A 72,089-nucleotide genomic window follows, 5' to 3' on the forward strand; every position below is an offset into this window, starting at 1 on the left:
ACATTATGGCAGATGTTGATCCATGTAGCCAACTCCACTTAGTGGGATAAGGCTTAGTTGTTGTTGTATGTAATATATCATTTAAATTGGTAGTGGACAAGATTCCATCTATTATTTTTCGCTTTCTATATAGAACACGAAAAATTAGAATTGGATGATGGATTTATATACTTACTCAATTTTTGTTATCATCATAGGAACACTTAAAGACGGACGACTTGTAGCAGTAAAGCGCTTACACGAAGAGAAGTTCAAGATTTTAAAGTTACATGATAAGAAGCTTGAGGAGGAGACACTAAGAAAGTTCATCTATGAAGTTTCTATGTTAACTCGTATGAGGCATGAAAATCTTGTCCAACTCTATGGCTGCACGTCCCCTCAAACCCGCGAACTACTTCTCGTGCAAGAATATGTTCCCAATGGAACCCTGGCTCGTCGTCTTCATAAAGACACCTTCCCGTGGCCCACTCGATTAAATGTTGCATTACAGACCGCAAGTGCGTTGGCTTATCTTCATGCTTCCAATATTATCCACCGTGACGTGAAAACCAGCAATATCCTACTTGACGGAAGTTTGAATGCTAAAGTTGCGGATTTTGGATTGTCACGAATTGTCCCGTACGGGGCTACTCATATTACAACCGATCCTGCTGGAACTAGAGGTTATATTGATCCAGAGTATTACGAACATTGTCTTCTTTCGGATAAAAGCGATGTGTACAGCTTCGGTGTGATATTGGCCGAGTTGATATCGTCTTTGCCTGCATTTAACGAGGATGAAAAACAACCTTTTCTTTCGGATTTCGCTATGGATCATATCCTTAGAGGACAACTCGGGAAGCTTGTCGATCCGAATCTTGGATTTCAATCGGACAATTGGGTAAGTGAAACGGTAAGTGCAGTGGCAGAGTTGGCTTTTGGCTGTTTACAGCTTCAAAGAGACATGAGACCATCCATGAGTGAGGTGTTGAATACTCTTGAAAGCATTAAAAGTGGAAACTCTCAAAAAGCACTTAAATTGGGTTCAAATAATTGTTATAATGCTGCCAAAGTTCACATTGTGTCACGTTTGCCTGATGATTATTTTGAGAATAAATAACATGTATACTTTTTTCAACATTTATATACTACATATACCCTTTATTTGTATATGCTTTCAATTATTCTATGGTTCTATAATACTAATTCATATTGGTATAATGTTGTTTTGAAACTTATATTTCATTTATTAAGACATATAAATTCTTTTAAAATTTAATAATCAACTATAATCTTAATACACCACCATCTTTCTCATGTAGACCTTTTCATAAAAATTTATGAATGTATTTTTAAAATTGTTAAACACAATTTTTAAATCACATTGTATAAATAACAAAGATATCAAAATTTTTAACATAATTTGTTTAAATATTTTATGACATACACTTTTACTAACTAATAAATTATCTTGTTACATAAAAATCATAAAAGATTAAGTTATTTAGAATATCTAATTTAACTTTCCACATGATATATTTGATTTAAAATTTAAAGAAAAGAGTGGTATGGGCCTAGGCTAGTCACTCTTATTCTTGTAGATCAATGGTCCTTGGACCCAACTCATCACTGGTATCATATCTGCAACTTTTAAAAACCTATAAATCATTTTGTAATTTCAAATCATTAAAATAACACTAATTTTACTTTTTTTTTATTATTTCATTATCTAATAAAATATTTTAGACATATAAAAAGTTTTAAAATTGAAATACATTTTAGAAATTTGAACTAAAATTTTGGGTAACCAAACTGTAAATTAGAAAACTTGAAAAAAATATTTAAAAATTTAGTCATGATTATATCTGATTGTAAATTTCTCGATTACTATTATAATTCAGAGTTGATTTGAAAACCAAAATTTTATCTATTATCTATTTTAAACTTTTTTATTACCAGCTATAAAAATATTATGATTGAGAGGATAAATTATTTTTCTCTCATAAATATAAAAGTAAGAACAATAATTTTAATTCTAAAAAATTAATGTTTCAAATTAATAATTTTATAATTCTTACATTGTTTAATTAAAATTATTTTTTAATGTATGAATGTTGATCAACTTTTTTTAATTTATCGTGGAATAGGACGCAACTTATATCCTTAAAGTCGTGGTCCCTAGATAGAAGAAAATAGGGTGGCATATTTGTCAAGAAGACAAATTATATTTCACAATCAACTCAAATTTTATAATTAATGGCCCTCTTAATTTTATTAGGATAATCTTCTTAATGTACTGATAAAAAGTTTCAACTAGATTTGGCTTATATTGTCTTCATTTTCTTCCTCGTTTTTTAGCATAGTTAGGTTCATACTCACAGAAGTTGACACTATATGGTGAGTTGTCTCAAGCAATTAGTATAATTGACTTTTGTTTTTAAGAGCCAGCCAATATATATTTATATATACATATTACACAATAATTGTAGGTTAAACAATTTATATTAGAGGTATGTGATCCGATTAATTCAGTTTAGTTGGTAGATATACATACATTTGATTGTAGAGCAGCCAACTCATGATATATTATTTATTCATTTTTAATGAATAAAATTTTCATCATTAAATTAAAAAATTAAAAAAATTAAAGAATGTGGCTTATATAGTTCGAACACTTAAATTTTAACACCATATATTAATGTCTCTAACTTTTTTTTTTTTATCTCATTCACCTTTATATAGGCATGACAATATAATTCATACTCATAAAAATTCACCTGAATATGCTTTTAGTTTGACCGAAAAAATCTGTTTGACTAAGTTTGAATTTTTTTCGATTACAAAATATAAGGACGGGTCGTGTAATTTGGGCACTAATACACGTCCTAAACCACCCTCAAACCTGTCATATTTATTTTATTGTGTATTTTAATATTTAGCTTAATTTAATAATTTAGAATTTTTTTGTCAAGTAGAATAGCAGTTGAATTTTTTTTTTTTAAAGATGAATAAGGGAGGTGTCGTGGGTTCGAACTCATGCCTCTCTATCTGATGTTCCCGCATAGTTATTAACTGAATTGACTTAATGAGATAATTTAGAATATTAAATATATGGGCAATATTTTGACATTTTAACTTGTACTTTATTATTTTAAATGGATGTATGAAATTTTTTAAAAATTTTTCATTTTATTATTCGTAATATAATTTGACGTTGAGAAAACAAATATTTTATTTAAAAAATTATTTCTATTACATAGATAATGGCGAGACAATATTGGGGTTGGTTGAACATATACATGTTAAAGAAGTCTCTCATCACTTAGACCATCTCCAATGGTGCAACCCATTTTTGAGTTCTTTATGGGTCCCACCAGCCATATCATCTCAAAATAATTTATTTAATATTTATTTTATTAGTGTAATTCAAATGGGTCCCATAATTTTACTTCATAAATTAATTTAATTGAGTACCACAATTTTTTACTAGTTGCATTGCAATGCAACTCTACTATGACATGGCATTTTGTTTCAATATTTAATTATTATATTGATGTCTAGTTGGAGAACTCATTAAAAAATACCACCCATAGGAGATGCTCTTAGTTTTGTAACGGAAGGAGTCCAAGACTATATATAGGATACATGTTCTTTGAAGTCCCACATCGCTTAGTTTTATAAAGAAAGATGGAGTTAAATGTGAAGCTGACAAAGAATGAGGATGGAGGGCGTGCTGATGGAACCGTGTTCAGGCAGATAGTTGGCAGCTTAAGATATATCTATCATAATAGACCTGAGATAAATTTCAGTGTTGGTCAGGTTTATGAGTCATCTTCAACACTCACATCTGACTGCAACCAAGAGCATTATGAGGTATATGAGAGGAACATTAAGTCGTGGCATTATGTTTCCCTACCACACTAAAGGAGACAATGGTCTACGTCTTATACCCTATTCTGACTCTGACTGGTGTGGTGACGTGGTCGACAGAAGAAGCACCATGGGACAAGTATTTATGTTGTCATATTCCCCCATATCTTGGAGTTCCAAGAAGAAAATTGTAGTGATCCACCTGCGAGCTGATAATGTTGCAGCATGTTCAGCTGCTTGTTAGGTCCTATGGTTATCAGAATTACTCAAAGAATTGAAGCTGTTTAATGAAGAAGCAGTGGACTATTGGTAGATAACAATTCAGCAATTGATTTGGCAAAGAACCTTGTGTCACACGATAGAAGTAAACACATTGGCACCAAATTCCACTTTCTTAGAGACCAAGTAAGCAATGGAAGGATCAAGCTTCATCATTGCATGAGTGAATTACATCTAGCAGACATATTGACAAAGTCATTGAAGAGTGAAAGATTCAAAGAACTAAGAGAGCTATGAATGTAGTGTCTTTGTAACAATTTTGAATCAAGGGAAGATGTTATAAGTAATTCAAAACTATATGTTGTATAATATGTGTAACTGGTTGTCCACTAGTGTGTTGCCAAGTGTCATGTATTGTGAACTCACATTATAAGTTAGAACTCTCATCTGTAACAGATTCAAATTGCTAATATGAAATAAGATTCCACCATCATATGTTCTATCAATTCAAACTATTATAGTTTTGTTGATTTTTATACAAAATTTAGAAGCAATAAATTAAGGATAAAGTTTATGGTTTATATATAATGGTTTAAAGAAGTTAGGTCACAAAAAGTAGATGATGATGATGTGGACCATGAGAGGGTTACATGATTACGATGCTTTGGGATCCCTTATCATGTGTGGAGTCTGAAATACTTTGAAGTGCTCTCAGCTTAGGTGAGAATCTATCTGTGTTGTGACGATAACAATTCAAACCAAAGTTCTTTAGATGTAGCTCGATTAATGGTAAGAACAAATTCTCTCTTGTAATGGTAAGAACAAATTCTCTCTCGATCATACAAGGTCCATATCATTTCGCTCGATATACTATTTAGTCTCAAAACTAGGCTTCTTGAATTTTATTGTAACACAGTAAAGTTTTTTTAGATCAAGAGTATATAAAAATTTAACTTTCTTATAATATTATAAAGAGAAGATTGTGAATTGTATAGACTGACTTCCATACAGCATATCTAGAATATGCTATATGGAACACATTATTATGCTTGTAAATGTTGCCATAGCTTTAACGTGACACTGACATGTTAGAGTTCAACAACCCCACAGAACCATCATAGAGCACATTAAAGGTCCCATTATATTTGATGATAATCCAAGTCCAGATTGTCACAGGCCCTATATCTCAAAGAAGTTTCACCATGTACCATTCCCACTCACTCAATTTTCTTTTATTAGATAGGTTTTTATTAAGAAAAGGGCACTTGGATTTTGGACCTTGGCTTGGTAACATTTTGAATTGCAGAGAATATTGGTATTAATTAACTATTTAATATAACAATATGGACTTGTTTAACCTAAGTCCTATTGTTAATTATCTTGTGATGTTATGAGTGAACTATATATCATGATACTCTACAATATCTAAAAGTCACCTAATTATAGTCAAAACTCAAAACCTTAATTAAATTGTTCATACTTATTGGTCTTTAATTAAGATGTTCATATTGGGCTACATGTGTGTTAGTTTTTAAAAGTCAAATATAATCAATCATAAAAATAATAGTCAAATGTACTAATAGTTAATGCATTATTAATATAATCATTTCAATTAGTCTTGATTATTAAAAAAATAGGCAAATATATATTTTTTCTCATTTGATTAAAATTTTACTGTCAGGACCCTTTTACATTAAATTTAATAAAATATCTCCTAAAATATATTGATTAATTGTATTTAACTATTATTTTAAAAAGTATGTATTTTGAATAATAATGTGTATTAGCTTCCTATTTTTCTAAATATATATAAAGTCCAAATAATAAATGTTTTTTATATGACCTAGTAATACTCAACAAAAACAACAATATTTCTAACAACAAAAATATCAAATAATTTTAACAACAACAACAAACATATTATTAATTAAATTACACTCATAATTTTCTAACTATAATATAAAACTAACAAAATATCAAGCATTCGTGTGAATAAATTTATTTAATATAATATAGATTATATTTAAATATACATGTAAATTTGAAATAATTTATTTAATTATAAAATAATAATATAAATTTAAATATTTGTAAAATGGAGAAAGGAAACAAATTGACGTTTGAAAATGAAAATTTTATGTCTCAAATAAGACAAAAAAATTTAACATTTAAAAATAAGAATTTTGTGACTAAAATAAATATAATTGTAAATTAAAATAAAATAACTTCTACATGATTCTTTCTATGAATTTTTTTACCAAAAACATCCTGGTTGAATTTTATCAACAAGTCTTACTTACACATATGAGGTTTTATAAATTATTCAATTTTTTTTATCACCACGGGTATAATCCGATTAGAGGGATCAACTCTAGTACCAAGTGGATCAAACCCCCTCTCAATCACAGTTACAGAAGATCGAACCGCGGTTATTTCTATCAAATCCAACGTCAATTAGCACTGAACCAATTAACGATTGATTAAATTATTCAAATTTAACCCAAAGCTTTAATCACTTAAAAAAAATAGTCATTTAATAATCTTTTTTACCCACTAAAAGTTCTTTTGTCAAATAAAATTTACACACGAAAATCACATTCCTTGAATTGGACCCACCAACATCAAGTACAAAATACTAAGAAACAATACTATCCCCCGACATGTAACACCAAAATTTCCTTGTCTTCTTCTCTCTTCCAAACTTCCTACTACACAACCTTCTCTTCCTTTCTCTCTATACAATCCTCCACATCACGCATAGTTCCTTTCATATTCATTCAAACTCTCTCTCACTCCATCAATTCACTCACCTACCCCTTCTTCTCTTCACAACAATCTTTCCTTTGATCTCCTTTTTCTTCACTCATACTCTTATAGTGTTGACCCAGTTTTGATTTTTATGAGTTTTGTTTGTTTTTCATTGAAAAAATGAAAAAAGAATAGATTTTTTAATCTGGGTCGTGTTGATTTTTTGTTGGAAAATGTTTGGGACTTCTCTGCAGTTTAATGGTGTTCGTGGTGATGATCGGTTTTATATTCCGGTGAAAGCTAGGAAGAATCAGAATCAGAATCAGAATCAAAATCAGCGTAAGAAAACTCAGAGAGATAAGTGTGGTGGAAGTAAGAGTGAAGATTCTGTTACAAAGAGTGGAGTTGTTGATTCTGATAATAGGAATCTGAATGAAGATTCCTGCTCTTTGGACAAACCATCTTCTTGTTCTTCTGTTGAGTCTGCAAGTAACATTGATAGATTCTTGGAGTCAACAACACCTTTAGTTCCAGCTCAGTTTTTCTCTAAGGTTGTTGATCTTTATCTGTTTTTTATTCAATTATGGTTATGTTTTGTCTTTAGAGTGTTTGATTTGTGCTTGGTTGGATTTGGAGTTTACAAGTACAACAACCTTTGTTTACTGTTTTTGGTCTGTTTCTCAGTTTGTAGCTGTTGTTGGAATAGGTTAATGTTGGTTGCTATGTTAGTTTCTGGATCTGAACTCCTTCATAGGAGCAATTTATTTTGATTGATTTGTTTGAGCTAATATACCAGGTTAAACAATTGCAAGACTATTTGAGAGAGTTTACGGAAATAACTTATGATGTAGTCATGATTTGTTATTTGCTTAATTTCATAAACTCTTTGAGATAGGATAGCTTATGGGAACAACTTATACATAAGCGCTTAATTAAGTTGTTTAACCAAATAGGACCTAAGCCTTGCTTATTCAGCTATTTAATCCGTCAGAGTTGGTCTGATGGTGAAGACTTGGGTACTGAGAGTATGCTCCTCTCAAGTTCTCAGGTTTGAATCCTGGTAAGTTCTCAGGTTTGAATTCCGGTAGCTGCTATCAAACCTTGTGTTGGGCCAATGCATACAGCGCAAAAGCTCTGGCTTTAAATAGGCCCTCCGCTAGTTGGCAGTGAGATTGGTTCCTTTGGATTAGTTGGTCGCAAAGCCGAATATCAAGCTTTCAAAAAAATAACTTACTTGGGACTTGTTTTTGTTATGTTTTTGATGTAGACAACAATGAGAGATTGGAAGACTTGTGATGTAGAGTATCGATCATACTTTGCGTTGAATGATCTCTGGGAATCTTTCAAGGAATGGAGTGCCTATGGAGCAGGAGTTCCTTTGTTACTTGATCAAAGAGAATCTGTTGTACAATATTATGTTCCTTATTTGTCGGCAATTCAACTATATGGTCAATCAGCTAAGAACTCAATTTCTAAGCCAAGGTATTTTCATCTTCACAGGTAAAGTCATGCTTTGTATATTTTCCATTTCAGAGTAACTATATTTCGTTTTCTTTTGTCATTAGATGCATTGGTGAAGATAGTGACAGTGATTACTACAGAGATTCAAGTAGCGACGGAAGCAGTGATAGTGAGTTTGGAAAAAGGACTAAACATTCTATAACACAAAGAAGTAGTCAATGTCAAACAGGTGATGCTTCTTTACGAATGAGCAGACTATCTGTACAAGAGGGATTTTCTAGCGATGAAAGTGAAACTGGGAATCCTCAAGATCTTCTTTTCGAGTATTTTGATCAAGAACCTCCCTATGGCCGTGTGCCATTGGCTGACAAGGCGAGTGTCGATTTTACTTAATGCGTGGCTTATTTGCTGTTATTTTGAGTAATTTATCTCATCATATATCCGATTGTATTTTGACAGATACTAGATCTTGCGCGCCACTATCCTTGCCTCAAGTCGTTGAGAAGTTGTGATTTATTGCCAGCCAGTTGGTTGTCTGTGGCATGGTGAGAATAATAAATTGAACTCAATCGATACGAATCTCTTTTGTGTAGCTATTTGGACATGAATCTCTATTGTGCCCTCTAACATTCTGCAATGCTATTGCTTAGGTACCCTATATATCGAATACCATCAGGTCAAACATTGAAAGATTTAGATGCTTGTTTTCTTACTTATCATACACTCCATACACCATTGACAGGTAATCATGGAACTTTAACCCTATGCTTGAACTGTAGGGGCATTGAAGTTTTCGCTTACCATTCATCACTTATTTTGCGACATAGTTATTAGATCTACTCATGCATTGTTAATATTTTTCACACCTTTTACCACTAGTATATCTTAATAATTTGTTTTGATTCCTTCAGGAAATGGGGGTGCTCATGCTCCGGTATTGCTTTATCCCAATGACATAGATGGTGTAGCAAATATATCCTTATCAACTTTCGCAATGGCGTCTTATAAGTTAAAGGGATCTATTTGGATGAAAAATGGAGTTGGTGACAATCAGTTAGCGAATTCGCTCTTGCAGGCTGCAGATAACTGGTTAAGGCAGGTTCAAGTGAATCACCCGGATTATAAGTTCTTTGTGTCGCATGGCACATACCATAAGTGAACCAAATGACTCGACTTATACCATTACATTTTCATGGCTAAATCCTAAAGCTGTTAGCCTTAAGTTTAAATGTTCGTTGCTCGACACAAACTTGGTATAATCTGCCGATTGTTGCGACTGCTAACGTGGGTTTGTGTTACACCTCTAAGTAGCACAAAATATGAGGTGATATCTCAATTGAAGAATGAAATAGAGATTGTTGCTAGAGTGAAAATAATAATTAGAAGTGAAAAAGAAGAGAGTTTTGTAGGTAGATAAAAAGTGTCACATAAGTGGAAAAGGTCCCAATGGAAAGGGAGAAAGAGCTAGATAAACGGCAAAGATGGCTAAGGCTATAGCTTCCCATGGAATATAGGTGGAATACAATCCAAGCCTTTTTTTTCTGTTCAATAATGGCTGAGTTTTTCAGACTTGAATATTTACTGTAGTTATGTTGTGATTTAGAAAGAATGAGTGAAATATGTAATTTTTTTGTGCAGAACAAGGTACAAGTTTGGTTCTATATAAATAAATGTATGTATGATAAACAACTTGTTACAATGGTGTGGTGAAATAAAGAGAGAAAATAAGAAGGTAGTTTGTAATATTCTCTTGTTTCAAAATCTACATGAGATTTAATACACTCTTTCATGCTTATAACTATTGAACTTGGTGCATATAGATGGCGGGTCGTCTGAATCGATATGCAATATTTATTCTTTTGAATATATTCTTCATGCTTAGTGTTCTGTACTGGAACTAGGGCCGACCATCAATGTTAGTACTCCATCGCTCAAGTCAGGAAGAGAATGAAAAAAGAAGTTTGAATAAAAAAGATTTGAATACCTGAGAAATGTTGCGTTCTCTTCTTTAAATATGAGGATTGATTAGCAATCAAACGCGTGCGATGAGGCGTGATGTGGTGAATCGTCAAATCAATATCGACGCCTAAGATAAGGTTTGTGAGAGAGATTACCAGCTTGGTGGGGAAAAAGAGTCCACCTATTTTGTGTTAAACGTTGCCCTTCATTGCTATTGGGCTTTAGGCGGTCCGAAACAGATGCCCCTAAGCCATTGATTATGCTTTGTAGGGTGAATGTTTGTAACATGTCTCTCTGCACGACCACGAAACCCGAGGACGTGGAAGTTTTTGATGGGAAGTCGGCGCTTTTTTAGAACAAGTACATTAAATGTCTTTCTTGTAAGACACAACGTGATATTGGCAATGGTTGACATATCTCTCTCGCTAGTCAGTAATAATGTTCCTACTTTTTTAAGGGCACTATAACGCTTTTTGGATCGTTTCGAAAAAATCTCCACCATTGGTAGTGCAAAGTGATCGTACGATCCTCATTGCTCAAATAGGGTATAAACGACTTTTGAAGCGTTATTTTGCCATTTCAACTGTTATTGACATGGAAAAGAGAGTGTTTATGCTTTTTTGTTGCTCTTTTCTGGAAACATTTTTCTTCAAGCATTGTATCAACTTCAGGTGACTTCATTCGTTGACGTTGGCCTTGCATGTTTGATTGTTCTTTTACCTAAGTTCCAACGTTTAACTTCCTGCTTCTGTTTTCCTTCAACTTCTTTAGGATTTCTGGAATAATGAGTGTTTGAGGTTGCTTACTTGGTACACTGTACATACATTTGTTTTCTGTTACAACATATTTAATCATGGTTATCAGAGGAGATTTCGGTTTTTATCAGAGGAGATTCAGCTGAATCAAAAGAAGTTTAATCCTGGAAAATCACAGGAATCAAAAGTTAATTCCCACTAACAGCGCCAATGTTCCGTACTAGAACTAGAATTGACCGGAAAGAGTGGATTCACATTTTGTTGCGGTGGTTCGAAGCTTCCGATGCTCAAGTTAGTGAGTGAAAAATGAAATTTGAATGAAAAATGAAATTTGAATGAAAAATGATTTGAATACTTGAGAAATGACATGTTCTTTTCTTTAAATAGGAGAATTAATTAGCAACTGAATTGTGTGATGAGGTGTTGGATGCGATCAACCGTTTGATCAATTTAAACGACTGGAATAAAACTTACCAAAAAGATTATATGTTTGGTAAGGAAAAATAATCCACTTATTTTATATCAAATGTTGTCCCTTTTCGTAATTGATACACGGTCCAAACACTTATTTATTTAAGATGCTACTAATATTTGGCTGCATTAATGTGTAGCATTTGGAAAAGTATGAATGGAGCTAATAGAAGTGTAAGTGTCAATGCCATTAAAAGGGTCGATGATGATGGCATGACCGCTACTATGTGGCTGATGACATGTTATGCACGGGATGTCGATGGACAACCTCAAATAATGAGACAGTTTGGTTTTAATTGGAAATGAAATAAATGTTATGGTTGAATTTCAAAAACATGTGTTGAAAAATAGTACTAAACTTAATGCAGAATGTTGATTGATTGGTGGTATAACAATTTTTCCTTACATACTTTGAATACTAGGGTCTCTTTCGTTATAGTGTGAAGGGCAAGTTGGTAATGTGACTCTTCCAAAGAATATGTTCTTAGAGCTGTCTAGTTAGGAGACAATGCAATCCTACCGACATGAGTTAGTTTAATAACATATTCATAAGATTTAAGATAACTATATTCTCTGCCCTACAAAGGGTTAAATATTATTAATATTATCGTGATTAGTTATCGCAACAAAATATAATAATATTATCATGATTAGTTATTGCAACAAGATATTGTTCTTGTTATTTTAGGTCATGATAAGATGGATCATACTTCTTCCGTTTCACAACAAGTGATTCATTTGAAATAAAATTATGTCGCAAAATGAATGACTCATTTTAATTTTTAATACACTTTTTTCAATTCAATTATCTAATTAATAAAAATTTCACTATTCCCAATATATGATAAGAGTATTAATCTATATTTATCTCATTTGTTGGTATCTCATATTTAACTTTGACCAGGTGTAATTAGTCGTAGAATTACAAGCCTTACAAAGTCTGTTATAACTATCATTGATTATACTATTTTTTTTTCTAATCAATAAAGTTCATTAATTTTTCATCATTAAGAGGTACCAACTTCATTCTAGATGTGACATCGTCTCCAAGATAATTATTATATAGTTAACGGGAAATGCTAACGAGTATTTCAGATACTCTTCAAGTGTTTAAAATAGTAAGATATATATATATATATATATATATATATATATATATATATATATATATATATACATAATGCTTTGAAAATCAAAATAATTGACTTTTTTAAATAATATTTTTTTATTTGATATTCTTAAAGAGTGCTTTCGGGACACTCGTTAACATAACCTAACAGTGAATAACCCTATTTCATAATGTGTGTGCATGTTTGGATTCAACTCATGAGATTTAGAATTTGAAAGAAAACATAAACCTACATATGGGCGTTTCCATTGCAATTGGAATTAATTTTGAAAATTAAAACTCTTTCAATCCAAAAATAAAAGTGTATGTGATTTGGTCTAGTCTTAGATAACAATTTAGAGAGAAAAAATTGATTTAAATCAATCCAATTTAATGCAGTTTATTTTGGTTTGAATTTTAAGAAGAGATCTTATTTTTTATTAAAGAACTTTATTCAGGACATAGCAAACAGTTAATTAAATTTTCCTCCACTAATGAGATGTAACACCAGAATTCAACATAATAGCAACAACTAGTTCAATAAGATTTATATTTCTTCTCTTTGTTTTACCATTCATTTCAAGAGAATATATTGGAGTCGTTTCATGTACAATTCCATGTTATTTATATAATTTATTAAGTAAACTAGAATCATACCCAATTCCCCTACCACTACGAAACTTTTTAACCTTTTTACTAAATTGATTTTCAATTTTATTAACAAGAATATCATTCTTAGTGATGTGTACAGATTTATCCCTATAGACTGACTAAACCTTGTCTTACTCAGAAGAAAAACCAAAAACAATATCCTTTATAATCTTAGAAATATCAATGGCATCCTTCAAGATTAAATTCTTTTCAGGTAGGGACTTCAGCTTCAGTTCTCCAATATCTACAACATTTCCAACAACACTTTCTTAATCATATATGTTTTAAACATTGCACGATCATAACAGACATGACCAGAGGATTCAATGTTTATCCAACAACCGTCAAATTCACCAATCATGTTGATCTTAATGATCAAAGCAATAAAATGCTTACTAGTTAGTTTAATTTATGCATTAGGGGCAACACAAGATTGTTGCATAGAAATTGGAGAAATTGAGTCCCTTAAAAGGTTCTCATTCTTAATTTGACTCACAATATCGTAGTTCTGATTCTTTAATTATTTGTCAAATGACTTTAGAACTACATCAAATTTTTTTTTTGTTGTTTGAAAAAACCAAGACTTTTTCTTTTGGATATTATCTTTATGATTCTTCTTCAATTCAAAAGCGAGTAATCAGACTCTCAATTAAAATTCTTTTGTTTTTTGGCGAGTCAATTTTTCTTAAGAAAAAACTTTAAAACAAGGGGGTAGTTTTTTAATAATTAAAGCAATTTAATTGTTCATCTAAAGACATACCTTCAGTTTTGATGTCATAATCAATCTCTTAAAGCTCGTGACATTGAGCCTCCACAAACCTTTCGTCTATACCATTTACTTCTTAAGGAGGATCCTAACAACATACTTCTTTGCTACAATTTCTTTGTGCCATATTTCTTTTTCAAAGCCTCTCAAACTTGTTTTGTAGTATCACACCAAGTATAATAATCATATAGATTATTTGCAAGTTTATTCATAATATGATTTTGTAGAGATAATAATCATTCACTATCCATAAGATGATTTCTTTCCTAAGATGTAAATCATTCACTTTAATATGTGCAACAAATTCAGCTACAACACTAATAAGTATTCCGTCTTAAAATGCTTGATTCACGATTTTTGAAAATTACCAATGAAGAAATTATCGGATTGAGTTGCGGATTAGGTCGCTCTCTTGAAGACATTTTGCGACACTGTTCAAAATTGTGCAAAGTAGTCACTCAACAACGATGGCTCCACGATAAAACAACTCAATTCTATACTCTACGATTACTACTTGCACGATAGGTAATCGGTCGAGAAATGCATCTTCTGATGGTACAAAGACCATTTGAATATGGTATAAATATCACTCGTAGTATCTGGTATAAAAATCAATCGCAATAATTTCTCAAACGAGGATAAATTCAAATAATTCTTTAAAGAAAACTCAATAATGGTCGTTTGAGCACTCAAAAATGATTTCTCAAACATAGAAAAATTCAAGTAATTCTGCAAAGAGAATTCTAAAAATAATAAGCAATGGAAAAATATTTCAAAAGAAAAACAACAAAGCAATCATTAACTTCTAATTCTCAAACACTTAATGAATTTGGAAGCCTCAAATCGGGTCCCCCCAAGAAAAAAAGATTTGTGGAGTTTGAATTAGAAAAACTTTATAAGGATCCTAGTTTTAAGGTAAAAATGTCAGATTATCATCCAAGTGATTGAGATTAAATTAGAAGATATCATTTGTAAAATGGTTCTTGTCAGCCAAAAGTGATTAATTTTCCACAAAGAAAATTTTGAGATACCTCTCGTAATTTAAATCAAATTGGTATTTAAAATATGGTAGTTGGTTGGAATATAGTCAAAGTGAAATTCTGCATATTGTTTATATTGTTATCTTATGAGGTCACGTGTTGAAGAATATCAAGATTGCGGTGATGCCTTTATAATATAAGGCTTTACAAATTGGAGAAAAAGTGAATGGTTTCAAGTTCATCTTAGAGATAAAAATAACTCTCATAATCAAGCAAGGAGAAAATGTCAAATCCTAATGAAACAAAAGCAACATATTGAAGGTGTCATTAGTACAAAAATAATTTTTTAGCTGAAGTTGTTAAGTTAGTTCACCTGCCACCTATCTATTTTATTTTAATTATAGTTGCATACACAAAATTTTGATTTTCAAATGTTAAAATTTCTCTTTTTTTCACGGGATATTGTAAGCAAAATACCTAATTTATTTTAATTAACAATTATTTTTATTTGAGAGACAAAATTCTTATTTTTCAAATATTAAAATTTGTCTTTTTTCACGGGTTACTATAATACCTATTTTATTTTAATTAATAGTTGTATTTATTTGAGACACACAATTCTTATTTTTAAATATCATTTTTTTCTTTTTTCCATTTAGAGATATTTTTATTTATTTTTTTATAATTATTTAATACAATTAAATTTAAATTAATATTATTTTTTTTATAATTAAATAACTAATACATCTAAATAAATCTATATTATATTAAATAAATTTTACTAGTATTTTATTAGTTTAGTTAAATAAAAGATATATTTTATTGTTTGACAAACCATACAAAAATAAAACATAAGATAAGATGAGTTTAAACTTCACAAAGAAAAACACTTTTTCCTTTTTGTCTTCACTTATCACAAAAAACAGCTGTAACAAAAGAACACAAAAACGTTAGATTAGAATCTCGAAACCCGGGTCCTACTACAATCTTACCATCATATAAACGTTAGTTCAAAAGCATAACTAAATTAAATTAATATTTATATTTCTCAATTAATTAAAACCAGTAATAAAGTAAATAGTTCCGAAGAAAAAAACAAAAAAAAAGAGAAACTAGCCGTTAGAGTTTCACCAAATTCAAATCAAAATGGAAGCGTAGTAGCACACACAAACCATTACTCTTTCGTTCCATTTCAATAACCATAATCACTACACAAAGAACTAGAGAGAGAGAAAGAAAGCAATTACTCTGTACAAAATCCAAACCCTAATTTCTAGCTTCTCCGCTATCTTCGTGCACGCTTTCTCAGTTTAATCAATTTTACTTACTCATCTTGTTGAATTCAATTCAAATCTTCCTCAGATTAATGTGAGTTTCCATTTCAATTTCCTTTTCGAACTCTCCGATCGATGAAGTTTCTATTTATGCTAATTTTTTCTATCTAAACTTTTATTTACTTTCCTATTTTATTGTTTTTCTTAGTTTATTAAGATCGTGATAATTTGTTTCCTTTTTTATTGAATCTATCAGATCTCACTTTCAATTTTAATTTTAATTTAGAAAATTCACAGAATCTGCAATTTTTTCATTTTAATAAGTTGAAATTCTCTGTTTGAAGTTTAATTTTAGCAAAATTCACGTCACATTGGAAATCTAAGATCTAATAAATCAAGTTGGATCATATGATAAGGAGCATGAAATGTTTAATTATCGATGTTGTTAGGCTAATATGTCAATTTTGTTGATGATTTTTGTGTTTACTATGACTTGTTTAGAAGATGACTGTGAGAACACCTGGAACGCCAGCCTCAAAGATAGATAGGACACCGGTATCGACTCCTGGAGGGCCGAGAGCTCGGGAAGAGAAGATTGTGGTGACAGTGAGATTAAGGCCTTTAAACAGAAGGGAACAATTGGCTAAAGACCAGGTGGCATGGGATTGCATTGATGATTATACGATTGTGTATAAACCGCCACATAATGAACGTGCTACTCAACCGGCATCCTTTACTTTTGGTATCCACATTATCTATTCAGCCATGTATAATTTTTAACTAATGTCACCTAGGCCCTTAGTTTTTGATGAAATTGGTTTCTCATTGCAGACAAAGTTTTTGGCCCTGCTTCTTTTACCGAGGCAGTATACGAAGAAGGAGTAAAGAATGTCGCATTGTCTGCACTCATGGGGATCAATGGTATTGTATTCGATGTTAGATATTTGTATCATTATCATTGTGTTTTGACCTCGTCTGTGATTTGTGTCTTTGATAGAGACTCACACTGCATGCTTATTTTTGTTGTAGCTACTGTTTTTGCTTATGGACAAACTAGTAGTGGAAAGACGTACACAATGAGAGGAATCACAGAGAAGGCTGTCAATGATATTTATAACCATATAATGAAGGTAAGTTTGCTAAATTCTTTTAAAGTTGTAATTTATGTATTTAAAGATTGGATAGGATTTCAAAAGTTGTTAATTTAGGCTTATCTTTTTCTATTTCCATGATTTACAGAATCCCGAGAGAAATTTCACTATAAAAATATCTGGACTAGAAATATACAATGAGAATGTAAGGGACTTGTTAAATTCAGAACCTGGTCGAAGTTTGAAGCTTTTAGATGATCCCGAGGTAAACATTTTTCGTATTCAATTTAACAAACATGCAATTCAGTAGCTTCCTTGTCCTAAATTTTGAATTCTTTATTTTAATATCCTTTGTGTAATGTAGAAAGGTACTGTGGTTGAGAAATTGGTGGAAGAAACAGCAAAGGATGACAAACACTTGAGACATTTGATCTCCATTTGTGAAGGTATGATACTCTCTTAGGCTCGCAATGAGTTATAAATGTTTCCTTATTCAAACAGATTAATATATCAAGTTTATTTGTTTTGCAGCTCAAAGACAGGTGGGCGAAACAGCTCTGAATGATAACAGCTCAAGGTCTCACCAGATAATAAGACTGGTATGTGATAGTGAAAATCCTTGCTGGAATATAAGATGATCTTTTTCTTCTATTTCAGTCATTGATAACATGTAAACATTTCTTTTCTTCCTTTTGATGTATATTGCAGACAATTCAAAGTACTCTTCGCGAAGAAGCAGATTGTGTGAAATCTTTTGTTGCGACCCTGGTAATTGCAGTTTCCTTATATATATATTAAAATGGATACCATAGTTCTCATTGACTGATTAGTTTGTGTCAATGAATGAAGAACTTTGTTGATCTGGCTGGGAGTGAGAGGGCTGCACAGACACATGCAGATGGCACTAGGCTCAAAGAAGGCTGCCATATTAACCTTAGCCTTATGACCCTTACAACTGTTATCAGGAAGCTCAGGTCAGAGTCAGTGTTGTTTTTAGGAAATTGATTAAGTTGTTACCGTGTTGTTATCCCTTTGCAGTGCCATTAGAACTAATTACCTCTTGAGATTTCTTCTTCTTCTTCTGATTTCCTCTTTCCTATAATCATTTACAGTGTGGGGAAAAAAAGTGGTCATATACCTTATAGAGATTCAAAGCTCACGCGCATTTTGCAACATTCCCTTGGTGGGAATGCACGCACTGCCATTATATGTACCTTGAGTCCAGCATTAACCCATGTAGAGCAATCACGAAATACCCTCTACTTTGCTACTCGGGCTAAAGAAGTTACAAACAATGCTCAAGTAAACATGGTAAGTACCGAGAAGTCATAGTCCCCTTGTTGTTTTTTTTTTTTTTAACTTCAATATTTCTCCTTTTACTACTAGAACAAAGCTTATCATCTTTTTCAAATGCTTTGTATAGGTGGTACCAGAAAAGCAGCTTGTTAAACATTTGCAAAAGGAAGTGGCGAGGCTGGAAGCAGTGCTGCGTACTCCTGATCCATCTAAAGAAAAGGATTGGAAAATTCAACAGGTAAATTGAAGAATAGAAATGATTGTTAGGAACAAGAATAATACCATAGTACTGATATTGTTTGCCTATAATTCCAGATGGAAATGGAAATTGAAGAGCTGAAACGTCAGAGAGATCAAGCACAAACTCAAGTCGACGAGTTACGAAGAAAGCTTCAAGAAGACCAGCAGGTCTCAATCTGTCTGCATCTTTCTCTCTCCCCCAGCCACACACACAGATTTTTAATTTATGTCAACTGATTTTAAGACAATTTTTTATAACTTCAGGTTTCAAAGCCACTTGAACCAGCACATTCTTCTGCCAAGAAATGTTTATCTTTCACTGGTGCATTATCGTCACCGAAATCAGGGCTAGGGTGTGAAAGAGTGAGAAACACGTCATTAAGACAGTCCATGAGGCAATCATCCACTGCTCCTTTTGCCCTTATGCATGAAATACGCAAACTGGAGCACCTTCAAGAGCAGCTAGGCGAAGAAGCCAACAGAGCTTTGGAAGTATTACAAAAAGAAGTGGCATGTCATAGGTTAGGTAACCAAGATGCAGCTGAGACAATTGCAAAGCTGCAATCAGAAATAAGGGAAATGCGTTCCGTTAAGCCAGCACCTAAAGCAGTTGTAGTTGGAAGCATGGTTTCTGTCAACAAAAGTGTCAGTGCTAATCTAAAGGAAGAGATTACCCGTCTTCATTCACAAGGAAGCACCATCGCAAATCTTGAGCAGCAGCTTGAGAATGTGCAAAAGTCTATAGACAAGTTGGTGATGTCTCTTCCTAACAATTTTCAAACTTTAATAACCAATGAAGCATCCCCCAAGCATAAAAAGGAACATAAAAGGAAAAAGCTGCTTCCTTTATGTTCAAATAACTCTCCTAATCGCCCGAACTTTATTAGATCCCCCTGCTCACCATTATCTACTACTCAACAAGTTTTGGAATCTGATATTGAAAATAAAGCCCCTGAGAATGATGACAACATTTCAACAGAAATTCATCCAGAGTCCGAGAAGGATACTCCCTCAAAGAGTGAGGAAGCAGGAGACGTTACATCAAAGGAAAATACTCCAGGTTACCGTCGCTCTAGTTCAGTTAACATGAAGAAAATGCAGAAAATGTTTCAGAATGCAGCAGAGGAGAATGTAAGAAGTATAAGAGCATATGTGACAGAATTGAAAGAACGTGTGGCCAAGCTGCAGTACCAAAAGCAGTTACTTGTTTGCCAGGTAGATGATTATATTTGCAAATCTTCCTTTAATTCTCCATTTCTTGTGTTTCCATTAGCCTTTCTCTCGTGTCCTTATATTTTGATGCATTTAGGTACTTGAGCTTGAGGCAAATGAAGCTAATGGCCAGAACATAGAAGATGAAATGGACATGGGTGAACCAGAGGAACCTCAAGTTTTGTGGCAAGTAACATTTAAAGAACAGCGGAAGCTAATCCTTGAATTATGGGATGCATGTTATGTCTCCATTATTCACAGGACCCAGTTTTATTTGCTATTCAAGGGAGATCCAGCTGATCAAATATATGTAGAAGTCGAACTAAGGCGTTTGACTTGGTTGCAACAACACCTAGCTGAACTTGGCAATGCAAGTCCAGCTCCTAATGTTGGAGGCGACGAACCAACTATCTCACTATCATCAAGGTTCCTCCTCTCTGAATATTTAAAACACTTCACACTCTCACACAAACACTACTAGGTGAATTATAAATGAGAATTTTTCATTGAATGTATATTACATGTTATTGCAGTATGAGAGCATTGAAAAGAGAACGGGAATTTCTCGCCAAGAGATTGATATCACGTTTGACGCCAGAAGAAAGGGAGACATTATATATGAAATGGGATGTGCCCCTTGAAGGGAAGCAGAGGAAGATGCAATTTGTCAACAAGCTTTGGACAGATCCTTATGATCAAAGACATGTAGAAGAAAGTGCTGAAATAGTTGCAAAACTGGTGGGTTTCTGCACAAGAGGTAACATGTCCAAGGAAATGTTTGAGCTGAATTTCGTGCTTCCTTCCGATAAGAGACCATGGTTAATGGGCTGGAACCATTTGACAAACTTACTTAATTTGTAAATCAGAAGTGCCATTTAATTGTTGTATATGGAAATTAATTCTGGTGCCTGTTTGAACTCAAAAAAATATTATTGTTTTGGGACCAAAGTTAGTTCCAATAAACCAATTCATTTCATTGGATTCCCAATTATAAGAGATTATTTTTTGAATTGTTGTTGTGTTATGGAGGCGGAGTACAAGTATATTTCTGTGATAAATGTCGGTGATTTGAATGCGATCAACAAAGTCTTTTCTGACTTCACCGGAATTATTTGATATTTCATTTAACACGCATAGTTTCAATTTTGCTCTGATTAAAAGTTTTATTTTGTTAGCATCATTTTGCTATGATATCAATTTTCTGTCTTTAATCAGTATTAAAATACAATACAATAATAGTTCACATTTAAATAACTGGTATCTATTGTCTCTGTTTGTTCTTAATTATTTCATTTATTTTTTATGAAATGCTCTTCTCATGAGTGAATTTCCCAAACAAGTTCATGCCAAAGTCCAACCTTAACTAGAGCAGTATTAATTATTTCATTTATTTTTTATCAAATGCTCTTCTCATGAGTGAATTTCCCAAACAAGTTCATGCCCAAAGTCTAACCTTAACTAGAGCAGTATTAAACAGAGAGAAAGAGAGAGTATTGTTAAGAAGAAAGCATAATCTACAACATTGCTTTGAATTATAAATACATATTTTCTTAACAACTAATGTGATATAAGACCACATCAAAGAGCTGAACGGAATTACATTCAATAAAACTTATTCTTTTACTTCTGAAACATTCAAGCACACTCAAACATTGACATTAGACACGACTAACACATAGACATAAATAATAATGAGAAAACATAAATAATTGAATGTCGGTGTCGTGTCGATATCAGACCAAACACCAAAGACATATTCAATTTGAAGTATAGTATCTCTGTCAAGTGACTTTTACCATAGTTTAAAAACATATAGACATCAAACCACACAAAATACGAAATTATTTTATAGTCTGAACTCTCAATGGACCAACTCTTTAAACATTTAGCACCTTGGGAAGGGAGTTCCACAAGTGTTAGCAACTTTCCTTGCATTAGGAGTGTTAACAAACTTCCTAAGATTGGGATTCTTGAGGTATTGGCAAAGGCAAGGTCTTTGTTCCTTTATCTTGGAGCAGCATAGTTTAGATGGAGGAGTTGAAGAAGTGATTGCACTCACACATGAGCTAAGTTGCACTGGACTGCATGTTACTGCCATTGACACTTCAACATTAACCAAAAGCAGCAAAAGGAAGGTGCAAATAGCAATTTGTGCTGTTTTCATTTTTTCTTTTCAATGTAGGAAGAATAGGATTTTGTGTTTTGAGTATGATGATAAGTGTTGGAATGAGTATGTATTGTTGCATTTTGGATTAGGTTTGCCCTCAATTTATAGTGTGAGATTAGTGGAAAACAAGAATAAAATAGTGATGACATATTGCACTTATGCCCCACCTCTTTGAAATATGTGACACAATGAGACTTTGAGAATAAGTTAATATTCAATTTAATCTTTCAAATTGTATCATCCATATTTTAAAATAATCTTTAAAATTATACAATGTTAATTAGGTTTACTATAATATATACCTTATGCAAATTGAGGCACAAGTTTAACTAAAATTGTATAATTGTGTAATTTTTGTAATTATTTTAAAATATCAATAAAAATGAAGATTAGATTGAAACGCTATACAACATATAAATCGGGTATCTGTATTGTCATAGAGTGATTCTTCAACGGCGACAAAGATCTTTCATTCAAATTGAAGGACAAATTTAATTAAATTTGTGTAATTTTACATACTATTTTAAAATATCAATAATACAAAGACTAAATTGATACGTCTGAACATGCATACTTAGAATTGAGTCTGAATTTAAATTGATACGGTATAAAAGGTATGAATCGGATATTAGGAGCAACAAAACTCTTTCATTCAAATTAAAGATTATTTTAGAATATACAAAGATTAAACTGATATTGCTAGATATGAATGTTAAGGACGGAGTCTTAAATTCAGAATTTCAGATTAAATTAAAAGAGATCTCTATCATCTTAATCCAAATGTATATGAACATATGACCATTTTATATTTTTCAAGTTATGTTCCCATCCGTTTGGAATGTCTATTACCGTGCATCAAGGTATGTAATGGGATCCACCATATTTCATCTGGGGCACCTTTCGGTGATGTTGGTGTGAATATTTCATTTGAATATATAAGACTTTTTTATTATAAAGGCACACACATGGTTTATTATGATGATGAACATAATAACACGCACTGGGAAATTGGTAAATCACTGGCCATCATCACAAAGCAGGGTGCTAAATTGTGTATAATTGAGTACAAACAATTGAGTATATGAGAGCAATAGTATTTTGTTTTAAAGAAGTCGCAATCCAATTCAGAGAAATTTTTAGTTGAAGAATTTTTTTTATCAAGTATCTTGATGATTGAAATTTACCATTTAAAAGTGAACAAGGAGAATGTCACGAGTTCGAAATCGCGACTCTGCCACTGATGTCCTTGCACAACTATCAACTGAGCTGGTTTGACGGGGTATTTTCAATCGAAAAATTTGTTACAATTAATATTGGTTAGGGGTGGCAAAACGGGCCGACCCGCGCCTGTAGTCCCGCAAGAGTGAGTGGTTAAAGTCCCACATTGCCTATAAATGAATGAAATATTAGATTTATAAGAGAGATGACCTATTTACCTAACACCTTAAGGTTTTGGGTTGAGATGTGGCGTCTACCTCTCTTGTGATCCTAGAATATTGGTTATTGTAGACATAACGAGGACGAATGATCAAACCACAATAGACCTGATGTACAATATTCTTCTTCTTCTCTCCCCTTCCCTATCCCCCCATGATATTATAATTTATCATATTGATAGCGATTTCGTTAATAAGTTTTAGGTTTTGTTAAATTGAGATTCTGAAAGTTTTTCTTTTTAGATTATATATGAGAAATTGTAATGTTTGATTTCTTACTCAATTGAAAAGATCGCTTTACACAAATCGTGTAAATAGAGTTTGATTCAATCGATATATTGATTGTATTAGTACTATTTCGTCTATCATCTATTTTGTTTATCTGATAAGGAATGCAATTGGTTTCTTCTAAAGGAATATAATGTTTTGTAGGAAAATCTTATGTCATTCAAAACTATTTCAAACTCTAATTTTTGAAAGCAATATTTAAAACCGGTCTAATTTTTAAGGTATACTCAATTCCCCTTGTGAGATATTGGATCGAACTCTAGTATGATCGAAGGGTAGCTTCTTGGTTCGACAGGATTAAGCATAAAGTTGAAGGTTGTTCACATGCTTGTGTCGAAGATGCTAGGGTTGTTAGCATGTTAAATTAGGTTTTAGTGTTTAAACTCTAATTTGTTAAGTTAGCTTGTTTATTAAGTTGGCTTGTGTAATGGGCCTTGTGGAAAAAGCCCATTAGTTAGTATGTTAGGTTTTATTATAAATAGCATACTAGTCTCTCATCATTGCTAAGCTGCAAATCCTAATTTTGGGTGAGAGAGGTTATTTGTTATTCTTGTAAACTTGTAATCTTGTTTTAAGAGAAAGTAAAAGAATAGCAGTTATAACCAATTCTTGTGTTCTTCTTATCTTCCCTAATTCCTATTATATTTTGTTCTTGACATCGTTTTTCACAACAAATTGGTGCGGTGAGCATGGAGAAGATGCCTTCAACAAAGTATGAGATTGAAAAGTTCACTGGAGTGAATAATTTCGGTCTGTGGCGCTTGAAGATGAAAGCCCTACTGGTTCAGTAGGGTTGTTTGGAAGCGTTGAAGGGAGAGGCAACCATGAATGTTGCATTAACGGCAGCGGAGAAGACAACTATGATCGAGAAAGCACACAATGCAATTCTGTTGAGTCTTGGTGATAAGGTTCTACGACAGGTATCAAAGGAGACGACGGCATCAGGGTTATGGGCGAAACTTGAAAGTTTGTATATGACCAAATCGCTGGTAAATCGACTCTACCTAAAGCAGGCTTTGTATTCATTCAAGATGATTGAAGACAAAGTGTTGGCTGAGCAGTTGGATATGTTCAACAAGCTGATTCTTGATCTTGAAAATATTAATGTGAAGATCGATGATGAAGATCAAGCGCTGTTACTATTGTGCGCTTTGCCTCGATCACATGTTCACTTCAAAGAAACTCTCTTGTATGGAAGGGAGTCCCTGACCTTTGAAGAAGTTCAATCAGCCCTATATTCAAAGGACCTGAACGAACGAAAGGAGCATAAACCTTCGACTGTTGGTAAAGGTTTGGCCGTTAAAGGAAAACTCTTACGAAAGGATGGTAAGTTTGACAGGAAGAAGGGCAAAAGCCAGTCGAAGTATTACAGTGGCGAAGCATCTGACATTCGATGCTATCATTGTAAGAAGGAGGGTCACACAAGAAAGGTGTGCCCTGAACGCCTGAAAGATCATAGAGGTAAGGATAATGGCAATGCATCCATTGTTCAAGATGATTTCGAATCATCTGATGCTCTTGTGGTTTCAAGCAGTGACTCGAGAAGAGATTGGATTATGGATTCAGGTTGCACTTGGCACATGACTCCAAACAAAGATTTGTTCGAGGAATTATGTGATCAAGATGGTGGATCAGTATTGTTGGGAAACAACAAGGCTTGGAAGATTGCAGGTGTTGGATCTGCGAGGTTCAAACTCCATGATGAGTCAATAAGGTTGTTGACTGAAGTCAGGTATGTTCATGATTTGAAGAGAAATCTACTTTCTCTTGGTGAATTCGACAAGAAAGGATATGTTTTCCAAGGAGAGAAAAGTATCTTAAGAGTCATGAAGGGTTCGAAGGAAGTCTTGAGAGGCGTGAAGAAACAAGGCTTGTATACCCTTGAGGCTGAATTTGTAAGTGGTTCGACAAATGTTGCATCCACGAAACCTTTGTCGAAGACAGAAATCTTGCACATGAGATTGGGCCATGTCAGTGAAAGGGGTCTGGTCGAATTAGGGAAACAAAATCTGTTTGGTGGAGACAAAGTCGAAAAGCTGAAGTTTTGTGAACCCTGTGTACTTGGAAAATCTTGCAGAGTGAAGTTCAACAAAGGCAAACAAAGAACACATGGATCCCTTGATTACATCCATGCTGATCTTTGGGGGCCTGCAAGGTGTGCATCACATTCTGGAGCGAGGTATTTCCTATCCATAGTAGATGATTATTCTAGGAAGTTATGGGTATTCGTCCAGAAGACTAAGGATGAAACTTTTGTGAATTTCAAAAGTTGGAAGACTCTGGTCGAAAATTAGACTGGCAAAAAGGTCAAGAGGTTGAGAACCGACAATGGCCTTGAATTTTGCAATGAGGCATTCGACTGTTTTTGTGCTGCCTCTGGTATTGCAAGGCACAGAACTACTGCAGGTACTCCACAACAAAATGGTTTGGATGAAAGGTTTAATTGAACTATTTTGGAGAGAGTCAGATGCATGTTGACTAGTGCGGGGTTAAAGAAGGTGTTTTGGGCTGAGGCTGTTTCGACAGCAACATATCTGTTAAACAGATGTCCTTCAACAGTGTTAGATATGAAGACACCTGAAGAAGTTTGGTGTAACGCCCGTATAATTTTAATATTAATTTAATCGGAATATTGAATTAATAATTAGAATTATTAAGGATTTTGTGAAAATAATGAATAAATAATGGTTTTGGCAATTGGGCCATATGAGGAAATAGTAAAAGAAGGAGGGGTGATTTAATAATCCTTTTTACTAATTTTATTATTGGTTTTCATAAAACATTTGGCTTGGGAAAACAAAGAAAGAACGTGAAAGAACAGAAGTCTGGAGAACGAGGAACGTGAAGGAGAACGGTAGAGGGAGAGACCAAGAATCAAGGAAATTGTCTAAGGTAAGGGGGGACTTGTCTGATTATCATCTATTATCGGGTTAGGGGTTGATAATACTGAATAGATGTAGAATTCGGGTCGATTGAGTCATATGATAGGTTTAGGGATTGAGTCAAATAGTATGATGTTTGATCCCTATGTTTGAATCCATGATGTCTGCGTTGTTATGGTCTCAATTGATGTGTAATTGGTGTATTGTGAGATGTATTTTGTGTTGTTTGTGCATTCCAATTCCCTAGGTTCGTACTGGTATGAATTGGGTGAGTCTGGAATGTGTAGAATGCTGTTTTCTGCAGGTTGGGGTTTCTGAAATTATCGGTTCGCGCCGCGTACATAGGGTGCGCCGCGAACAGGTGGGCAGAATGCCAGGGTGTGATGATACGTACAGGTCGCGCCGCGTACCTGTGTTGGTGCCGCGAAGGCTTAAGTTTTTCTCGCTTCGCGCCGCGTGCAGATGTTTGCGCCGCGAATAGCTTGGAAGAGAGCCAAGGATTCTTGGAACGCTCAGTTCGGGCCGCGAACTAAGATGGCGCCGCGTGCTGTTGATGCTTTGAGATATTTTTTAAAAGTTCAAAGATGCATAACTTTTTAACTGTTGGTCCGTTTGATGCGCCGTTTCGAGCTAAACGAACCTTATAGAATAATCTATATGATGATGATTGATTGGTTTTTAGAATGATGAAAATACATGTATGCTATTCTTATTGAGTATGATGATTGGTGCAAATACGTGTATGTTTTGTATATGATGATGATGGGATTGTGATTGAATGATGTTAATATATATGAACATACTTGAATGATGATGATGATGTTGATGATGATGATGGTATAAGTATGTTGTATATGTTGCATTCATTCATGTTCATTGATGATACTGTATCCATAAGGGTGTGTTGGATCAGTGAAGGGCATGATTCCCATTGTGTGGAATCTGTGCTGGCAGGGCCGTATCTTGGATGATGTTGGATCGGTCATGGGTTATTCCCATTTGATGATGTTGGTACCACATGCATAGTGTCAGTTCATACATATGCATAATTTATAACATGATTGGATGTATTCCAGTGTTGTAAATGTTGATGATGTGTTGATTGTTGTTTGACTTGTTTTGAATGTCTGTTTATGAAACAATTGGGTGAATGATGCAACTATGATGTGTTATTGCTTTATAACCTTATAACATTTGTTAATTATGATGAGACTCACCCTTACATGGTGTCATTTTCAGATTGAGGATAGCGGCTGTTCGACTCGGTGAGGATTAGCTCATGAGTCAGTGTTTTAGTAGCGTCAGGTGTCATGCTCTGATAGTTGTAACACTGGGGACGCGATTGTTTAGAGTTTATGACTATGACTCTAGTTATGTTTTGATGTTTTGAAGGATAAGTTTTAAAGATGTTAAACTTAGTCCGTTTTGATAAATTTCCGCTGTGTTAACATGAAACGTTTTAATTTATGATGATTGTAACACCCCAAATCTACCCAGTAATTATAAAGAAAAATCAAAGTATTTTAAAATTTTCATACGATGAAATAGGATGTCACATTCGTCATTTAAGTCACATACGGCAATTATGCCTCCACATAGATACATAACACTTAAACGAAAGGGAACAAATTATAGCATTAATTTAATCCTAAAAAAAACACTTCCTCAAATAAATTACTTCGCAGCGGAATCATCAAACTTCATAAATATTCAAACCAAGTCGTAGCATCTTGCACGGTAACTTTAAGTTACAATTAAAATCAAAACTAAATAAAATTCAGTAAATAAACAATAATAAAAAAACAATCGTTTTATCCCCCCGAGTGCATGGTATCAGAGCGATACCTCTCCCAGTACGATGTGGTTCGAGGACGAACCATGCGGAAGCTGGTGGGCATGTAACACCCGAGGCAAAAAATGGCAAGGGGTGGTTGCACCGCATGGAACACCTGAGGCTGAAGAGGGCAATGGTGGTCGCCACATCGGAATGAGAGGGATCCTAAGGCTGTGCAGGTATGAGACTGCATGGTCGAAGGAAAGCTTATAAGGATTGATGGGTACTACCTATACCAACAAGATGGATCTTCTTTTCGGTAGCCCGTTCCATAAGAACTTCATAGTTAAGCGTGCTTGACTTGGAGCAATTCTTGGATGGGTGACCTTCTGGGAAGTTTCCTGGAAAGCGTGCGAGTGAGGTCAAAGCATGCTGAAAAGACCTGTGTTGGTTTGTGGGGTCAGTCGATCATCCTGAAAGCAGTCTGGGGCGTTACAATGATTACCTCAGTGAATGCATGACATGACTGAATGATGTTTATTTATTATGAATTGTGTCACCCTTATTTCATGTACTCTGAATAATTGTTTTAAATTGCCGCGGGGTTAGTAAGGGGTGTTACAATAGTGGTATCAGAGCATAGTCGTCGTTATGACCAGAGTCTTAGTGTCAATTTTGTTTTCCTGTGTATGCGACTAGTAAGAGTTAACTGTCGATACTTCTGTTCTGATTAAATTGGTTGTGATTTAAGCAGAACAATGGCTGGAAGAGGAGGAAGAAACGATGATGCTATCGCTGAGGCCCTGGGCATGATTGCTGGTGTGCTGGGAGGAAATGCCAATGGAGCTGCGATTGGCGCTGACAGGCAGCTGAACAGTTTTCAGAGGAACAATCCTCCATTGATCAAGGGCACGCATGATCCTGAAGGTGCTCAGAAGTGGCTTAAGGAGATCGAGAGAATCTTCAGAGTCATCGATTGTGCTGAGGATCTGAAGGTGAGATATGGTACTCACATGTTGTCTGAAGAAGCTGACGACTGGTGGATGGCCACCAGAACTGAGCTGGAAACTGATGGTGTGGCTATTTCTTGGGCTGTGTTCAAAAGAGAATTTTTGAGAAGGTACTTTCCTGAAGACGTAAGAGGTCGAAAGGAAATTGAATTTCTGGAACTAGTTCAAGGTAGCATGACAGTACCAGAGTATGCTTCGAAGTTCGTTGAGTTGGCGAAGTGCTACGTTCACTACAACAACGATGAAGCTAGTGAATTCTCGAAATGCATCAAGTTCGAGAACGGTCTCCGTGATGAGATTAAGCAAGGTATCAGATATCAGAGAATTCGGAGATTTGTAGACTTGGTGGACTGTAGTAGGATCTTCGAGGAAGATAATCTCAAGCTGAAGTCATCTCACTCTCGCGAGTTAGTTGACAAAAAAGGGAAGAAGCCTATGGATAAGGGTAAGCCATATGGTAGAGGTAATCCAAATACTGGTGGTTGGAAGAAGCCTAGTGGGGGAGACTCCAGTGCTTTTGTCAAGTGCTATAATTGTGGTGAGGTCGGGCACCGTAGGAATGAGTGCAAGCTGAATTAGAAGAAGTGCTTCAAGTGTGAAGAAGTGGGTCATGTTGCCGCTGATTGTAAGAAGAAGATTGTGACTTGTTACAATTATGGTGAAGAGGGTCACATTAGTCCACAGTGTCCTAAACCGAAGAAGAACCAGGCTGGAGGAAAGGTCTTTTCTTTGTTCGGATCAGAAACCACTCCGGAGGATAGACTAATTAAAGGTACGTGTTTTATTCATGGCACACCTTTAGTTGCGATTATTGATACTGGAGCAACTCATTCTTTTATTTCTTTGGATTGTACTAAGAGGTTGGATTTGGAAATATCGGAAATAAATGGAAGTATGGTTATTGATACTCCGGCGTCGGGTTCAGTAACTACTTCGTCTGCATGCTTGAATTGTCCGGTTGACATTTTTGGCAGAGAATTCGGGATGGACTTAGTGTGCCTTCCGTTGAAACAACTCGATGTAATCCTGGGAATGAACTGGTTGGAATTCAACCGTGTTCATATCAATTATTTTGCGAAGACGGTAATTTTTCCCGAAGAGGTTAGTACTGATAATCTGGAAATGACAGCTAGACAGGTGAATGAGGCTATCGGGGATGGTGCAACAATGTTTATGTTGTTCTCATTGATGAATGTGAAAGAAAAAGTGGCGAGTAGCGAATTACCTGTGGTGTGTGAATTTCCAGAAGTTTTTCCAGAAGATGTGAATGAATTACCACCGGAAAGAGAAGTGGAGTTTTCTATTGATTTAATTCCGGGAACTAGCCCAGTGTCGATGGCACCGTATCGTATGTCGCCGTCTGAGTTGGCCGAACTGAAGAAGCAGTTAGAAGATTTGCTGGAGAAGAAATTCATTCGTCCTAGTGTTTCTCCATGGGGTGCGCCTGTGTTACTAGTAAAGAAGAAAGAGGGTTCGATGAGGCTGTGTGTGGATTACAGACAATTGAACAAGGTTACTATCAAGAATCGGTATCCTTTGCCGAGGATTGACGATTTGATGGATCAGTTGGTTGGAGCGAGTGTGTTTAGCAAAATTGATCTGAGTTCTGGGTATCATCAGATACGTGTGAAGGATGACGATATTCAGAAGACTGCTTTTAGAACAAGGTATGGACATTATGAGTATTCTGTAATGCCGTTTGGAGTTACTAATGCACCTGGTGTTTTTATGGAGTATATGAACAGGATCTTTCATCCTTATCTCGATAAGTTCGTGGTGGTGTTTATAGATGACATCCTAATATACTCTAAGAATGAGGAAGAACATGCTGAACATCTCAGAACGGTATTAGAACTGTTAAAAGAGAAGCAACTTTTTGCCAAACTATCGAAGTGTGAATTCTGGTTAGAGGAAGTCAGTTTTCTTGGACATGTGATTTCTAAGAATGGTATCGCTGTTGATCCTGCAAAGATAGAAGTTGTGTCACAGTGGGAAGCTCCGAAGTCAGTGTCAGAGATTCGTAGCTTTCTCGGTCTTGCAGGTTACTATAGAAAGTTTATTGAAGGATTTGCAAAGTTAGCATTGCCGTTAACTAAACTAACCAGGAAGGGACAAGCTTTTATTTGGGATGCAAAGTGTGAAGAAGGATTCCAAGAGCTGAAGAGGAGGTTGACTAGTGCTCCTATATTGATTTTGCCGAATCCGACAGAATCATTTGTGGTTTATTGTGATGCATCACTGATGGGTTTAGGTGGCGTATTGATGCAAAATCAACAAGTAGTCGCTTATGTGTTGAGACAACTCAAAGCACATGAAAAGAATTATCCGACTCATGATTTGGAGTTGGCAGCTGTAGTTTTTGTTTTGAAGTTGTGGCGGCACTATTTGTATGGCTCGAGATTTGAGGTATTCATTGATCATAAGAGCCTGAAGTATCTCTTTGATCAGAAAGAGTTGAATATGAGGCAGAGAAGGTGGTTAGAATTTTTGAAAGATTATGATTTTGGGTTGAATTATCATCCGGGTAAAGCAAATGTAGTTGCTGATGCATTAAGTAGGAAGACTTTACATATGTCTATGCTGATGGTGAAGGAATTGGATTTGATTGAACAATTCAGAGACTTGAGTTTAGTGTGTGAAGGTACTCCTGCTAGTGTTAAGTTGGGTATGCTGAAGCTGACTAGTGGTATTCTTGAAGAAATTAGAGAAGGTCAGAAAGCCGATGTTGGATTGATTGATAAGTTGACTTTGATTAATCAAGGCCAGAGTGGTGAATTCAGAATTGACGAGAATGGTATACTGAGGTTTGGTGACCGAGTTTGTGTCCCTGATATTGCTGAACTCCGAAAACGTATTTTAGGGGAAGGACACCGTAGTGGATTGAGTATTCATCCTGGTGCTACCAAGATGTATCATGACTTGAAAAAGTTGTTCTGGTGGCCGGGAATGAAGAAGGAAATTGCCGAGTTTGTGTACTCTTGTTTGATTTTCCAGAAGTCGAAGGTTGAGCATCAGAAACCGTCTGGGTTAATGCAACCGATGTTTATTTCTGAGTGGAAGTGGGATAGCATATCAATGAATTTTGTGTCGGGTTTACCGAGAACTGTCAGAAATTGTGAAGCTATCTGGGTCGTGGTAGATAGGTAGACGAAGTCTGCACATTTTATACCGATGAGGATGGACTATCCGATGGAGAAGCTGGCTCAGTTGTATATTGAGAAGATAGTTAGTCTACATGGTATTCCTTCAAGTATCGTGTCAGACAGGGATCCGAGGTTTACGTCTAAGTTCTGGGAAGGTTTGTAGAAGGCTTTGGGTACTAAGCTAAGACTGAGTTCTGCTTATCATCCGCAGACTGATGGAAAGACTGAGAGGACGATTCAGTCATTAGAGGATTTGTTGAGAGCTTGTGTGCTAGAAAAAGGAGGTACTTGGGATAGTTATCTGCCTTTGATTGAATTTACCTATAACAACAGTTTTCATTCGAGTATAGGTATGGCTCCGTTTGAGGCATTGTATGGTATGAGATGTAGAACTCCATTGTGTTGGTACGAAGCTGGTGAGAGTGCTGTAATTGGACCAGAAATTGTACAACAGACTACAGAGAAGATTAAGATAATTCAAGAGAAGATGAGAGCTTCTCAGAGTCGTCAGAAGAGTTATTATGATAAAAGAAGAAAGACACTTGAGTTTCAAGAGGGAGATCATGTGTTTATGAAGGTTACTCCTATGACGGGTATTGGTCGAGCTTTGAAGTCAAAGAAGTTGACTCCGCGATTTATTGGACCATTCCGAATTTCGGAAAGAGTGGGAGAAGTGGCATATCGTATTGCGTTACCGCCAATGCTTTCCAACTTGCATGATGTATTTCATGTGTCTCAATTGAGGAAATACATTTCGGATCCGTCCCACGTGATCCAAGTGGATGATGTGCAGGTTAAAGACAACTTAACAGTTGAAACATTACCTGTGAGGATTGAAGATAGAAGACTGAAGCAATTGCGGGGCAAGGAAATAGCTTTAGTCAGAGTAGCTTGGGGAGGACCAGCTGATGGAAACATCACCTGGGAGTTAGAAAGCCCGATGAAAGCTTCCTATCCGGAACTATTTGCTTGAGGTATGTTTTCGAGGACGAAAACTCTTTTAGTGGGGGAGAGTTGTAACGCCCGTATAATTTTAATATTAATTTAATCGGAATATTGAATTAATAATTAGAATTATTAAGGATTTTGTGAAAATAATGAATAAATAATGGTTTTGGCAATTGGGCCATATGAGGAAATAGTAAAAGAAGGAGGGGTGATTTAATAATCCTTTTTACTAATTTTATTATTGGTTTTCATAAAACATTTGGTTTGGGAAAACAAAGAAAGAACGTGAAAGAACAGAAGTCTGGAGAACGAGGAACGTGAAGGAGAACGGTAGAGGGAGAGACCAAGAATCAAGGAAATTGTCTAAGGTAAGGGGGGACTTGTCTGATTATCATCTATTATCGGGTTAGGGGTTGATAATACTGAATAGATGTAGAATTCGGGTCGATTGAGTCATATGATAGGTTTAAGGATTGAGTCAAATAGTATGATGTTTGATCCCTATGTTTGAATCCATGATGTCTGCGTTGTTATGGTCTCAATTGATGTGTAATTGGTGTATTGTGAGATGTATTTTGTGTTGTTTGTGCATTCCAATTCCCTAGGTTCGTACTGGTATGAATTGGGTGAGTTTGGAATGTGTAGAATGCTGTTTTCTGCAGGTTGGGGTTTCTGAAATTACCGATTCGCGCCGCGTACATAGGGTGCGCCGCGAACAGGTGGGCAGAATGTCAGGGTGTGATGATACGTACAGGTCGCGCCGCGTACCTGTGTTGGCGCCGCGAAGGCGTAACTTTTTCTCGCTTCGCGCCGCGTGCAGATGTTTACGCCGCAAATAGCTTGGCAGAGAGCCAAGGATTCTTGGAACGCTCAGTTCGCGCCGCGAACTAAGATGGCGCCGCATGCTGTTGATGCTTCGAGATATTTTTTAAAAGTTCAAAGATGCATAACTTTTTAACTGTTGGTCCGTTTGATGCGCCGTTTCGAGCTAAACGAACCTTATAGAATAATCTATATGATGATGATTGATTGGTTTTTAGAATGATGAAAATACATGTATGCTATTCTTATTGAGTATGATGATTGGTGCAAATACGTGTATGTTTTGTATATGATGATGATGGGATTGTGATTGAATGATGTTAATATATATGAACATACTTGAATGATGATGATGATGTTGATGATGATGATGATGATGGTATAAGTATGTTGTATATGTTGCATTCATTCATGTTCATTGATGATACTGTATCCATAAGGGTGTGTTGGATCAGTGAAGGGCATAATTCCCATTGTGTGGAATATGTGCTGGCAGGGCCGTATCTTGGATGATGTTGGATCGATCATGGGTTATTCCCATTTGATGATGTTGGTACCACATGCATAGTGTCAGTTCATACATATGCATAATTTATAACATGATTGGATGTATTCTAGTGTTGTAAATGTTGATGATATGTTGATTGTTGTTTGACTTGTTTTGAGTGTCTGTTTATGAAACAATTGGGTGAATGATGCAACTGTGATGTGTTATTGCTTTATAACCTTATAACATTTGTTAATTATGATGAGACTCACCCTTACATGGTGTCATTTTCATATTGAGGATAGCGGCTGTTCGACTCGGTGAGGATTAGCTCATGAGTCAGTGTTTTAGTAGCGTCAGGTGTCATGCTCTGATAGTTGTAACACTGGGGACGCGATTGTTTAGAGTTTATGACTATGACTCTAGTTATGTTTTGATGTTTTGAAGGATAAGTTTTAAAGATGTTAAACTTAGTCCGTTTTGATAAATTTCCGCTGTGTTAACATGAAACGTTTTAATTTATGATGATTACCTCAGTGAATGCATGACATGACTGAATGATGTTTATTTATTATGAATTGTGGCACCCTTATTTCATGTACTCTGAATAATTGTTTTAAATTGCCGCGGGGTTAGTAAGGGGTGTTACAATAGTGGTATCAGAGCATAGTCGTCGTTATGACCAGAGTCTTAGTGTCAGTTTTGTTTTCCTGTGTATGCGACTAGTAAGAGTTAACTGTCGATACTTCTGTTCTGATTAAATTGGTTGTGATTTAAGCAGAACAATGGCTGGAAGAGGAGGAAGAAACGATGATGCTATCGCTGAGGCCCTGGGCATGATTGCTGGTGTGCTGGGAGGAAATGCCAATGGAGCTGCGATTGGCGCTGACAGGCAGCTGAACAGTTTTCAGAGGAACAATCCTCCATTGATCAAGGGCACGCATGATCCTGAAGGTGCTCAGAAGTGGCTTAAGGAGATCGAGAGAATCTTCAGAGTCATCGATTGTGCTGAGGATCTGAAGGTGAGATATGGTACTCACATGTTGTCTGAAGAAGCTGACGACTGGTGAAGTCGAAGAAGAAGCAGAAGATGTTGAGGAAACTGTCGATGACTACCTATTGTCAAGAGATAGGTCGAGAAGAACCATCAAGCCACCTCAGAGACTTGGGTATGCAGATCTTATAGCTTATGCCTTAATCTCTGCAAGTGAGGTTTTAGACGAAGAACCTAGAGACTAAGAGGAAGTTATGAGGAGTCGAAATAAGACTGAATGGCTGAAGGCCATAGATGATGAGATGAAATCTCTTCATGATAATCACACTTGGGAACTGATCAAGAAACCTGCTGGGGCAAGGCTAGTCAGCTGTAAATGGATTTTCTAAGTTAAGGAAGGAATTGAAGGAGTGACGTCGAAAAGATACAAGGCAAGGTTAGTTGCAAGGGGTTTCACTCAGAAAGAAGGTGTCGACTTTAATGATGTGTTTTCTCCTATTGTGAAGCATAGGTCCATTCGAATGTTGCTTGCCATGGTGGCACAATTCAACCTTGAACTAGAATATATGGATGTGAAGACTGCGTTCTTGTATGGTGATCTAGATGAAACGATCCTGATGAGGCAACCTGAAGGGTATGTCGAAGAGGGGAAGGAAGATTATGTGTGCAAGCTAAAGAGATATTTGTATGGGCTGAAACAATCTCCTCGACAGTGGAATAGGAGATTTGACTAGTTCATGGCACACATAAGTTTCATTAGAAGTCAGTTCGACCACTGCGTTTACTTCAGATTTTGACTTGGTAATTCATTTGTTATTTTGTTGCTTTATGTGGATGATATTCTCATAGCAAGCAACAATGTTGAAGATGTGATGAGGCTGAAGGCTGAACTCAATAAGGAGTTCGATATGAAGGATCTGGGATCTGCTTCCAGGATTCTTGGAATTGACATTCGAAGAGATAGAAAGAAGTCGAAGTTATTTTTATCTCAAGAAGCATATCTACGGAAGATTCTCGAAAAGTTTGGTATGTCGAATTCGAAGCCAGTTGTGACTCCAACAAACCCTCAATTCAAGCTGAGTATTGATCAGTGTCCCAGTACAGATGTCAAAAGAGCCTATATGAATAGCATAATATATGCTAATATAGTTAGTTCTTTGATGTATGCTATGGTCTGTACTAGACTCGACATAGCATATGCAGTAAGTCTTGTAAGCAGGTACATGGCGAACCCTGGAAAGGCTCACTGGCAAGCATTGAAGTGGATTTTAAGATACATAAATGGGTCTCTGAATAGAGTCCTAATTTATGGTGGAGCCTTGGGTGAAGATAGTAAAGCAGTAATTGAAGGATATGTCGACTCTGATTATGCAAGTTGTATGGATTCCAGAAAATCTATTTCTCGATATGTTTTCACTATGTTTGGCACTGCAATTAGTTGGAAAGCAACACTTCAGAAGGTTGTTGCTCTATCAACCACTGAAGCGGAGTATATTGCTGTTAAGTGCCAAAATGTAGTTATTTTTGTGTTTGTAAATAGTGGCACTTATCGATACTTTTTGTTAATACCGTTCGAATAATACCCCGTTTTGTGTATAAATACGTATACATTGTGAATAGATGTATTTTCATATACTTTTATACTTTTTGATATTTTTCTATTCATTTTGTAGGTATTGAAGCGTATTTGGAGCATGAGCAATAACGTGGCGAAGACACGGCTTCAAACGCGCGATTTTGAGCGGCAGAATCAATTCATTCGGCGAATAAAGCTCAAAACCAAAGAATAATAAATCACCAATTTGGTTGATATTTTGTCATTGTTAAATGGGAAATTGAATAAGCTTTCCAACGCTTCGAACCGGGCGCAAATCGGAGTTACGGTTCTCAAGTTATGCCATTTTTACTAAAAGCTATTTTTTTCAACTCAGCGAGTTGGACGCGATGCGCGCTCCTGTGCGCGATGCGCGCTGTACCAGAACCAGAATTGTATAAATAGGTGAAAAACAGATTTTTTAGGTCATGGTTGGATATTTTAGAGCTCCAATCCATCCAATAGCATTTTTTGAGTGGAAAGATGCTAGAAAACACATTGGAGCTGTCAAATGGATGATCCGGGGTTGAATCCTTCATCAATCGGAGTCGACAAACCGTGAGATTTTTGGGTTTTTCTTCTTTTCTTCTCTTTGTGGTTTCATTTGTGGGTTTTGTATATATATATATATACTTTGATCTCATGTATATTTGTCGCCCATGGCATTGTATAAAGTTTGCTTTACAATATAAACTTGTTGTTTTTCCTGATTTTTTACATCTTGATGTTTGGGTTATGTTTGGTGGGTTGTTTTGCATCTTGATGTTAGGGGTTTGTGTTGTTTTAGAGATAGACCTCACAAATCTTGATTAGGAGAGATAATCATTAGCTTCTTGATTCTAGAGATAGATGAAGAGTTAATGTTCACTTTGGGTTGGTTCGTAATGCTACCTGGTTGTTTGATTGGTGGAGAGATCGTCGATCAAGCAATATTTTAATTTAACACGGTAAGCTACCGTATGTTTGATTGGTGGAGAAATCGTCAACTTAGCATACGATAGAACTCGTGGAGGTGTTTGGATACGAATGCCGACAGCGGGCAACACGTGAATGGTTTAAGGAGTATAGTAGACTGAGTGCAACTGGTCGATAAGTTTAAGTTTGTGAAGAGTAGATTATATGCAATACTTGATAGTTTCTTCTATTTGAAGAATGTATTCTTTTTGTGTTGATATTTACTTTTCCATTTCATATTTAAATTCATTCAAAACCCAAACTCATAACTAAGAATTCGTCGAACGGCAATTCAGTAGCACTATTCTCTGTGGACACGATAAATTCCCGGATAACTACTTCCAAAACTTTTGTTGCTTGCCGCTTTACCGCGACAACAAAATGGCGCCGTTGCCGGGGATTGGTGTTTTTATTGAATTTGCATTGCGATAGTTTCTTTGTTTTTGAGTTTTCTGAATATCGTATATTTGTGAATTTCCTTATACTTGTATACTTTTGTATAGTGGATTGTATAGATACATGTTCTAATTTTGTTTGGTGAACTTATTAAACAAGTTGAACTTGGATAGTTCTTTAATTTTAAATCTTGACTTTTCAACTTGTTTGGTTAATTTCACCAAACTTTTGTAAAAATTGTGTTTTTTCTTATCGTTACTTGTTTGTTAATACATGTTGTTTACATAATGTTGTATATTCTCTTGTTTCGTAATGTTTGTTCGTGTGTGGTTAGGATACTTTCTTTAGGTTCGCGTTGGGGCGAAAGCGTTGGCGTGTCGTGGAGGAAGCTACTACCCGAGCACAATAAAGGCGTTGAGCTTACAACGTAAAACAAGCGCTTGTTGGGAGGTACCCCAACGATTTTGACTTTTGTAAATTTTGTTAGTTGTGTAAAATGAGATGTGTAGGTGTTAAGTGGAGGCTACACCAGTTGTACAGTCTTCTGGACTGGTTTTTGCTTTTCTGGTGTAGCGCACGTCGCGTGCAAAGAGGGCGCGTCGCGCGGTCTGAGAGCTGAAGAGCTTGGTTTGGCAGAACATAGGACGCGTCGCGCGGTCTTGAGGGCGCGTCGCGCGTTGTGTTGCTTTTGTCTAGTGAACTCTTTTTAATGGTTCACTTGGCTAGCCTTTTCCCACTTACACCAAGGCTTTTTAGTATAGTAATTTATAGTTTTGTTTTTCAATTCTTTTGTTTGTGTTTAGATTCAAATTTTGGCCTGTTCGCTTGTGATCGCTTTTGGTAATTCTCCGATTTCGATTGTTTCAACATGCCGGTTGTGCGGTAATGATTGATCGAATTTGTACATAGCAAGGTACTTGTTTATCGCTTTTTATAGCATAGCATGATTAGGAGACATTTCATTTGTACAATTTTCATATTACTCATTCTTTTTGCATAACTTGCTCATGACTTGAATCACAATTAGTTTCCTTTTTTTTACCATAAATGTGAGGTGGCTTTCCATTGTGTATATATGCGAGTGACCGACATTTCTTGTTTTAACTGGATATTATTATGTTTAATCTTTCGTTTGTATTGATTTTGTGAATGCACGAAAGTGATCAAGGCACTTGTTTGATTTTGAGCACAACTACCATAGCCATATATCAATTCACCTTGTGAGTGTGTGACCATTAGTAACCTCTTTTGAACCTTTTTGTCAACCTCCATATTGTTTTTGTTTAATGCTTGTCTATGAGCATTTAATTCTCTATTGTGTATGGATGTTTGATTCTTTGTTTTCTTGAACCCCCAACTATGATGTTTAGTTGTATTTTTACCTTGCCTTAGAAAGTAGGGAGTATTCACTTTATGTTATGGTTGAATTCAAGTTGGGTAGATGATGTTTTCCCATTTATATCGTGGTTGGTATGAGGTTGTGGAAAGAAAAGAAAAAAGAAAGAGAAGAAAAAGAAAAAAAAAGAGAAAAAGTTTGAAAAAGAAAATAACAAAAAGAGTATGAATAAGAGTGTGCTAATAAGTTGTGTTTGGTGTGAAACTTGTGATGAAGAAGAAAGTTGGATTGGAATTGTATTGTTTGAAACTTTGTGGAAGTAATTACTCCCTTAGGTTTAGGCAAGTTTTTGTTTCGATTAGCTTTAGGACTTATCACTTGTTTGTTAACCGAGCCACATTACAACCTTGAAAGCCCTTGTGATTCGTGTCGTTGCATTTTCAATACTATTTTTAGATGAACGCATAATTTTGTCTTTTGTTTGCAAGACTGTTGGATGAGTGTTCAAAATCCTCACCTTTCGGTGTTTTTCATCTACCGATGAGTTTTTGCTAGGCGTGATTCATTATTGAGCTTGTTTTTGTTTAGAATGTTTTGTATGATTATTGTACTTAGGATTGGTTTCATTTTCATGCGTCGTTGTAGGATTGTGGTAAGTTTTTACTTTGTTTGTACGTTTTTGGTTTGAATTGTTCAATTGTTTCGTTTTCTAAACTGTGTTGATTCTTGATTCTTTGGATTTTTACTTTTGATTCTTTGAGTGTTTGGCCTTGTTTGAGGACAAACAAATTGAAGTTGGGGAGAGTTGTTAAGTGCCAAAATATAGTTATTTTGTGTTTGTAAATAGTGGCACTTATCGATACTTTTTGTTAATACCGTTTGAATAATACCCCGTTTTGTGTATAAATACGTATACTTTGTGAATAGATGTATTTTCATATACTTTTATACTTTTTGATAGTTTTCTATTCATTTTGTAGGTATTGATGCGTATTTGGAGCATGAGCAATAACGTAGCGAAGACACGGCTTCAAACGCGCGATTTTGAGCGGCGGAATCAATTCATTCGGCGAATAAAGCTTAAAACTAAAGAATAATAAATCACCAATTTGGTTGATATGTTGTCATTGTTATATGGGAAATTGAATAAGCTTTCCAACGCTTCGAACCGGGCGCAAATATCAGAGTTACGGTTCTCAAGTTACGCCATTTTTACTAAAAGCTGTTTTTTTCAACTCAGCGAGTTGGGCGCGATGCGCGCTCCTGCGCGCGACGCGCGCTGTACCAGAACCAGAATTGTATAAATAGGTGAAAAACAGATTTTTTAGGTCATGGTTGGATATTTTAGAGCTCCTATCCATCCAATAGCATTTTTTGAGTGGAAAGATGCTAGAAAACACATTGGAGCTGTCAAATGGATGATCCGGGGTTGAATCCTTCATCAATCGGAGCCGACAAACCGTGAGATTTTTGAGTTTTTCTTCTTTTCTTCTCTTTGTGGTTTCATTTGTGGGTTTTGTATATATATATACTTTGATCTCATGTATATTTGTCGCCCATGGCGTCGTATAAAGTTTGCTTTACAATATAAACTTTTTGTTTTTCCTGATTTTTTACATCTTGATGTTTGGGTTATGTTTGGTGGGTTGTTTTGCATCTTGATGTTAGGGGTTTGTGTTGTTTTAGAGATAGACCTCACAAATCTTGATTAGGAGAGATAATCATTAGCTTCTTGATTCTAGAGATAGATGAAGGGTTAATGTTACTTTGTGTTGGTTCGTAATGCTACCTGGTTGTTTGATTGGTGGAGAGATCGTCGATTAAGCAATATTTTAATTTAACACGGTAAGCTACCGTATGTTTGATTGGTGGAGAAATCATCAACTAAGCATACAATAGAACTCGTGGAGGTGTTTGGATACGAATGCCGACAGCGGGCAACACGTGAATGGTTAAAGGAGTATAGTAGACTGAGTGCAACTGGTCGATAAGTTTAAGTTTGTGAAGAGTAGATTATATGCAATACTTGATAGTTTCTTCTATTTGAAGAATGTATTCTTTTTGTGTTTTATTTACTTTTCCATTTCATATTTAAATTCATTCAAAACCCAAACTCATAACTAAGAATCCGTCGAACGGAAATTCAGTAGCACTATTCTCTGTGGACACGATAAATTCCCGGATAAATACTTCCAAAACTTTTGTTGCTTTCCGCTTTACCGCTTCAACAATTGCCGTAACTGAAGCTGTGAAAGAAGCATTGTGGCTTGAAGGTTTTGCGAAGGAGCTGCAACTTCAAGGTCGAGGTATCACTGTTAAATGTGATAGTCAAAGTGCAATACACCTGTCAAAGAATTCAGCCTATCATGAGCGAACTAAGCACATTGATGTGAGGCTGCATTTCTTCAAAGGATTAATCGAGCGTGGAGAAGTCTTAGTGCTGAAGGTTTCGACTGAAGACAATGCTGCTGAAATGATCACCAAGACATTGCCGAGTTACAAGTTTTTCCATTGTATGCAGTTGATAAAGCTGCATGAAGAAAGCTAGTTTGTTCCCTTGATCTTGTAGAGTTAGATCCAAGGTGGAGATTTGTGAGATATTGGATCGAACTCTAGTATGGTCGAAGGTTAGCTTCTTGGTTCGACAGGATTAAGCATGAAGTCGAAGGTTGTTCACATGCTTGTGTCGAAGATGCTAGAGTTGTTAGCATGTTAAATTAGGTTTTAGTGTTTAAACCCTAATTTGTTAAGTTAGCTTGTTTATTAAGTTGGCTTGTGTAATGGGCCTTGTGGAAAAAACCCATTAGTTAGTATGTTAGGTTTTATTATAAATAGCATACTAGTCTCTCATCATTGCTAAGCTGCAAATCCTAATTTAGGGTGAGAGAGGTTATTTGTTATTCTTGTAAACTTGTAATCTTGTTTTAAGAGAAAGTAAAAGAATAACAGTTATAACCAATTCTTGTGTTCTTCTTATCTTCCCTAATTCCTATTATATTTTGTTCTTGACATCGTTTTTCACAACACCCCTTTTAGACCATTTGATTCCATATTCTCCCCCAACATCAAAATCTCTTAGATAATGAACGTTTAGTTCATTGATATTTCTGGTGCTCCCATGATTTCTTAATAATAATATTAAAATCCTGATTAATCTCGGTAGAGGATCGAGAGTGAAATCGTAATATGAATAAATGTTAATGATATGGATGACTCATTGTCTTAAAATTTTGAATGAATATATAGTATTAAGATCTCTCAGATGAACCTTTTTAACTCATTAGTATTCTCCGAGTTGGCTAATAGAAACTTTGTATAAAGGAAATTGAAAAACTACCTTTGTTATTGCACACTTTGATTAAGCACGCCGTGTAATAATAATCATGAGCTCACATATACAATAATTCATTTGCTAAAAGCACACGAGAGATCAAATTGGTGTGAATTCACGCATATAATCATTAAACTTACTTCATTATTTCGGCCAATTGTAAGTCAAAATTAAAGTGGTAGTAGCATTTTGATATAACAATTATAAAGTGCTTGCTATCATGTAGTGTGTGAAACTTTTAAATTATGGTACCTTCAACTTTAGATCTCCATGTTCACTTGATAATTCATTATTAATTATCATTGCTTACATCAGCCAATTTTGTGGTATGAGTGTTGAACAATCATAAGCTCACATATAAATATGAAATACTTATATTACATATGAATTAATTAATATATGTAAAATAAAATAAAAATGTTCCAATAAAGAATCAAATTTATGAACCAAGGTCTAGGGCCCGAGCGGTAAACGAACTTCTGTTAAGAAACGGAGGTTCGAAAAAATTGAGTTTGATTTCTTGTGGACACAATAATTAGACAGTGTCATAATCTTTCAGCACGAACTCTGAATTATCAAGGTCTCATTTCTTTAAGAACCAGAGTGTAAAAAGAAAAAAAAAATTAAAAAATTCATGTACTTTCAATTAATTTGATATTAAGTGAATTTCATTAACTACTTGTACTTAATCATGTAATTGATCGTCTGCTTTAAATAATTAATCAAAATGGCTATTAAGAGAAATCTAACAACAATCTGGACTCTATAAAACTTTTGTAGACTTTGCAAGTGGTGATCAATATATAAATTATCAAATCTAATGTGATTTTGTGGACCACAAATATGCAATTTAATAAAACATAGGCGTGTACTAATGTATGATTACATAAGAGATTTGGGATTGATTAGGCATGCTTATGTAGCAACTTTTCATAAATGGATGCCAAAGAGAGTAAATTGTATCTCACTGTCCAGTAAATTAAATAGAAAATTTCTTTATCAACCCCCATGTCTTCTTGGTCACTTCTGGTGAAAAACCCAAACTACCCCTAACTTCGGAAATGCATTTCCGAAATGCAAGAAAAAGGTGTTTTCGGAGATGCATCTCCGAAAGCGCTTTTTTTTTGAAAAATTGTCTTATTTCGGAAGTTCATTTCCGAAAACAGCATTTCGGAAGTTCATTTCCGAAATACTGCGCGTTTTGCAGATTAAACAAAACAGCCCCCCTCCCCCTAATCATTTACCCTAATCTTCTTCCAAACTCAAACTCTCTGCAAAAATTCTGCAAAAGCAAGTGTGAAGTAGCCAAACTCTTCTTCCAAACTCAACCAAACTCATCATCAAACACTAATTGGTAAGTTTATCATTGTTTTTTCAAGTTTTAGATCCATTTGAATAAACTCTATTAGGGTGTTTAGAAACTGAAAACATCACATTAAGATAGGTTAGTACTGATGTTAGGATGTTTAGTAGGCATAAAAATAGTTTTGGTTTAGGTTTTTGGGGTCTGCCAGTGGAGGTTGCAGAGAAGTTCTGCGCAGGGGTGTTTCAGAAGTTCATTTCCGAAAACACCTCCATCCCAGTTTTCGGAAATGAACTTCCGAACTGTATCAAAAGTGCATTTTTTTTGTTTTTTCATTTGTCTCGCATATTAATCGATTTCGATTGTTTACAGGAACATGTCAGGCAACCAACCAGCACGCATCAGAAAGGGTAGGGAGACCCAGACTGCGTCGGCTAGACGCGAGCGGGCGGCGGCGCAGCTGGCGTCGACACAGGGACGGGGGCAGGGCCGGGGACGACGTGTGCGAGTTCCCGTGGGCGAGGTAGAGGGTACATCTGCTTCAGGATCTAGGAGTCGGCTGGCTCGGGTATCTTCTTCCCGCCAGCGAGAGGAGGAGGAGGAGGAGGAGGATGAGGAGGAGGTGGCGGCAGTGCCCTACCACGAGCTGGAGGGGGTACCGGATGTTGACCCTCCAGCCGAGGAGGAGGATGAGCAGGAGGACAGCTATCCGGGAGGGCCCATTGACACTTCCGTGCTGATTCACTACCACGATCACGTCGCTCGGCGTATCTGGGAGGGAGAGGTATTTTTTATAAATTAACCGTTTATTTGTCACCATTTTTTATAATTTAACCGTTTATTTGTCGCTTATTTAATATATGTCGCTTATTTGTTTTTTTTGTAACAGGAGAGAGAGCCGTTGAAAATGGTGAACCACGCCCGGAAGATTTTCAGTCTGTTAAAACCAGCAGCTGTGTGGTTTAACGACCATGTGCGAGGTTCAGGGCTTAGCGGGCTCTGCATGACGGGGTACACCACCATCAGCACCGGCATGCAGGGGGCATTTGTGGAGCGCTGGCACAAGGAGACATCCTCTTTCCACTTGCCGGTTGGGGAGATGACGATCACCTTGCATGACGTGCAGTGTCTTCTCTGTAACACCCCGTTAATTCTTGTTTATTAATTTAATTATTTTTTTAATTAAATTATTAGAATTAATATTTTTGGGAATTATTTGGAAAATGATGAAATTGGCTTTGGGCTTAGAGTGGTGGTTAGCAGAAAGGTGTGTTAACTAAGCAAGCCCATTATAATATTTTATTTTATTTTTCATAAAATGAAAAGAATTGGGAAAGAGGAAGTAGAAGCCAAAGAGACAGAGTCTGAGAACTGAAGAACACGTGAAAGGGAGAAGAGCCAAAGGAGAAGAAGACCTTCGAAGATTCGACTCTGAGGTAAGGGGGGATTCTTCGGGTTAGTAATCCTTATGCGATTGTAGGCAATAGGATTGATTAGGATTGTTGTCTATTTCAATCGTACGTGTCGGGTTTGGGAATTTTGTTAGGTTTTGATGAATTTGTATGAATTACATGATTCTGTTAATACTCATGATATATGCTGTTAATACTTGTATAAAACTTGTCTGAAATATGTGATGATGTGAAAATTGATGGTATTTGTGTGTCATGTTCGTATTAGATGAATTGGGGATTATGGGATAGGGTAAATGTTGTCAAAATGGTGAATTTGACTGTGCAGGTACGTAGGAACCGGTTCCCCCTTATAAAAACAGAGAGGTGTGGATTCTGGGTTGCTGGGAACCGGTTCCCAGATAGGGACAACCCGGTTCCCCATAGTAAAAACCTGAGGCGTGTTTTTGGAAGCAGTCAGGAACCGGTTCCCGTGTGGGACGAACCGAGTTCTGCAGCATATTTTTTTCTAAAAATGTTTTATCTTTAAAAACCCGTAACTTTTGATCCGAATATCCGATTCATGTGCCGTTTTAAGCATTGCGAACCCGAGTTAATGGCCTATATGATGAATAGGTGATGTGGACGTAGAGTCCGAGTTTTACATTCGTGTTTATATTATTAATTGGGTGATGTCTTTCATGTATGCGTGTGATGTGTTTGTATGACTGCTAAGAATATATACATGCTTATTGGTGATGAATTGGTGATGATAATGAGACGATGTGATACATCGGATTGGTGATGTTGTAAGCATGTTATATGTTGCATACATTCGCATACATTTTTGGTGATGGATCTCGGTGATGAAAGTGGATCAAAATGGTGGGCATAATTCCCATTGTGTGGAATTTGTGCTGGTTAAACTGTATCTTGGTGATGAAAAAGATCGGTTGGATGGGTTTATCCCATGTATGGTACCACATGCATTAGTGTCAGTCCATTCATTGCATTATATTCTGATATGATTGAATGATTGTGTGGTGTATTAGAATATGCTTATGTACTGATGTTTGCTTGTTATAATAATTTCCGATTATATGTATGTTGAGTGGATGATAATTGCTATGAGATTTTATTGCTTATGATTGTATAATGGTTATTAATTCGAATGAAACTCACCCTTACTTTGATGATTTCAGATTAAGGATGTAGCGGCGTCTTGATTGGGTGAAGATAGCTCGTAGGCTAGCCCGTAGTTCGTGTCGAGTCATGCTCTGATTGTAACACTGGGATCGATAGTCTTAGCGTTACTTGATATACATTGCTTACATTTTGGTTATGGATTTATGTATTGAGTACTTGTGTGGATATGTTTCCTAATACTGTTGAATTAAGTTCCGCTGTGCTAAACACATGTTTGATATTGGTTAAATTCAAATAAAGCATGACAATCGACTTGGTATTTTTATTTATTTTAATTATTGTAGCATCCTTGCTGTTTTACTACTCTGATTATATTATATTTTCCGCGGGGGTTTAGAAGGGTGTTACAATAGTGGTATCAGAGCATAGTCGGTCGTTAGAGTCAGAGTCTTAGTGTTAGTGTTCCCTTGTATGCGACTAGTGTAAGGTAAACACTGTCGATACTTTTATTCTGATGAGATTGTTTTGTGATTTAGCAGAACAATGGCTGGAAGAGGTGGAAGGAACGATGACGCTATTGTCGAGGCTCTAGGCATGATTGCTGGTGTATTGGGAGGGAATGCTAATGGAGCTGCAATTGGTGCTGACAGGCAGTTGAACAGCTTCCAGAGGAACAACCATCCACTATTCAAAGGCACCCATGACCCTGATGGTGCTCAGAAATGGTTGAAAGAGATCGAGAGGATCTTCCGAGTGATCGATTGTGCAGAAAATCTGAAGGTGAGGTACGGTACTCATATGCTATCAGAAGAAGCTGATGACTGGTGGGTTACTACTAGGACTGAGTTGGATTCAGATGGGATTGCGATTACTTGGGCCATATTCAAGAGAGAATTTCTGAGGAAGTACTTTCCTGAAGATGTGCGGGGGAGGAAGGAAATTGAATTCTTGGAGCTGAAACAGGGTAGTATGACAGTGCCGGAATACGCTTCCAAATTTGTGGAATTGGCTAAGTACTACATACAATACACCAACGATGCAGCTGGAGAATTCTCTAAGTGTATCAAGTTTGAGAATGGTCTTCGTGACGAGATCAAACAGGGTATCAGGTATCAAAGAATTCGCCGATTTGCTGATTTAGTGGATTGTAGCATAATCTTTGAGGAAGACAGTCTTAAGTTGAAATCATCTCACTCTCGTGAGTTGGTTGATAAGAAGGGTAAGAAGCTTATGGACAGAGGTACATCATATGGAAGGGGAAACCCAAGAGCTGGTAACTGGAAAAGGCCTAGTGGGGGAGATTCTGGTGCTCCTTTTAGGTGTTTTAACTGCGGTGAACCAGGACATAAGAGGAATGAGTGCAAGAAAGAAGAGAAGAAGTGCTTTAAGTGTGGCAGAGTAGGCCATGTTGCTCCCGACTGTAAAATGAGAACTGTGACTTGCTATAACTGTGGCGAAGAGGGTCATATCAGTACACAGTGCACCAAGCCGAAGAAGAACCAGTCTGGAGGGAAAGTCTTTGCTTTGTCTGGATCAGAAGCCACTCCAGAGGATTGACTGATTAAAGGTACGTGTTTCATACATAACACACCTTTAATTGCGATTATTGATACTGGTGCAACTCACTCATTTATTTCATTGGATTGTGCTAAGAGGCTAAATTTAGAGATAACAAAGATTAATGGAAGTATGGTTATTGACACTCCTGCGTCGGGTTCAGTGACCACTTCATCTGCATGTTTGAACTGTCCTGTTGATATATTTGGTAGAAAGTTTGGGATGGACTTAGTGTGCCTTCCACTTAAACAACTTGACATTATTTTGGGGATGAACTGGTTGCAATTTAACCAAGTTCATATCAATTGTTTTACGAAGACGGTCATCTTTCTCGAAGAGGTTAGTGTCGAGGAGTTAGCGATGACTGCAAGACAAGTGGGTGAAGCAATTCAAGACGGGGCAGCCGTGTTTATGCTTTTTGCGTCGATGGAAGTGAAAGGAAGAGTAGTGAGTAATGAATTACCAGTGGTACGAGAATTTCCCGAAGTTTTTCCAAAAGATGTTAGAGAGCTACCACCTGAAAGGGAAGTAGAGTTTGCTATTGATTTAGTTCCTGGAACCAGTCCTGTGTCGATGGCGCCTTATAGAATGTCGGCATCTGAATTGACCGAATTGAAGAGTCAATTAGAAGAATTGTAGGAGAAAGAGTTCATTCGCCCAAGCGTATCACCGTGGGGTGCACCGGTGTTATTGGTAAAGAAGAAGGAAGGATCTATGAGGTTATGTGTAGACTACAGACAACTGAATAAAGTTACTATCAAGAATCGGTATCCACTGCCGAGAATTGATGATTTGATGGATCAGTTGGTCGGAGCTAGTATATTCAGTAAAATTAATTTGAGGTCTGGGTATCTTCAGATTCGTGTGAAGACGGACGATATTCAGAAGACTGCGTTCAGTACGAGGTATGATCATTATGAATACATTGTGATGCCGTTTGGAGTTACTAATGCACCTGGTGTTTTCATGGAATATATGAATAGAATTTTTCATCCTTATCTTGATAAGTTTGTCGTAGTGTTCATTGACGACATTCTGATATATTCCAAAAGTGAAGAAGAACATGCAGAGCATCTCAGAATTGTACTGGGAGTGTTGAAAGAGAAGAAGCTTTATGCCAAACTGTCGAAATGTGATTTCTGGTTAAGTGAAGTGAGTTTCCTTGGCCATGTAATTTCCAAGAACGGTATTGCCGTAGATCCGACAAAAATAGAGGCCGTGTCTCAGTGGGAAGCTCCGAAGTCCGTTACTGAAATTCGTAGCTTTCTGGGTCTTGCAGGTTACTATCGGAAGTTTATAGAAGGATTTTCAAAATTAGCTCTACCATTGAGGAAGTTGACTAGGAAGGGTCAAGCGTTCGTTTGGGACTCGAAATGCGAAGAAGGATTCCAAGAATTAAAGAAGAGGCTGACTAGTGCTCCTATTTTAATTTTGCCGAATCCGGCAGAATCTTTTGTTGTGTATTGTGACGCTTCATTGACGAGACTTGGAGGTGTACTAATGCAGAACCAACAGGTAGTCGCTTATGCGTCGAGACAACTTAAAGTGCATGAGAAGAATTACCCGACTCATGACTTAGAGTTGGCAGCAGTGGTGTTTGTGTTGAAATTATGGAGACATTATCTTTATGGTTCACGGTTCGAGGTGTTTAGTGACCATAAGAGTCTGAAGTACCTATTCGACCAGAAGGAGCGTAATATGAGACAGAGGAGGTGGTTAGAGTTCCTTAAAGATTATGATTTTGAACTGTATTACCATCCGGGTAAGGCGAATGTCGTTGCTGACGCTTTGAGTAGGAAGTCCTTGCATATGTCGATGTTGATGGTGCGAGAACCAGATTTGATTGAGCAATTTCGGGATTTAAGTTTGGTATATGAAGGCACTTCGAATAGCATCAAGTTAGGTATGTTAAAGCTGACAAGTGGGATTCTTGATGAAATCAGAGAAAGGCGGAAGGATGATGTGGGACTAGTTGACAGATTGACTTTGATTAACCAAGGGAAAAGAGGTGAATTCATAATCGATGATAATGGCATAATAAGACTTGGCGACCGTGTTTGTGTTCCCGACGTTACTGAACTGAAGAAGAGTATCTTGGAGGAAGGACATCGTAGTGGATTGAGTATTCACCCTTGTGCTACTAAGATGTACCATGATTTGAAGAAGTTATTCTGGTGGCCTGGAATGAAAAAGGAAATAGCTGAATTTGTTTATTCTTGTTTGACTTGTCAGAAGTCAAAGATCGAACATCAGAAGCCGTATGGGACTATGCAGCCTTTATTTATTCCTGAATGGAAATGGGATAGCATATCTATGGACTTTGTATCTGGATTGCCAAGAACGGCTAAGAACTATGAAGCCATTTGGGTTATTGTGGATAGACTGACGAAGTCCGCTCACTTCATACCGATGAGAATGGATTATTCTATGGAAAGGTTGGCACAGTTGTACATTGAGAAAATAGTAAGTTTGCATGGTATTCCTTCGAGTATCGTATCAGATAGAGATCCAAGATTTACATCCAGATTTTGGGAAGGGTTACAGAAGGCTTTGGGTACTAAATTGAGGTTGAGTTCTGCTTTGTTAGACGCTGGCCTTAGGATCTAGAGGGGGGGTGAATAGATCTTAAACAGTTTTGCGGAATTAATTGAACTTTAAGCGGAAGTGATTCTGAATCGACTCGCGTCTATTCCGAACCACTATTGAAACGATTGTATATGTGTTAAAACCACTAACCAGCTTGAGATAAACGATAAGAGAATACACTATAGAATCAATACGTCGCTCTATTGAAAATCAATTAACTTCTTATATGATGAACGACGTTTGCAATGCAGTAATGGTGAAAGAAGCAAAAACACAAACACTTGGTGATAATGATCAAATTGATGGTAGTTCAATGTGTGATGGATTGTGATGTTTATATAAGACCTTAATTCACAATCTTAACACTCGAATCGTTGATCAATTTGCTATTATAACCAAATATGAACAGAACGTAAATGAAAAGGTAAAAGCGACAAGAACACGATATTTTTTTAGGCAGTTCGTCGATCGTCCTCGCTACGACTACGTCTGCCCCCAATTCCAAACTGAAATTGGGAAATCTTTCATTAATGTTGAAAGTAGTATATACAAAGAAGATAACAAAGCGATAAACCATAAACCAATTATGTCGATCCTTTGAATCTTCTTCCCCCTTAATCTTGAGTCAGATCAAGGTTATCCAAGAGCTTCACTTAATCCCTTTTCTGCAGTGTCTTGAATTGCCTTGAACCCTTGTTCTTCAATCTTCACACTCAGATGGATCCTCGATGAAACCTCTTGATAAAAACCCCCAAGAAACACCTATCTTGGAGGACAAAACCCGCAGATTTTATTCACCAAAAACCCCACAAATCTTCACCCACTAGGAATCTTCAATTCCGTTCCATGGACGTTATCGAACTCGATCACTAACCCTCAACGCAAGAATGATTATGTGTAATTGTGATGGAGATGACGAATAACGAAGATGAGAAGCCTTTGTGTATCTTTCAGTCGTTGGTGTTGATGAATAATTGAACCTTGGACAATATATATGATAGCTTATCAGTTGGAGATGAGAGAAACAGAATTTTTGGCATTCTTGATCAGTTAGGTCGACCTCTTGTAGTGCTTAGGTCGACCTAGCAGAGCTTGCAGGATTTTGCTCCCAGTTAGGTCGACCTGTTAAAGGAGTAGGTCGACCAGAATCCTCTTCAGATGCATTCTGGGGACATTTTCTCAGATTAGGTCGACCTAGTTGTTGTGTAGGTCGACCTAGCAGACTGATATGTAAATTTCTTCATTTTAGGTCGACCTAGATGATGTGTGAGTCGACCTAGCAGAAGTATATGGATTTTTCTCCATTTTAGGTCGACCTGGGTTGACAGTAGGTCGACCTAACTGCTGCTTTTCTGCATTCTCCTTGTTTTGCTTGTGTTGAGTCGACCTATATGCATAATAGATCAACCTGTACTATCATGAGTGATCAATGCTTGCTTTTCTTTGAGTTTTCTGCTTCCGCCTTGTTGTTTGAATGCTTATTGAGTTTGCCATGAATCAAAAACATCTTTGAGTGTAATCTTGTATTCACATTCTCCCCCTTTTTGATGATGGCAAACCAGTAGTTGGAGCTATGGTAGTAAGTGACAAAGACTCAACAAACTCAGCATCTATCTCTCAACAAAGCTCCCCCGTACACTCAGCATCTATCTCCCCCTTTGACAACATCAAAAAAAATACCAAGAGAGTAGAGGAGTAACGAGAGAAATATAGATAAAACAACATAAACAAAATAAAACAAGGAAATACTAATATTCATAGTGATAGATGAAAAGTAGACAGTTGTGACAGAAGTGATATATGTATGTGGTCACTATAAGCATGTTAATCGATGGCATATTATAGCATCAATGATATTTTTGGAAGTGAACAACAAACATGTTACCGCCTTCTCAATATGAAGGTGTCACCGTGTTGTGGAGACCTTTAGACAGTGTGGAATGATGTCTTTCTTGAGAATGAGCTACCTTTACACTAAAGGAGATATTAGCATGAGAATAATCAATATATAGATATAAAGTAAAGGAATCAGTTTAATAAGAAACAAACGTAATTAGCTCAGATTAGAGATATCGAGTATCCCTAATTCCCTACGAATGTTGAAGTATTGCTCCATTGCTAGTGGTTTGGTGAAGATGTCAGCTAGTTGCTTCTTGCTTTCTACATGTTCAAATGTAACGTCTCCTTTCTCTACATGATCTCGTAGAAAGTGGTGCCGTATTTCAATGTGCTTGGTCCGAGAGTGTAAGACAGGATTTTTGCTCAAGTTTATGGCACTTGTGTTGTCGCACATGATCGGTATACAATCAAGCTTAATCCCAAAGTCAAGAAGTTGTTGCTTGAGCCACAATATCTGCGCACAGCAGCTCCCGGCAGCTACATATTCTGCCTCAGCAGTGGATAATGCTACCGAAGCTTGTTTCTTGCTATGCCAACTTATCAATGAATTTGAGAATAGATGACATGTTCCACTGGTGCTTTTTCTATCGGATTTGCAGCCAGCAAAATCTGAGTCGGAGAATCCTACCAAGTAGCAATCATTTCCCTTTGGATATCATAGGCCATAGGTAGTAGTTCCACGTAAATATCGCAGAATTCGTTTGACCGCTTTTAAGTGAGATTCTTTTGGACACGATTGATATCTTGCACACATACATACACTAAACATAATGTCTGGTCTTGAGGCAGTAAGATACAATTGTGAACCTATCATACCGCGGTACAATTTCACATCAACCTCTTTACCTTTCTCATCCTTGTCTAGATTAGTATTTGTTGCCATAGGTGTGTCAATCTCCTTTGCTTCACTCATTCCAAATCTTTTGAGCAGCTCGGTACAGTATTTTGTTTGACTTACAAACGTTCCATGACTGAGTTTCTTGATTTGTAAGCCAAGGAAGAAATTTAGCTCGCCCATGAGACTCATCTCAAATTCACTCTGCATAAGCTTAGAAAATTCTTTGACAAGTTTTGCATTAGTAGATCCAAATATAATATCATCTACATAAACTTGGACTAAGAGAACATCTTTATCTTTTCTTTTAATAAAAAGAGTAGTGTCAACCTTACCCCTAGAGTACCCTTGACTAAGTAGGAACTTGCTCAAACGTTCGTACCAAGCCCGAGGAGCTTGTTTAAGACCGTATAGAGCACGTTTTAGCTTATAAACATGAGTTGGGTACATGTAATTTTCAAAGTCGGGTGGCTGAGCAACATAAACTTCTTCATTTATATAACCATTTAGAAAAGCACTTTTAACATCCATTTGAAATAGTTTGAAGTCTTTAGAACATGCATAGGCAAGTAAGAGACGAATAGCTTCGAGACGTGCTACAGGAGCGTATGTCTCTTCATAATCAATACCTTCCTCTTGATTATAACCTTGGGCAACTAATCTAGCTTTGTTTCTAGTAATAACGCCGTTTTCATCAAGTTTGTTACGAAAAACCCATCTAGTCCCTATTACTTGATGATCTCCCGGATGAGGGACTAAGTCCCAAACATCATTCCGTTTAAATTGGTTTAATTCTTCTTGCATGGCCATTAGCCAATGCTCATCAAGTAATGCATCCTTAGCGTTTTTCGGCTCAACTTGTGAAACAAAAGCAAAATGATGACAGAAGTTACTTATCTTTGAGCGTGTTGTAACGCCCCTTGAGATGTCTCCTATTATGTTGTCAATTGGATGGTCTTTCACATTTGTCCAGGCCTTGGGAAGTTCTTCATTGTTTGAGATGCTTTCTTTTTCATTTTCATCGTGAGACTCATCTTTCTCTCTCTCAGCATCTTTCTTTACAATACTTTCATTCTCGTCTTCCTTATCCTTGACAATGTCTTCAGTGGATGGACCTGCACCATTAAACGAAAGACCTTTCTCGACATATTTTGTATAAGATTCATCAAAAGACACGTGTACTGACTCTTCTACTATAAGTAATCTCTTATTATATACCCGATATGCTTTGCTAGATTGTGAGTAACCAAGGAAAATGCCCTCATCAGCTTTAGCATCGAATTTACCAAGATTATCCTTACCATTGTTCAAGACAAAACACTTGCAACCGAATACATGGAGATGAGATACATTTGGTTTTCTACCTTTTAGTAATTCATAGGGAGTTTTGTTCAGTATAGGACGTATTATTATCCTATTCAAAACATAACATGCGGTACTAATCGCGTCAGCCCAGAAATACTTGGGTAGATTACCCTCATTCATCATTGTTCTTGCCAGCTCCTCTAGAACCCGATTTTTACGTTCAACTACTCCGTTTTGTTGAGGTGTTCTAGGATCTGAAAAGTTATGCTCAATTCCATGTTTATCACAGTATTTTTCAAAAAGAATGTTTTCAAACTCTCCACCGTGATCACTTCGAATTGCAACTATTTTGTTGTTCATTTTGTTTTGACATAATCTTGCAAATTGTGTGAAAGCTGGAAAAGTTTGATCCTTACTAGGTAGAAAGATTGTCCAACAAAATCTAGAGTAATCATCGACAATGACAAAACCATAGGTGTTTCCACCTATGCTTTTAGTCCTTGAAGGGCCAAAGAGATCCATGTGAAGTAGTTCAAGAGGGCGTGATGTTGAAACCACGTTCTTTGATTTAAAAGAGATTTTTGTTTGCTTTCCCTTTTGACACGCATCACATAGATGATCTTTTGAAAACGTCATTTTAGGTAAGCCGATTACTAAATCTTTTGAGACAACTTTATTAAGTAAGTCAAAATTTATGTGGGCGAGACGTCTATGCCAAAGCCATGAGTCTTCGCCCAGAGCAATTAGACACTTGGTACTAGACTTAGATACCTCATCTAAGTTTAGCATGTATATGTTGTTTACTCTTAAGCCCTTAAACATAATGTCTCTTTTCTTAGTATGTTCTATTGTGCAGCCAGAATTTGTAAACATTACTTTAAAATCTTTGTCACACAATTGACTTATACTTAAAAGATTATGTTTAAGACCTTCTACTAGCAGCACATCAGTTATAGTAGTGGTATAAGGGTTACCTACACTTCCTTTACCAAGTATGGCTCCCCGATTGTTATCTCCATAGGTGACATACCCCTTTTTCTTTGCTTGAAACTCAACTAAAAGAGATAGGTCTCCAGTCATGTGTCTTGAACATCCGCTATCAAGGAACCACAACCTTTCGGCAATGTCAAGACACTTTTCCTGCAAGATTAATTTAGAGAGGGAGGTCCCCAATTTTCATTGGGTCCTTGGTAGTGAGTATACAATTTGTTGCACTTAGGCAACCATTGAAATACACCTTTAGGAACTAAAATTCTCCTAAATTTGCATTTTTCAATGGTATGTCCCTTTTTGCAACAATAATGACAAAGAGACAGAGTCTGAGAACTGAAGAACACGTGAAAGGGAGAAGAGCCAAAGGAGAAGAAGACCTTCGAAGATTTGACTCTGAGGTAAGGGGGGATTCTTCGGGTTAGTAATCCTTATGCGATTGTAGGCAATAGGATTGATTAGGATTGTTGTCTATTTCAATCGTACGTGTCGGATTTGGGAATTTTGTTAGGTTTTGATGAATTTGTATGAATTACATGATTCTGTTAATACTCATGATATATGCTGTTAATACTTGTATAAAACTTGTCTGAAATATGTGATGATGTGAAAATTGATGGTATTTGTGTGTCATGTTCGTATTAGATGAATTGGGGATTATGGGATAGGGTAAATGTTGTCAAAATGGTGAATTTGGCTGTGCAGGTACGTAGGAACCGGTTCCCCCTTATAAAAACAGAGAGGTGTGGATTTTGGGTTGCTGGGAACCGGTTCCCAGATAGGGACAACCCGGTTCCCCATAGTAAAAACCTGAGGCGTGTTTTTGGAAGCAGTCAGGAACCGGTTCTCGTGTGGGACGAACCGAGTTCTGCAGCATATTTTTTTCTAAAAATGTTTTATCTTTAAAAACCCGTAACTTTTGATCCGAATATCCGTTTTATGTGCCGTTTTGAGCATTGCGAAGCCGAGTTAATGGCCTATATGATGAATAGGTGATGTGGACATAGAGTCCGAGTTTTACATTCATTTTTATATTATTTATTGGGTGATGTCTTTCATGTATGCGTGTGATGTGTTTGTATGAATGCTAAGAATATATACATGCTTATTGGTGATGAATTGTGATGACAATGAGACGATGTGATACATCGGATTGGTGATGTTGTAAGCATGTTATATGTTGCATACATTCGCATACATTTTTGGTGATGGATCCCGGTGATGAAAGTGGATCAAAATGGTGGGCATAATTCCCATTGTGTGGAATTTGTGCTGGTTAAACTGTATCTTGGTGATGAAAAAGATCGGTTGGATGGGTTTATCCCATGTATGGTACCACATGCATTAGTGTCAGTCCATTCATTGCATTATATTCTGATATGATTGAATGATTGTGTGGTGTATTAGAATATGCTTATGTACTGATGTTTGCTTGTTATAATAATTTCCGATTATATGTATGTTGAGTGGATGATAATTGCTATGAGATTTTATTGCTTATGATTGTATAATGGTTATTAATTCGAATGAAACTCACCCTTACTTTGATGATTTCAGATTAAGGATGTAGCGGCGTCTTGATTGGGTGAAGATAGCTCGTAGGCTAGCCCGTAGTTCGTGTCGAGTCATTCTCTGATTGTAACACTGGGATCGATAGTCTTAGCGTTACTTGATATACATTGCTTACATTTTGGTTATGGATTTATGTATTGAGTACTTGTGTGGATATGTTTCCTAATACTGTTGAATAAGTTCCGCTGTGCTAAACACATGTTTGATATTGGTTAAATTCAAATAAAGCATGACAATCGACTTGGTATTTTTATTTATTTTAATTATTGTAGCATCCTTGCTGTTTTACTACTCTGATTATATTATATTTTCTGCGGGGTGTTAGAAGGGTGTTACAATAGTGGTATCAGAGCATAGTCGGTCGTTAGAGTCAGAGTCTTAGTGTCAGTGTTCCCTTGTATGCGACTAGTGTAAGGTAAACACTGTCGATACTTTTATTCTGATGAGATTGTTTTGTGATTTAGCAGAACAATGGCTGGAAAAGGTGGAAGGAACGATGACGCTATTGCCGAGGCTCTAGGCATGATTGCTGGTGTATTGGGAGGGAATTCTAATGGAGCTGCAATTGGTGCTGACAGGCAGTTGAACAGCTTCCAGAGGAACAACCCTCCACTGTTCAAAGGCACCCATGACCCTGATGGTGCTCAGAAATAGTTGAAAGAGATCGAGAGGATCTTCCGAGTGATCGATTGTGCAGAAAATCTGAAGGTGAGGTACGGTACTCATATGCTATCAGAAGAAGCTGATGACTGGTGGGTTACTACTAAGACTGAGTTGGATTCAGATGGGATTGCAATTACTTGGGCCATATTCAAGAGAGAATTTCTGAGGAAGTACTTTCCTGAAGATGTGCGGGGGAGGAAGGAAATTGAATTCTTGGAGCTGAAACAGGGTAGTATGACAGTGCCGGAATACACTTCCAAATTTGTGGAATTGGCTAAGTACTACATACACTACACCAATGATGCAGCTGGAGAATTCTCTAAGTGTATCAAGTTTGAGAATGGTCTTCGTGGCGAGATCAAACAGGGTATCAGGTATCAAAGAATTCGCCGATTTGCTGATTTAGTGGATTGTAGCAGAATCTTTGAGGAAGACAGTCTTAAGCTGAAATCATCTCACTCTCGTGAGTTGGTTGATAAGAAGGGTAAGAAGCTTATGGATTGAGGTACACCATATGGTAGGGGAAACCCAAGAGATGGTAACTGGAAAAGGCCTAGTGGGGGAGATTCTGGTGCTCCTTTTAGGTGTTTTAACTGCGGTGAACCAGGACATAAGAGGAATGAGTGCAAGAAAGAAGAGAAGAAGTGATTTAAGTGTGGCAGAGTAGGCCATGTTGCTCCCGACTGTAAAATGAGAACTGTGACTTGCTATAACTGTGACGAAGAGGGTCATATCAGTACACAGTGCACCAAGCCGAAGAAGAACCGGTCTGGAGGGAAAGTCTTTGCTTTGTCTGGATCAGAAACCACTCCAGAGGATTGACTGATTAAAGGTACGTGTTTCATACATAACACACCTTTAATTGCGATTATTGATACTGGTGCAACTCACTCGTTTATTTCATTGGATTGTGCTAAGAGGCTAAATTTAGAGATAACAAAGATTAATGGAAGTATGGTTATTGACACTCCTGCGTCGGGTTCAGTGACCACTTCATCTGCATGTTTGAACTGTCCTGTTGATATATTTGGTAGAAAGTTTGGGATGGACTTAGTGTGCCTTCCACTTAAACAACTTGACATTATTTTGGGGATGAACTGGTTGCAATTTAACCAAGTTCATATCAATTGTTTTACGAAGATGGTCATCTTTGCCGAAGAGGTTAGTGTCGAGGAGTTAGCGATGACTGCAAGACAAGTGGGTGAAGCAATTCAAGACGGGGTAGCCGTGTTTATGCTTTTTGCGTTGATGCAAGTGAAAGGAAGAGTAGTGAGTAATGAATTACCAGTGGTACGAGAATTTCCAGAAGTTTTTCCAAAAGATGTTAGAGAGCTACCACCTGAAAGGGAAGTAGAGTTTGCTATTGATTTAGTTCCTGGAACCAGTCCTGTGTCGATGGCGCCTTATAGAATGTCAGCATCTGAATTGACCGAATTGAAGAGTCAATTAGAAGAATTGTTGGAGAAAGAGTTCATTCGCCCAAGCGTATCACCGTGGGGTGCACCGGTGTTATTGGTAAAGAAGAAGGAAGGATCTATGAGGTTATGTGTAGACTATAGACAACTGAATAAAGTTACTATCAAGAATCGGTATCCAATGCCGAGAATTGATGATTTGATGGATCAGTTGGTCGGAGCTAGTATATTCAGTAAAATTGATTTGAGGTCTGGGTATCATCAGATTCGTGTGAAGACGGACGATATTCAGAAGACTGCGTTCAGTACGAGGTATGATCATTATGAATACACCGTGATGCCGTTTGGAGTTACTAATGCACCTGGTGTTTTCATGGAATATATGAATAGAATTTTTCATCCTTATCTTGATAAGTTTGTCGTAGTGTTCATTGACGACATTCTGATATATTCCAAAAGTGAAGAAGAACATGCAGAGCATCTCATAATTGTACTGGGAGTGTTGAAAGAGAAGAAGCTTTATGCCAAACTGTCGAAATGTGATTTCTGGTTAAGTGAAGTGAGTTTCCTTGGCCATGTAATTTCCAAGAACGGTATTGCCGTAGATCCGACAAAAATAGAGGCCGTGTCTTAGTGGGAAGCTCCGAAGTCCGTTACTGAAATTTGTAGCTTTCTGGGTCTTGCAGGTTACTATCCGAAGTTTATAGAAGGATTTTCAAAATTAGCTCTACCATTGACGAAGTTGACTAGGAAGGGTCAAGCGTTCGTTTGGGACTCGAAATGCGAAGAAGGATTCCAAGAATTAAAGAAGAGGCTGACTAGTGCTCCTATTTTAATTTTGCCGAATCCGGCAGAATCTTTTGTTGTGTATTGTGACGCTTCATTGACGAGACTTGGAGGTGCACTAATGCAGAACCAACAGGTAGTTGCTTATGCGTCGAGACAACTTAAAGTGCATGAGAAGAATTACCCGACTCATGACTTAGAGTTGGCAGCAGTAGTGTTTGTGTTGAAATTATAGAGACATTACCTTTATGGTTCACGGTTCGAGGTGTTTAGTGACCATAAGAGTCTGAAGTACCTATTCGACCAGAAGGAGCGTAATATGAGACAGAGGAGGTGGTTAGAGTTCCTTAAAGATTATGATTTTGAACTGTATTACCATCCGGGTAAGGCGAATGTCGTTGCTGACGCTTTGAGTAGGAAGTCCTTGCATATGTCGATGTTGATGGTGCGAGAACTAAATTTGATTGAACAATTCCGGGATTTAAGTTTGGTATATGAAGGCACTTCGAATAGCATCAAGTTAGGTATGTTAAAGCTGACAAGTGGCATTCTTGATGAAATCAGAGAAAGGCAGAAGGATGATGTGGGACTAGTTGACAGATTGACTTTGATTAACCAAGGGAAAGGAGGTGAATTCAGAATCGATGATAATGGCATAATAAGACTTGGCGACCGTGTTTGTGTTCCCGACGTTACTGAACTGAAGAAGAGTATCTTGGAGGAATGACATCGTAGTGGATTGAGTATTCACCCTGGTGCTACTAAGATGTACCATGATTTGAAGAAGTTATTCTGGTGGCCTAGAATGAAAAAGGAAATAGCTGAATTTGTTTATTCTTGTTTGACTTGTCAGAAGTCAAAGATCGAACATCAGAAGCCGTATGGGACTATGCAGCCTTTATTTATTCCTGAATGGAAGTGGGATAGCATATCTATGGACTTTGTATCTGGATTGCCAAGAACGGCTAAGAACTATGAAGCCATTTGGGTTATTATGGATAGACTGACGAAGTCTGCTCACTTCATACCGATGAGAATGGATTATTCTATGGAAAGGTTGGCACATTTGTACATTGAGAAAATAGTAAGTTTGCATGGTATTCCTTCGAGTATCGTATCAGATAGAGATCCAAGATTTACATCCAGATTTTGGGAAGGGTTACAGAAGGCTTTGGGTACTAAATTGAGGTTGAGTTCTGCTTATCATCCGCATACTGATGGTCAAACTAAAAGGACGATTCAATCATTGGAAGATCTATTGCGTGCTTATGTATTGGGAAAAGGTGGTACATGGGATAGTTACTTTCCGTTGATTGAATTTACTTACAACAATAGCTACCATTCGAGTATTGGTATGGCTCCATTTGAAGCTTTGTATGGTAGGAGGTGTAGGACACCACTGTGTTGGTATGAATCTGGTGAAAGTGCAGTGATTGGACCAGAAATTGTTCAAGAGACGACGGAAAAGATTAAGATGATTCAGGAGAAGATGAAGGCTTCTCAAAGTCGTCAGAAGAGCTATCATGATAAGAGGCGGAGAACACTTGAGTTTCAAGAGGGTGTCGCACGCTCGCGAAAAATGAACAGAGTCGCCACTAATATATTTATCCCATAAGGGAAAGGAATATCAGAAAACCTAACAAAGGAAGGAACAGGGTCTTGCGACCAGAGAATCAAGGTACGGGAGTCGGTTACGCAAGGGGAAGGTATTAGCACCCCTCGCGCCCATCGTACTCGATGGTATCCACCTATGTTTGTTTCTATCTAAAGGGTGTGTACTATGTCTATGTCTAAATGCGAATGAATGCAGAATGTAGGGAAAATAAAGAATTATACTCGCACGGGCCCTACCCCGCTGCCTACGTATCCTTTTCAGGAATCAGAGTTACCGTAGCTCGGCTAAAGATTTTCTGTTTGTTTTTGTGTTTTTTAGTTGGGCGGCGTTAACGTTCGCGCTCTTGCATAAGGGATTGCCTACGATGCGTTCGAGCGGAAATAACAGCGCCCTTAGGTGCCAACGAGGCAAAAGAAAAAGAAATGATTGGTTTGTGTCTTTTAGGGTAATTCCATGATGACGAAGACCTACTACAAGGCTTCGCATCACTTCCTTACTTTGTTTTAAATCTGACCATTTATTAGTGTTTTATGTGTTTTGGATTGGTGTTTTTTAAGGGGATTTATTTGTGACTCAGATCGTACCAAAAAGAGTTTGTTTTGCATATTTAGAGAACGCACATCGAGGCCTACGCCACAATCGTTTCTCTAAATAACGGTTAAGAAATACATCGAGGTTTCACACCTCAATCATTTCTTCTCCGCTAAGTAAAGGAAATAAAAAGGAGTTCTTTTGTGAGTATTTAGAGAATGCACATCGAGGCCTACGCCACAATCGTTTCTCTAAATAACGGTTAAGAAATACATCGAGGCTTCACACCTCAATCATTTCTTCTCCGCTAAGTAGGAAAGAACATACATCGGGGCCTACGCCCCAATCATTTCTTTCCTACTATGAAATATAGTAACGGTATGATCTTCATCGATATTTATTAAGTATTTTAAAAGTTGAAAAGAAAAAAGAAATGAGAAAGGGAACTAAACCTATTTTTCTAATCTAATGTTGTTATTCTAATCTACGTCTAATGTTAACATACTAATGGCATTAACAAAGTAGGCCAAAAACATGGCCAAAAACAAGTAACAAAATCACACAACAATTATACAAAAATAGCATGAAAATGATACAAAGCATAAAGGAAGCAATTCAAGTATTAGTACAAAATTAGTCTAAAAACTACTATTTTTATGAGTTTGTGGGAAAGTTAGTGTCAACAGTTACCTAAAAATCTAACAAATTTTAATGGTGACTATTTATCCTTTTATCAAAAACTAACAAAGAAAATTGATTTTTATATGCTTTTTATTATCTAAAACTAACATGAAGAAACTATGTAAAAACTAGGATCTAAAAAAAAATTTATTCATTATTCATCTAAAAACTTAATTAATTCAAACTTGAAAATCAATGATGGATCAGGGAGGTGCATTGCCAGACTTAGTGTTCCAAAGGCAAAGGCGTAAGGCCCAGTAGAATGAGCCCAAAAGCTGTTTTTGTTATAGTATTTTTCCAGCATCAAAAAAGGAAGATACATGGGCCACAGGGGGTGGGATTAGCGATCGTGGCCCCACGTTATGATCTTGATCCAGCATCATGTTATTCAGATTTTTTTTATTAAGATTTTTTTGTAAAAAAAAATAAAACAAATTAATAGAAATAAAAGAAATTGGGATTTGGGAGTTAGGGTTACTTGTGTGGCGATTCAACTTATTCTCTCTTCTCAGATGAACTCGCGGCGGCCGGAGAGTTTCTTCTTCGATCTACAAAGCAACGCCGCGGTACGCGGCCTCTCCTTCTGCCTTACTCTCGTCACGCGTCTCTCGCGCCACCGTCTTTATCTTTCGACTTCTCCTTCTTCGGTGACGGCGCGATGGCATTATTTCCTTCGGTCAAAAGAAACACGAACACCACCGCGAGCAATGCCAAGATCGCCTTGCCATCGTTTCACTGGATTCGCGAGCGAAGATCAAAGATTGAGAATACCAGAGATGAGACAACAGTTATGCTTCCGATATTCTTCAGTTCGTTACTCTTCTTCTCGTTCTTCTTATTTCTCACTCTCTTTTTTCGGTTTTGATTCTTCTGTGATTTCTTGAGTTTGTTTTCTGTAGATTTTGGATGAACGTTTGAATTGAAGACTGAAGAGAGTTTTAGGAGGTGATGGGGATGATGAGCGAAAGATAGAGACTGAGGGATGGTTGATGACGATGAAGAGTGCCTGAGTTTGTTACGTTTTGGTTACCAATGAATTTCGATGGATGGTGAAGATGGAAATGGTGGAGTGAAGGAGATAGTGTGTGATTGGTGAAAATGGTAGAGAGTGAATATGAATGGTGGTGAATCGAGCTTGAAGATTGAAGAGTGGAGGAGAATGGTGGTTCAGAATTTTGAGAGTATGTGGAGGTTGAAGATGTAGGTGAGGATGGTTCGAGAGATGAATGCGCAGGGGATGAAGATGAAGGTGATAAAGTGGTGAGGAGGTGAAGATGATGATAATGGTGAAGAAGGTTGCTGCGAGTGGTTAAAGAGAGGAGTCCGAGAAATGAAGAGTGGTATTGTTATATAGCATTTTCAGGTTTGTAATCCCTCTCTCCTTTTCTGTTACACGGTTTTTCTGATTTTATAACCCCATTCCTCTCCCCTTTCTGCTATGAGCTGTTAGAAATAGTTACGAATCAGTAGAATCTGTTAGCATTTGGTTGGAATTCAGTTACATTCTGTTAGGTTTCTGTTGGAAGGAAGTTATGAATGGGATGGTTAGTTAGAGACTGTTTTTCTGTTAGGGATGTTTCAGTTAGCAAAATTCTGTTTGAAAATTTGTTATGTGAGTTTTTCTGGATGGGATTGCAGGGCTGGCTTGGTGTTTGGATTTTATATGTGTTAGCAACATGAGATTAGGTCCTGGAACATATTTCTTCTTGTATTGAGTATGTGTATGTGATTTATGTGGTACTAGTGGTGGCTGTTTGTAGATATTGCAGGGACTGATTTGGTCTTCTTTTTTTTGTATTGGTTGCGAATGAAGTGGCTGAATAATTCTGAATATAATTCTGCTCATGTAGTTTTTTTTAGGTTTTGAATTGATATGAATGTGGTAATGATATGTCACTGTTCTGAATTGTTTATATGGTCTATTTGAAATTTTATATGGCACAGAGACTGATTCATGTATTATGCAGATGGGTTCCAAGAACATGGAGGTCCCAAGTATGGTTTAAAGCAATGAGAAGAAGTAAAGGTGAATATCCATGATGAATAATCTTGAAGGTCAGAGCAAGAGATGGACCCAGGATAAGATTGAGTCGAAGTCAGGCTTCGGTCAACAGTTTGACTGAAAAGTCAACCCTTGACCAAAAGTCAACTTTAGGTCCAATGTATAGTTTTCAATGCCCTTGTGTTTGTAAAGTACTTTTGGGTATCTCGTAGTGTAGCTTGAACTTTGTAATGGATTTCGGAACTTTGACTTTGTGATGTAACTTGAAAAGTAATGGACGCGTAATGATGGAATTTGAATATTTTGACCTTTATTTCGTCTTGCCTTGAATCCTGAACTATGTACAACTTTAGTCAACAAAACCAACTAGGTTGACTTTGCCCAAAGTTAAATGGGATTTGACCAATACTTGAATTTGGTTAACATCTTCCATGATTCCAATCAAACGAACTTAAAATCCCTTCGAATATGAGACAAAGTTTCCGTCTTTTTGCGAATCAAATGAATTGATAACTTGCAACCAATCAACCCATCTTGCGTGTTAATCTCAAAAGCCGTCTGATAACTTGAAGTTGAAGAAATCTCTTAAATGAATCAACTCTTGTAATAGAAGAGATTTGTTTATATCAACGACTTATAATGCAAGCCGCTAGTCCAAACGAGACAATGTTGTAAGCCATACCAAAGTACAAACTTTAATCCCAAGAATCTTGATTCAAGAGCAAGTAGGGAAATAAACCCTCATTCAGGAAACCCATCAGATTGAGTACTTTGCAACGACTGAACTAGCCAAAATCATCTCATTCAGCACCAAGCACCCTGTGTTCACACTTCAATGCTTACACAAATTGCCACACCGATCAAAGGAATCATACTGCATTTGACGAGAAAGTATTAAACCACCATGCAACTCCAAGCTTTCCAGAGTCCTTGATTCCATGCCAGATTTATTGACTAAATGAGTGCAAGAGTTATGTTAATGCCCTAATGGAAATGCAGATGAAATGCGAAGCTAAAGCCAGTTAGAAATTAAAGGGTAGGACAAATTTGGGGTATGACAGCTGCCCCTATTTAATCGTCTTAAACCTGAAGGTGAGATTGGCGCTAGCCTTTCGAACATTCAAGGTAGAAGAAGATTAAATATCAAGACCTGAAATTTGTCCTGAAGAGAATATGGTGTAAGTGTTACCCTTATTTTGTTTTTGTATCTGCTGGGGAAAGAGGAAATTTTTGTTTTTCTGGTGGAGTATTTACAGTGAGTAATGGATTTGAATGGTGGTAGTATGTAACATAACTTAGGTGCCAGTACAAGGTTTTCAATGGAAATGATCGTTGTATGTGACTGTGATTGGAAAGCACGGGTTTGATGGAAGGATATGATTTACTGACCCAAAAAAGAAAACAAGGATAAATGACTCGAAATCAGGGTGAGATCAACAGATCCACGACTCAAAGAATTGGAAAAGACGAGGATGAGGTCGTCTGACCTACGATCCATGACTCGAAACTAGGGTAAGATCACCGGACCTACGACCCACAGGAATTGAAAAAGATGAGGATAAGGTCAACAGACCTATGATCCATGACTCGAAACTAGGGTAAGATCACCGGACCTACGACCCACAAGAATTGGAAAAGATGGGGATAAGGTCAATAGAGCTACGATCCACAAGAAATGAAAAAGACGAGGATAAGGTCAACGGACCTACGATCCACAAGAAATGAAAAAGATGAGGATAAGGTCAACGGACCTACGATCCACAAGAATGTAAAGATGAGGATAAGGTCAACGGACCTACGATCCACAAGAAATGACAAGATGAGGATAAGGTCAACGGACCTACGATCCACAAGAATGAAAAGATGAGGATAAGGTCAACGGACCTACGATCCACAAGAATGAAAAGATAGGATAAACATCAACACTGGGGTTGGGGGACATTAACGCTGAGGTTGTGAAAGGAAAGGCTTCGACACTGAGGTCGAGGACATCAACACTGAGGTTGTGAAAGGAGAGGCGTCGACACTGAGGTCGAGGACATCAACACTAAGGTTGTGACGAGAAAAGATAAACATCAACACTGAGGTCGAGGACATCAACACTGAGGTTGTGACGAGAAAAGATAAACATCAACACTGAGGTTGAGGACATCAACACTGAGGTTGTGACGAGAAAAGATAAACATCAACACTGAGGTTGAGGACATCAACACTGAGGTTGTGACGAGAAAAGATAAACATCAACACTGAGGTTGTGAATGACGATTGGCATCGACGCAGAGGTCGGCGAAGGAATGATAGGCATCAACACTGAGGTTGGACAAGGAAAAGATATCGACACTGAGGTCAAGGGAAGAAAGAATTAATATCAACACTGAGGTTGGGGATTGGGGATTAATTTTGAAATGGTTTTCCAGAACAAAAGGCAAAGGATACACAACACGGGGGTTGGATCTAAAAGTTTTCCCGTACGAGGGGAAGGGACCATGGAGACTAGTGACGACTAGACTCGATCAAAAGATATAATCACGAAGATGTTGATGCTTGCGAAGCATAAGAATTACATTAATCCCTCAGGCCAAAGGCGGGGTGTAACTCTTCAAGAGTGGCAATCGTTCGAATTACCACACACCAAGTATGGTTATTCAAACGATTGAAAAATGAGATGGGTTGAATGCCCACCCTCATTCGCACTCTAATTTGCACGCAGCACACGGGAAATAACCTCGGAGACAACGATTCTGACGAAGAAAGACATTGTATCCGATCCACATTGGGGAGAGAACATGAGACTTCTTTTGGGGATTGAGGATACCAGGTATTGGCACCATGGTTTGAGGAGATCGGAGTTTGTAAGGATAACATTTTCTGTGGGGTTGTATCATTGTCTTGATTGAGCGTTGGTTGTATTATCTGGCTTATGCTTTGTATGCATGTTTGAATTTTTCTATGGCGTAACGTTCCATTTTTATGGATATGCTACGCTTTGGAGGATGCAATGTTATATGCAATGGAAACTATATGCAGAGTGCCAAATAAAGGCATTAGAGTGATAGTGAAGCATGATTATTGGGGTCCGTTGCTTGTTGTCTTGAGCTACCAACATGAATCGGTGTCGGAAACCCTGCAGTACCAAAGATCATTGGCAACTGCACTGAGGGTTGAAATGTAGCTTTGTCGGGGAGGAAGTGACTTCATCTGACTTTCCCTATATCTTGAACTGCTTGGGGATGGTGAGTTTGAGGAGATTCCCTCGATTCACCATGTTGGGGATGAGAGATTCAGATAAGGAGACCAGGTTGGGAGAGTGGGACAACTCCCATGAGAAATAAACTCATGTGTTTGAGGAGATACCAAAGTTCCAGGAGAATTAAACTCCTATGATTTGGGAGAGACAATACGACTCAGAAGATTGTGCCCCAAGTTTCGTGAACTACGAAGGAATTTGCCCCAAGAGATCTTTGGAGAGATTTGTCGAATCTCGACGTAACTGCCCCAGATTGGTTGATTTTGAGAGAGATCCCTCGACTTGATTGCCCCAGATATGCCAAATTGGAGAGGTCAAACCTCGATTCAATTTCTCCTGATTAGGTACATCTTACTAGAATCCTCAAGCTTTCATTATTTAGAAGTCAAACAAACGTGGAAACAACTTTACCACGCTCAACGGAGTCTTCAAACTCTTCCTCACAGAGTAATCAAAGAACGCATCAACTATTCATGCCCAACAGTGTTCTTTAGAGAACCTTCCCCTTGATGGTCAACATTTGGAATGATTAGCTTTTACTCCTCGGAGTTCTCAAGTCTCTTGAACTTTGACATAGTCAAGTTACTCACTGATTCTCACCATGGTAATTTCCTTGATGTTAAGCACATATTTGTATGCAAAAGAATGTTAATTCTAAGAATGATGATTCTAATGCAAAGCCTATGTTAGTCTTGAAGTTGTAAAACTATTTATGAAATGAGGTTGCGACCTCTTGTGAATGGATCACTAGTTGACACAACCTCGATTTTTGCATATGGAAGATAAAGCAAGCATACGATACCAAAATGGATATGTGTTACGCTTCAATGGGAGTCAGATAAACACTATCTCATCGGAGTGCGCTTTCAAAATAAACCCTACTTCAATTAGGACTTTTAAGGGTTGTAACTTGGCCAGGTTCACGGTTTTGGAAACAAAGGATTTTTAGGCTCAAAATTATTTGGTGCCCACCCCCTTCGTGATGTTCTCCAATCCTATGTTCAATTAACTCGACACGAGTGTTCATCCCTCACAAGGAATTTGGAATGGTTGAGGAATCAATAAGGTTCTTTGGACATGGCGGTCGCTCACCTTTTATTCTTCTGATTCATTGTCACACGACTTTGTTCTTGCTTGGTAATTTCATCATCTTTTTTTTCTTGCTTCTTTTGTCATTTTTCTTTTCATCCTTTTCTTTATTTTTTATTTTTTTTTGCCATTTCTTTTTTGCTATATATTTTTTTTTACAAGTCGTGTGACCTCGCATTATCTTTGATTCGTTGGCGGTGATTGCGACTGCCTCGCTCCTTTGATTTGATGAAGGATTACCATTGTGGTATCGTCATCTCTTGATCTCTTGATGGAATAAGGATAATCATTGCGGTTTTGACATTCCTCAACCTTTTGAAGGATAACCATTGTTGTATCCTTAGATGCACACCCTTTTGGTGAGTTTTGAACACTCAATCAATTTAAATGAACACTACCCTGCCCCAAGGTTAAAATCAGGGGTTTTTTCTAATGAGAAAAGAAACTCCTACTTCAAGGCTCAAAGGGGTTATCGAGGGTCTATCTCCCTTATATCTCCAGTGTTTGGGGATTTGAAATAATGCCTGTACATCCTCAGTAGGGTTTTTTTATTCAAAAACACATGATTAGAGATTTTTGCGTTTTTATTTTTCATCATTCTCCCTCGGCTCTTTGCCTAAGCAAGTGATTAGTAAAGTTGGTATCGTAATGCCAAAAACATTTTTTATGAGTGGTAACGAATGGATTACTTCAAGACAAACATAAGCAATGTATTTTTATTTTCATTCAGAAATTAACAAGTTTTTACATACTAGCAATGCTTAAACAAACAATGAAATGTTACAAATGAGAATGCAATAAAGAAACTAAATGAATGCCATTGTTGAGGAGACTTGACTCCGTCTGGACTTATTGATCTTGAATACTTTTTGCAGTTCTTTCCAAATACTTCAGATTACTCCAAAAGAGAACTCCAACGAAGTCACCCATGAGTCGTAAACTTTTGCCTTGCTTTAGGGATTCGAGCAATGCAAGTGATGCAATGCTCAAGATAAGAGTACGTCTTGCTTATCCCTCGTGCGGGAGCCCCAAGAACCTTTCAATTTATGTGAAGACCATTTGGAGTGAATGATATCGCTTTGGAGTCAATGAGATCTTGAACTTTGTGTTTCAGAATATTACAATCCTCAGTTGAATGTCCAAATGTCCCAGAATGGTACTCACACTTGGCATTTAAGTCATATCCCTGAGGAATCGGTGTTGGAGGGGGCTTAGCCTCCCTTAGCTCGACCAAAGACTCATTGAGTAAATGAGAGAGCAGTTGACTATAAGTCATAGGAATCGGGTCAATCTTTCTTGGTAGTCTTCTCGGCTTTCGTGGACCTTGTTGTTGGTAATTTTGGTGATAGTTAAGAACATGAACCTGAGGATAAGCAGGGAGCTCTCCTTCTCTATTCTCTGAAATTGCATCTGTTTCACTTTTCTCTTCTTCTGTGAATTCGGAAGTATTAGCCATATCTTGGATTTTACCCATCTTTAAGGCGTTTTCAATTCGTTCTCCTACGACAACCAGACTTGAGAATTCGGAGGAAGCACACCCAATCATCATGTTCAGATAAGGATCTTTCAGAGTATTCATGAACATGTCTACAAGCTCTCGTTCCAAAAGAGGAGGTTGGACTCTGGAAGCTAATTCTCTCCACCTTTGTGCATACTCTTTAAAAGACTCATCAACCTTCTGAGTTAAACTTTGGAGTTGTAGTCTAGTAGGAGCCATGTCACTATTGTACTTGTAATGCTTGAGAAAAGCCTCTGCTAATTCATCCCATGTGCGGACATGGGTTCGTTCGAGTCGTGTATACCACTCAAGGGATGCCCCACTTAGGCTATCCTG

General features: G+C 36.9%; 3 protein-coding genes across 3 annotated transcripts in view; all 3 read left to right on the forward strand.

The window, feature by feature from the left end:
- LOC131594382 (LEAF RUST 10 DISEASE-RESISTANCE LOCUS RECEPTOR-LIKE PROTEIN KINASE-like 1.2) overlaps window positions 1-1,112 on the forward strand; it is a 2,368-nt gene extending 1,256 nt beyond the window's left edge. The window contains exon 2 of the mRNA XM_058866498.1: window positions 198-1,112. Coding sequence (XP_058722481.1) covers window positions 198-1,099 — 902 coding nt within the window. The 3' untranslated portion in view covers window positions 1,100-1,112. The remainder of the gene's footprint in view (window positions 1-197) is intronic.
- Window positions 1,113-6,729: 5,617 nt separating this feature from the next.
- LOC131594383 (uncharacterized) lies at window positions 6,730-10,020 on the forward strand. Its single transcript, XM_058866499.1, has 6 exons — window positions 6,730-7,367; window positions 8,084-8,298; window positions 8,382-8,649; window positions 8,737-8,822; window positions 8,928-9,019; window positions 9,189-10,020. Exons 1-6 carry the CDS (start codon window positions 7,050-7,052, stop codon window positions 9,434-9,436), a joined length of 1,227 nt encoding a protein of 408 aa, XP_058722482.1. The 5' UTR covers window positions 6,730-7,049; the 3' UTR covers window positions 9,437-10,020.
- Window positions 10,021-16,128: 6,108 nt separating this feature from the next.
- Window positions 16,129-21,090, forward strand: LOC131594384 (kinesin-like protein NACK1). Its single transcript, XM_058866500.1, has 15 exons — window positions 16,129-16,335; window positions 16,743-16,983; window positions 17,073-17,162; window positions 17,271-17,371; window positions 17,481-17,597; window positions 17,697-17,778; window positions 17,864-17,931; window positions 18,041-18,100; window positions 18,182-18,306; window positions 18,445-18,643; window positions 18,756-18,866; window positions 18,944-19,036; window positions 19,133-20,083; window positions 20,178-20,506; window positions 20,614-21,090. Exons 2-15 carry the CDS (start codon window positions 16,746-16,748, stop codon window positions 20,939-20,941), a joined length of 2,892 nt encoding a protein of 963 aa, XP_058722483.1. The 5' UTR covers window positions 16,129-16,335; window positions 16,743-16,745; the 3' UTR covers window positions 20,942-21,090.
- Window positions 21,091-72,089: the final 50,999 nt, after the last annotated feature.

The sequence above is a fragment of the Vicia villosa genome, linkage group LG4 (assembly GCF_029867415.1).
Source record: "Vicia villosa cultivar HV-30 ecotype Madison, WI linkage group LG4, Vvil1.0, whole genome shotgun sequence".
Lineage (NCBI taxonomy): Eukaryota > Viridiplantae > Streptophyta > Magnoliopsida > Fabales > Fabaceae > Vicia > Vicia villosa.

Coding starts and splice junctions, on each gene's coding strand:
- LOC131594383 (XM_058866499.1), top strand. CDS start 7,050: ATGTTTGGGACTTCTCTGCAGTTTAATGGTGTTCGTGGTGATGATCGG. Junction 7,368..8,083: donor CAGCTCAGTTTTTCTCTAAG/GTTGTTGATCTT, acceptor TTTTTGATGTAG/ACAACAATGAGAGATTGGAA. Junction 9,020..9,188: donor ACTCCATACACCATTGACAG/GTAATCATGGAA, acceptor TGATTCCTTCAG/GAAATGGGGGTGCTCATGCT.
- LOC131594384 (XM_058866500.1), top strand. CDS start 16,746: ATGACTGTGAGAACACCTGGAACGCCAGCCTCAAAGATAGATAGGACA. Junction 17,372..17,480: donor TTTATAACCATATAATGAAG/GTAAGTTTGCTA, acceptor CATGATTTACAG/AATCCCGAGAGAAATTTCAC. Junction 19,037..19,132: donor AGCTTCAAGAAGACCAGCAG/GTCTCAATCTGT, acceptor TTATAACTTCAG/GTTTCAAAGCCACTTGAACC.